This window comes from Pleurodeles waltl, chromosome 10 (assembly GCF_031143425.1).
Source record: "Pleurodeles waltl isolate 20211129_DDA chromosome 10, aPleWal1.hap1.20221129, whole genome shotgun sequence".
Taxonomy (NCBI): domain Eukaryota; kingdom Metazoa; phylum Chordata; class Amphibia; order Caudata; family Salamandridae; genus Pleurodeles; species Pleurodeles waltl.
In genome coordinates, this window is record NC_090449.1 from 640,641,374 (window position 1) to 640,713,462 (window position 72,089).

Below are 72,089 nucleotides of genomic sequence, written 5' to 3' on the forward strand. Positions count from 1 at the left end.
CAGAAGAAAAGGGTGCAAATCAGCCACCTCTCGCAGCCCAGTGCGGATAGTCTAACTTCCTGCACGATCCCGGACACTCCACCTCCTGCATGTATCTTCCTTATCAGGTCAAGGACAGACACGGCAGCCTCTCCTGCTCACCACAATAGTCCGGGAAACACTTGCTCCCAGGGTTGAGATCTCCGATCACCAATGTCGAAGGTAGGTCTGAGTCAGTCTGCCTGCATATCTTGGTGCCCCTCCATGTTTTGCAAATCTCAGTTATTCCAACCCATGTACACTATAGTACATTGTCTTAAATGTCATCAGCTGCGCATGGAGAGAGATCAGGGCCAAATATTAACGGGGATTAGGGGGGCTTGAATGACTCTGCAGCGAGCCTGAATCCGAGTTTCTGACCTCACTTCTGGCCGGTGCCTGTGCTGCCATGAACATGTTAGCCTCTCTTAAGGCTTGCGCCTGGCCCACCACCGCCTGCGACCTGGACAGTCTTGTCTTGACCCCAGTTCCTGCCCTTTTTTTCCTGCGGGGACGTGGGGAGAGCCAATCCTCCCTTCCAGTGTCTGCTTTGCTTGGATCCACCAGGCCTTTTGCATTCAGCCGCGTCCAAGCATCCTCTGGGGTTGGGAAAATGAGGGTCCTCCCCCCACCACCAATCTCAGTCGGGTTGGAAACATAAGGGAATAAGTGATATGTTTGTCACGCAGCAGTTGCTTCACTTTCGTAAACGAGGCTTGCTTACGCTGTACCTCCCCAGTATAGTCCGGGTAAGCCATGATGACAGCGTTTTCCATTCAGATAGAGTTCAAAGTTCTAAAGCACTGGAGGACCTGATTTCTGTCCTGATAATTCAGAAACCGTGCAATCAGCAGTCGTGGGGTAGACCCCAGACGCGGTGGCCCATCCGGAATCCTATGGGCTCACTCCACCACCAACATAGGGGGCACATTCTGTAACAGCACTGTGTGTTTCAGCCATCGTTCCAGGAACGCTTCAGCGTTGGGTAGCTCAATTTTCTCAGGAATGTCTGACATTGTTCCTATGTGAACGACCTTCGGCGTCCTCAGCCCTGCGTTGCAGCTGTGTTATCTCAGCCTCCATGCGTTGAATTTGTGCTTTCATGTCAGAGATGTCAGGTTGGGCTGTGTTAAGTGCTGTTTCAGTGAGGGTGACTCGGTGCACCAATTAACGATGGTCCATTCTTAGGAGTTTGACTTCTAGCACCACAGAATCAATTTTCCCCTCCAACGAGGTTTTAGTGTCCAACACAGCCTACAACAACTTGTCGAACTGGGCCGAATTAGTGTGTAACATTTCAGACATCCGTTGTAGGGTGTCAGTTTGGTCATCCGTGGCCCCCACTGGGAATAAGGCATCAGCCTCAGGGCTGAGCTGTGTCTCAGATGATTTTGGCTTGATCATGTTGATGTGCAGTGATTCCATGTGTCTCCCACGATGTCACCCTGGATAGCGGTTTCTTGGTTGGGACTGCGGCACTCTGCGCGCCGGTTAGAGATGCCAAAAACCGGTCCGACCAACCCAACCGATTGGCCGCAGAGGGCCCAAGATTCTCCGTCACTGTGGCTGCGTTGATTACCCCTGTAAGCAGACCCTTGTCCGCATTAGCGCCGGATAGGACTATAACAGCTATGCGCTAAAGTTATTTATTATCTCGACTTAAGTGATGTGTAGCACTGCACTCAGCCGGGCACTTGCGCTGCTCCGACCGTTTCTCAGCAGGTGTCCTTGATCTTCATCCGCTTTGTATTTTTTTATTGTGGTCGTAGGTCATTCGTCTCGCATTGCGAGCCCTGCCTCCAAGCAGAGACAAGAGGCAGAAGGCAGAGAGCGGGAGCCAGGTCCGCTTGCTCGGCGCAAAGTTTCACTTGGATCTCTGGAGGAGGGAGGATGTACTGCTATGAGCCACCAGGGAAGGCCACCCGACCACGATTTGCATGTGCGCTCCGGCTGCGCATTTGGGGAGCTGTCCCGCTGCATCGTTTGTTCGTTGTTGTTTCTTTTTTTTTTTTTTCAGTTTTGTCCCTATTTTTTCCTTGTATTTTTATTTTTTATTTGATTGCTTGTGCTCCGATCGGGCACCCACCTCTGTCTGATGGGCCTCCAGCAAGCCCTGCATCCGGGAGCACAGGGTCAATATCCTCCTGCCAGTGCTTTCCCAAAGGCCGGCGCCCAGAGAGCCCGCCGTACGCCCCTCCACCGAGGCGTGGCCGTTGCATGTTCTCCCGGGCCATTTAGCCCCTGGTTCAGGCACCAGTTCCTGGCCTACCACGTTGGCACGTGGAGGTCACCTCCGTATCCGCCGGGCCCCTCACGGTGCGATGAGGCTCTGTCAACCCTCTATTATCTCCAGCCCCAGTGGCCATTTTCCCTGCACGGCAGAGTCCTTCTGTTGTGTTGGGAGCCGCATGGCGAGCACGCCGATGCGCAGCTCCAATTGCGAAGAACTTCTCCTTGCAAGAGTGACAGCCTAGTTGCGGGCGTATTCTGATCCCCAACCGCTACAGGAGGGATTCGCTTTACCGTAGCGGGCGCCTGGGACCCGCAGGAACGGATAAATGCCGAGTATGTGGTGGGCTGCGAGCCGAGCTCTTTACGAAGCGTCCGCTCCGGACACCATCTTGGCCACGCCCCCTGAAAACATGTTAGACTTAGGCTATTAGAAATGGGGTCTTTGATTGGCAGTCAGGTTACCCCCTGTCCATGCAAAGACCCTCGCTTTAGTCAGGGTAAAAGAGAATCCCCCTCAGCTTACCCCCGCTCGCCCCCTTGGTAGCTTGGCACAAGCAGGCAGGCTTAACTTCAGAGGCTAGGTGTAAAGTATTTGTACCAACACACACAGTAACTTATTAAAAACACTACAAAATGACACAACACAGGTTTAGAAAAATAGAGAATATTTATCTAAACAAAACAAGACCAAAACAACAAAAATCCACCATACACGGCAAGTTATTAATTAACGCGGTTAGTGTGAAAAAGTACCTGGGTTGCGTCAAAATAACCCCCACGGGTGAGTGTGCATCAAAAAAGGTAAGCGGTGCATCAATTTCTCACCTGCAAGCGAGGTTGTGTGTCGTTTCTTTCCCCGCAGGAGAGAGATGCGTCAATCCGGACAAAGCACCTCGGGTCCGGGCAGGCTTGGGTTGTTTTTCTGCGCCCAGTGATGTTGGGTCGTTGCAGCCTCCGTCAGTGATGCCGAGCGTCATTTCTTCAGGTGCGTGCGTCAATTTCACAGCCATGCTGTAAGCGATGCATCGATTTCAGCCCAGAGTCGACAGCATGTGGTTTCTTTAGCCACTCTCGGAGGTTGCATCGGAAATTTACCCGCACGGCGATCTGTGCGTGGATTTCCAACCTTGGTCCACCAGCTTCACCTGTCAAGGCCCCATGAACTGGATAGGGCACCACCTGGCAGGGCAGGAGTCTCAGAAGAGGCTCCAGGTGCTGGCAGAGAGAAGTTTTGCTGTCCTTGAGATTTCAACACCAGGAGGCAAGCTCAGTTTCAAGCCCTTGGAGAGTTCATCACATGCAGGAAGGCACACAAAGTCTAGTCTTTGTCCTCTTGCCCAGGCAGAAGTAGCAACTGCAGGATAGCTCCATAAAGCACAGTCACAGGCAGGGCAGCTCTTCTTCCTCAGCTCTTCAGCTCTTCTCCAGGCAGAGGTTCCTCTTGGTTTCCAGAAGTGATCTAAAGTCTGTGGTTTTTGGTGCCCTTCTTATACCCATTTTGCCCTTTGAAGTAGGCTTACTTCAAAGAAATGTCTCTCTTGTTTGTGAAATTCTGCCTTCCCCAGGCCAGGCCCCAGACACACATCAGAGGGTTGGAGCCTGCATTGTGTGATGGCAGACACAGCCCTTTCAGGTGTGAGTGACCACTCCTCCCCTCCCTTCTAGCACAGATGGCTCATCTGGCTATGCAGGCCACACCCCTGCTCCCTTTATGCCACTGTCTAGAGAGAGGTGCAAACAGCACAGCTGTCAAACTGACCCAGACAGGGAATCCACAAACAGGCAGAGTCACAGAATTGTTTAAGCAAGAAAATGCCCACTTTCTAAAAGTGGCATTTTCAAACGCACAATCTTAAAATCAACTTTACTAAAAGATGTATTTTTAAATTGTGTGTTCAGAGACCCCAAACTCCACATGTCTATCAACTCCCAAAGGGAATCTACACTTAAATCACATTTAAAGGCAGCCCCCATGTTAACCTATGAGAGTGATAGGCCTTGGAACAGTGAAAAACAAATTTAGCAGTATTTCACTGTTAGGACATATACAACACATTAGTATATGTCATACCTTAAACATACTCTGCACCCTGCCCATGGGACTACCTAGGCCTATCTTAGGGGTGTCTTCCATGTAAGAAAAGCAAAGGTTTAGGCCTAGCAAGTGGGTACACTTGCCAAGTCGAATTGGCAGTTTAAAACTGCAAACACAGACAATGCAGTGTCTGAGACATGATTACAGGGCTACTAAAGTGGGGGGCACAACCAGTGCTGCAGGCCCACTAGTAGCATTTGGTTTACAGGCCCTGGGCACCTCTAGTGCACTGTACTAGGGACTTACCAGTAAATCAAATATGGCAATCGTGGATGAACCAATTATTTACACATTTGGTATAGGAGCACTTGCACTTTAGCACTGGATAGCAGTGGTAAAGTGCCCAGAGTAACAGAGTGACAGAAACAGCAAAAACAGAGTCAAGCACACATCAACAACCTGGGAAACAGAGGCAAAAAGTTAAGAGAGACCACGCCATGGATGAAAAGTCTAACATAGGCCATACAATGAAACCAAGATCTCTCTTAATCCCGGAGATGACTCTAAGGAGGGTCGAATTCTCAATTACGAAGGGAGGGAATAATCCTTCCCTCCGTGGCCTTTAATAGATTTGAAACTTTTCTTCATGAATGCTAGGACATTTTTTATTCTATGTCAGGACAGGAGGCAAGGATTATGCTTGTTCAAAGTTTGTCTCCCATCAAAGACGCCATACCCACGACTGCACCAAAGGTAAAAGCTTTTGAGGCCATTGCTCCCTTGACAGAGTAAGCACCACATTGTGGCACATCAATTCCGGCCTTCTACATGATCCAACGGACCCAATGTGCAAATGTAGGGGAAGATACTGCTTTAAGAGGTTTCTTCATAGAGATCAATAACTGCCTCTCCCCGGAGGCGAGTCATAATCGCATACACAGTCAATCAGCAAACTACACACAACTTCAGAGACCTGTCATAAGCTGGATAGGAAATCAGTCTGGGGTTTGTTTTTGTCATCTGTGAGATATGGAAGGTAGCCCCTCCAGGGTGAAGGCTCTACCTGTCAGATACAAAGCTCTGACACCAGAAACTCTGTGACAAGAAATGAGGCATTAAATGATGGCTAATTTCCCTGAAATTTGTTTAGTAGGATAGTCATTTCTGGGCCAAGACTGAAAGAGATGCAGAACTTGGTTTACATCGCATAGAGCAGAATAGCGGGGTTCCGAAGGGAGAGCCAACCGCATCTCTCTCATGAGCTTGCATACCGATGGGTGCTTGCTCACCAGATAATCCTGAATCGGCATATGGCCCGCTGAGATTGCTGACCTGAAGGTATTGACCATTCGGTAGGCTAGACCCTGAGGGACCAAAGAGGCCCTAAAATTCAAGATTGGGACAGTGTCGTACCCCAGGAGATCACAACCCCTTTGTACATACCAAAGGACCCATCTCAACCAAGCAGATCTGTAAAGTTTGGTATTACTCTCTGCCCAGGCTGCAGCCAGCATTCTTTCAGCCTCTTCTAAAAGTCCAGGTTCTCTCCAGCATTCCCTGTAATCCACCACACTATGAGGGGTAGCCAGACTTGGAGAATTGATGGGTGAGTATTTCCTGGTGGATACCGAAGCAGATCAGGTGCGTGTGGAAGTTGAATTGGAAAATCCCAAGAAAGGTTGAGAATAACTGGAAACCAAACTTGCAACCTGAAACACAGCTTTCTGACGATTATTCAAGCACTTTGGTGCCTCACTTGAGTGGACCATGGTCATCACAAATGGTGGGAAGGAATATTCCCACTCCCCTGCCCAGTTGTGTAGGAAGGCATCCCTCACCACATCAGATCCACGGAGAAGGGACCCCATTGGGTGTCGATCAGATGGAAAATCTAAGGATCCAATTGCCAGAGACTCATATCTGACCATTCTCTTGAATATCTATCTGCTACCTTATTGGAAATCCCCAGGAGATATTCTGCTGTGAGGAGATGCAGCTGGAAAGGCAAAATGTCCAAATTAGCTTAGCTAGGTCCACCAGCATTTTGGTTCTTGGGCCTTCTCAGTGGTTGATCTACTGGACCGCCGCTATAGTGTCCATCTTCAGGAGAACACAGCTCTCTCAAGTTTTTCAAAGTTCCAGCTGATAGTTTTTGTAATTGGGCTTTCAGCAAACCGTTCATTCTCTCAATCAGTCCTGCAGCTTGTGGATATACGGAATGTGATAAATCCACTCAATATTGTGTTGTAAACAATAGTCTTGTACCAATTTTCCTTTGAAATGTGACCCGTTGTTGGACTTGGAGTGGGCCTCTGTAGTATAACATTAACAAGTCCGGAGTCTTGGTAGTGTTGTACTAGAAGGCACCTTTTCAAGGGACGGCAATCAGTTAACCAGAATAAGTGTCCACTACTGTGCAAGCGTATTCACACCTGAGACTAATTGGTAGTGGCCCAATGTAATCAATTTTCCATATCTGCCCTGGCAATTTTCCTCTCCCCAGCTGACCTTTGACTGTTTGCGGGACAGATCTCTGTTGTGTATGTTGACAAATAGGACATTGCATGATCACAGTTTTTATCAAGTCTACAGGAATGTGCATACCTCTAATCTCTGCCCATCTGTAAGTGGCTTTCTCTCCCAGATGTCTACATTTTTGGTGCGTCCACTTAGCCATCCCCACCAAGTCAGAATCTGGTGTCGCCACTTCTGCCTCTGAGATTTTGGCTTTGTCTTCTGCAAGGGAATTGAACCAGCATTCTAGTGAGTCAGTGGGACAGTGGACATCTACATGATACACAGGAATTGTAATTTGCTCTACCATTCCCCAAATTTCTTGCCACAACTCTTTGCCCCCACACCTTCTTAGAATGTATTTGCCAGTTATGTGCATGCCCTGTGGGAAGCCATGTGACTAACCCATTGGCAGTAGACCAAGAATCAGTATAAATGTGACAAGTCCCAGGTAATTCTTGTTTCAGTGCCCGATACACAGCGTACAATTCTGCATATTGACTTCTCTTCCCTTCTCCTGTAGTAGAAAACAACTTCTTGGTGGCTGGGTTATATGACACTGCTTTCCAATGTCTTTTGGCCCCCACATACTTGGCTGAACCATTGGTAAAACATACATGCTTCCTATCCTCAGGGGACAAGGATTCAAATGGCTCACTGGGGACTCTTTTATCTGTGGTACCTCTACACCCTCTCATCATCCTGCACGGGGGCTTGTGACACCTGTTCATGTAGAGCGGCTATCTCTGCTGGTCCCACTCTGGCCCTACCCTGTATGTACTATTTTGACCCTATGATAATAGCTTCTTGTGCATGTGCGATGTAGTGAGTTTTAGGTGAACTCATCCCCACAGCATTATTGGAATCTTAGGTCTCAAAATCACATTATGACCCAGGGTCATTTACTCAGTATCCACTAGAGCCCAGTAACAATCAAGTAACTGTTTATTAAAGGGAGTATATTGCTCTCCAGCATTAGGTAACTATTTAGTCCAGAAACCCAGGGACACCCTTGTTCTTCCCTCTTTTTGCCACATGCTCCAATTTCCATATTGCCCCTGAACGGTTACATGCAATTCAATGTCTCCTTCCTGTACTGGCTATAAGTCTAAAGCCTATTGAATTGCGCCTGTTCACCCCATTCAAACTCATGTTTATTTTGTGTCACTTTCTACAAAGGGGCCAAAATCTGACTCAAGTGAGGGAATTGCTGTCTCCAAGAACCAAACAATCCAATGAAATGCTAAGTCTCCTGCTTAGTGCGGGGAGTGGCAAATTCTAAGATCTTTTGTATTGCCTGCGGCAACACCTCTCTATCTCCCTGATTTCCCTGAATGCCTGGAAATGCCACATTTTGAGAGGGTCCCTGGGTCTTATCTAGATTAATCATCCACCCTTTACCCTGCAAGAAATCCACAACCTGCTCCAATTGAGTCTGCACCTGGTCTTGTGTCTCTCTCTGAATAAGGACATCATCAATGTAATGGGTCAGTTGCACCCCTGGAATGACAGGTACTTCATCCAGGTGGTCTGTCACCAGCCGGTGATAGATGGTGGTGCTATACCCCATAGGCAAAGATAACATCTTAAATTGTCTGCCACAATGTGAGAAACTGAATTGCTCTTGACACTCAAGGGTCAATGGTATAGAGAAGAAAGCATTAGCAATATCCATATCAATATCAACATCAATTGTATACCAGGTCCCTTTATGTTTCTGCATTCTTTCAATCAAAGTGATGGTGTCTGGGACTGTGGCCGTCAAAGGGTGTGTATGTTTATTCAGCTCAGAGTAATCAACTGTCATTGTATAGCGCCCATCAGGTTTACGTATGGGCCACAGAGAATCATTCAATTCAGTGGTGGTTGGAGCTATGACACCAGCCTCAATCAATTCTAGTATAGTTTTACTTATTTCCTCATGCCCTCCTAGTATTGCTTTAAGCGGATTACCTTGGTTGCTAGGAGCACCTTCACTGGGGGTATCTTCAGATGGCCCACCCTCGTGGCTGCCACTGAAATGTATCTCTTTGAACCAAATTGATAACCACCATGATCCAAGTACAAAGTCATCCTCTTTAGAATGTAAATTTCCAATATAGATATTCCAGGAGGGGCACAATCAAAACAGTATATTCTCTTTTTGGTGTTCTTCCTATTTTCATTTGAACAGTAGTCTGCACTGTAGGGGTTTGTATTCCACCCAACCCTGTGATGGTGTAGTGCTGACCGGTAAACTTTTTTGGATTTCCATAAATTAAAGAGGCCTCCACTCCGGTGTCAACTAATGCCCGGACTCTTTGAACATTTTTGTGTTTCCAGTGGATTTCTAAATCAACATGGGGTCTGTCATCTTTACAAGCCCATCCCTGTACCAGAGCTTGGCCTGTTTCCTTATCCGTTTTAAACTTGTCAACGCTTGCCCAAGTGACGTCTGGATATATGATTTGATATCTGCAAGCAGATTCCTCTCTTTCATTGCTCTTTGCAGTTAACCACTCGCTCTCCAAATCTTGCTCTTCTTCCCCTTGTGAACAAACATTTTTTTCCCCTTCATTTCCATCCTCCTGAGTCTGTGGCTGGCCCTGATTCACTTGTTTATTATTTTGCTCGTTCACTTTTCTGCTGCCCTCCTTTCGGTCCAGCCTTCTCTTGTGGTACATCTCCCACAAGCTTTGAGTATCTATTCCTTCAATCTGCTCCTTGTTGACACCATCCTTCAGTAATGCCATAAACATGTCTCTCCTATATACTCTGTTATTATACGTGCGACCCTCAGATCTCGAGGCTCTCTTGGGTTTATTTCAGTATCCCAGCTCTCCGAACTCGTAAACTGCCTCCAGTACATCTTTAATTGCCTGCCTGTCTGATTAATTAAGAGAGTCATTATTACTTGCTTTTAAGCTGGAGGAGCAAGGCAAATTATTTTATTTCGCACTGATACAGAGAGTGGTCCATCTAACAGATGGTGAGCATCACTCAGGAAAATAGCAGTTTTTATTCCCTCCTCCTTAATTCTCTGCATTGCATCTCTTAAGGTATACCAAGACTTGTCATTTGGTGGCCAATGTGGTGCTGTAGGATACTTATGGTTCCCCCCAGGACTGCTAGCTGCAGTAGGGTAATCTGTTGGTTACCCTGAGAACTCCTGAACTCGTCCTGTACTATGGGGTCAGTGCTAAGAGTGCAAAACTTAGGAGCATCTCCTATATTTAACATTACTCCAGAGTCTCCTTTGTCAAATAATCGCACCATCCATGTGAGTAATGTTTCCCTAGATCTCTGCTTGAATCTGTCCATAATATCATGAACTTCTTGCTGGGTGCAATCTTCTAGTGAGTGCATCTCAATTCCTGCTGGGTTCTGTGGAGTGCCCTGTATTTTTCATCTAAATATTGGCTGTGCGTGAGCCACTTTCAGCTCATCTGGCTCAAACTGGCCCCCACCTTTTTTAACCTCTTCATCACTGGAATTTAAAAAATCGCTAGACTCTCAAAAATTCATATCCCATTTTTCGGGGTCCCAGTCTAATCCTGCTTTAGCAATTGCTAAATGAAATTTCTTTTGATTGATTTGACCACTTAGTTTCTGATACCTGTGTTGAACGTCTTTGACAGCTGCCTTTTCTGCAACTGATTGATATACGTATCGGCCCTATCTTGCAGTAGCTTATTCTGACAAGACAGCATGGTTACATTATTTTTAGCTTCAACCAGCTGCCTTTCTGGTTTCTGGTTTTCTTGTTCCGACTGCTTACATTTTTCATGCATTTTTCTATAAGCAGATAAGAGAATCCAGCCTCTTTGGCCTAAAATAGATAAATCACAACCCTGTTCGAGAGGTACTTTCTGTAAACACATTAAAACATTTTTGGTTAAGCATGGCTAAGACATCTGTCCCAGCTCTTGCATGAGCCTGTACCCGCAGACCACTTGTTCGCAAAATCATTATAAGGTTCTTTCTCCCATCCGGAAATCTCATGTGTAACCTGGGGAACTGCTTGTGAAGCTGCTTTTGACTTCTTACCAAACATTTTTTACTATTAAATCTTACACTTTTCAACCTTTGCCTCTTTGTACTGCCTGACTACGCCAGTTTGTTCTGCTTTACTTCGGACAGAGAGGGAACAAAGTGAAAGGAATGAAAAGAATGCAGCACTCTTATTTTGAGTATTAATTTATTAAGGCACTTCTCATCCCAAATTTAATAAACGAAAAGCATAATGTGAGCTTTTATTTCAAATGCAACAACATACAAGCAATTCTCAAAATAATCACAGCAACAGAATAATAATGATCAAAGAAACAAAGAAAAGGCAACACTTCAACAATTAATATAATATATATTTGGTGACTATGTATTCATGCATGCATACAGCAAAGCTAAAAATAAGAATTAAAAATGAATCACAATGGGGCTTGACTCCGACATCATCCCTTGTCTGTCAACTTCAGGTTGTGGAACACTGGACAACTGAAACAAGAGGGAGACCACCGTCAATGGGATTATTCTCTGGGCAATGCGTCCATTCCAAGATGAGTTCCTTCTTCTCCGAATTGTCAAGCTTCCCCACCTTATATACTTTAAACAAACTTAAGAGGAAAGTTCTAGAAACCCCTCTCCCATCGAGTAAGTTGTTATTAAAACGCTGGCCGTACCAGGTCAGTGTTTAAAGCACATTCTCCAGGCTGGCCAGATCCTAATGTGTACTTCCAAGACTGAGCTGTACCGTGTTCTACCATAAACATTCTCAGCCTTATACATCCTTAACTCTAATCCTCCCCCATGTTATGTTCCCGTCCTTGGTGAGACATATCAAACACATGTTAAGCTGTGAGCAGAAAAATACCTGTGCCACCAATGTGACTGCATTTGAAGCCAAGCTTAAAATGGAGTTCAACACTGCATGGTGCTATTTTTGTTTCATGTATGCACCATATATATTCACTGACAAATCGTGAACAATATCATGCCCATCCATTGACATTTTTGCTAAAAATGAGAAATAAAATGAATCACAATGGGGCTTGACTCCAACATAATCCCTTGTCTGTCAACTTCAGGCTCATCCTTACCTCTATTACTTCCCCATGCTATGTTCCAATCCTTGGTGAGACACAGCGAACACACGTTAACAAGATGTGCGCAGAAAAATACCTGCGCCACCAATGTGACAGCGTTTGAAGCTAAGCACAAAATAGAGTTCAACACTGCATGGTGCTATTTTTGTTTTATGTATGCACCATATATATTCACTGGGAAGTCGTGAACAATATCATGCCCATCCATTGACATTTTTGCATACCCTGACTAGTGCTGTACTTAAAAACAGTTGTTCATTTTTTTGTACAGTATCTACCCTATGTTTTATTAATTAAGTGCTACTTGCGAAACTCACTTGTAATAGCTGATTTCAAAACAGCTTAACTCCCTTGTGGCTATCAAATTTGGCCTTGCCTGTTTCATTTTTTGCTAACAAAATTGGCTGTGCCTGAAACCTTGGTTGTTCATCATCTAAACTTGTTTTAAGTAGGCCTGGGTGGAGTTCATGTAGCAGCACTTCACAAAACTATGCTCAGTCAAGAAAAAGCGTAATCGTGCTACATGTAGTTCCGCTATTGGGTGGAGTTTCTTGTCACGCCTGTTTGCGTGATGTTTAACGTCACTGGCAATGCGAAGTTGTACCTCACATTGGAATTCTCACGTGAACTGCACCTTGCAGTTTGCATGAGTGCGCCCATCTTGTTTTTTTTGCTTGTGGTGCTGGGGCCTACTTTCTATCCGTCTATATCGCTTCCATCCCTCTGTTTTAAAACCTATATTCCCCTAGTTTATTTTTTATTAATTACCTTTTCACTTTCTCTTTTTATATTTTAATTTTTCTCCTAATTTTATTGTGTTTTTTGTGACTTTTTAATTTTTCTTTTTTTTTACTTTCTTTTCGCTTCCTTTTTCCTAATCCTTCCTTCCTTATCTCTCCCCAGTGAGTCCACAGCACCATGGCACAGCAGGGGAGCGGCAGCGCCAGGCCCCGCTCCATATTTTCTGAGGTGTAGGTGCTGCCTTGGTGTACCATGTGCAGTACCGCCTCCCTCCACCTTGGCAACAGGCGGCAGGCCTGCGTCTGGGTACGGCCTCCAGGAGTGCCAGCAGCACTGGGAGAGGGTGTGTTGGGCAATGCGCTGCAGCTCTGGGGTCTGGCGCACCTAGCAACAGCTGACGCACCGGTGGGCCGACATTCTCGATTGGAAGACACACCTGCTCAACCTGTTAGCTGTGGAGGTTGCATGGCTCGGTGAGTAAAAATTAATGATTAGTTGTGCTCTATGCTTATAGTTTCTTCCCAAATAGGAAGCATGGTGCTCACTCGCAGGTAAGTTAACTTTATATTACAAATATAATATCATGTGGTCGTCATCCAGACAGATGCTCAGCGCTACCTATATTTACTTCTTTTTGGCGCCTGCGTGGGCTGATTAAGAAGTAATGCAGAGACTTCTCCTGTGTCCTGTCAAAGATAGTCATCGTTAATGTATTAGTATTAGTAATTTTGCATGTTCTCTCACTTTTCTGTGCCTTTATTCTTTGTAGCTTGTACAGTGCCCATTGCCAAACAATTTCCCAGTGATGTGTAGTATTTTGCATGCATCCAATCTATGCATTGATACACTGAGAATGAGATGAGAACTGTAGAAATCATTCATTGCAAGTTATTAGTAATTCCAAAATGTAGTTTAGGAAATCAGGAATATGGTTGGGAACTTTGAAATTGGATGGTCCTTGATAGTAATATTATTATTATACAGGCCCCATGAACCTCTGATGTAGAAATGTTTCTGTGTTTGGCCTTTCCTTAAAAAAATTATATTTTTGGAGAAGTATTTATGAACAGTACTACTAATCTTTTGTAAAAAAAAGTTCTTACATCATCCCGCACCTAGAGGCAGGAGAAGGGCTGTTGTTGAGGCGGGCTAGGCAGCTGAAGGTGGCCTCTCCACAAATGCCGGGGCAGATGGCTCTGCTGGCCCCAGTAAGTCCTCCTGTTGTTAATATTAATATTTATTTCCCTAACTTTTACCCCTCCACACTTTTTTTACTGTGTCTGTCTTCTAATTTTTTTCCAACTCCACTTCACTTTATCTGTTTTGTAGAATCTTCTCATCCCTGCATTATACTATTTACTTATTTTCTATACCTCAAGTTTCTTTACTTCGAACTGTCTGGCTATGATATTCTGTCTGTAGCTTCTTTTCTTCTGCTTTATCAGTGAGCTTTCCCTCTCCCCTAATGTATCTTATCTTGTGGAGTGGTGAAAAGGCTCTGAGAATACATGTACTACAGATTGCATGCACATGTAAAGTATTGTACACGTTTCGTGAGAAGCGTTTCTTTTTATTGCTCCAGCTCAATTATTAAATAAAGGGTAAAAGGGTGTTTTTGAACATGGTCATGTAATCGTTTGTACCCTCCAATGTTGTGTATGTATTATTAATATACTAGCAGTTGATGCCCGTGCACCATGGTTGGAAATATGAGGAGGGTGGCCCCATTGCACTAGCCAACCAAGACCATATGTTCTTCATTGACCAATTCTTGCACCTTTTTATTTCTCTAGAAAAACTCAGATTCATCAATAGCTAGTTCAGCCCCTCCATTAACATTTTTTTACTTGAGTACCTGGCTTTAAAAAAAATCCCAAATAACAAAATGCCCACCTGCTATTTTGATAGAAGAGAATCCATACTGGAAATATAGTGCTGTATTTTTGTTTGCTATTAGAAAAAAACCAACAGAGGGAGGCGTCTGTGAAGTCTATATATATATATATATTTTTTTTTTTCTAGCCACACTGACCAGCAGTGCCGGGGCCAGCAGTGACAGGACTAGCATCGACGCGGCTGCAGGAGTGGATGAGGGGGGGTCTCAGTGGCGAGCAGTGGTAAGTCCTATTGCTTGCTCATTGGCAATTAGTAATGTAGTCACTACAAGGTGTTACTAGTATTGTTGACTCACTCATCAACACCCTGCTGTTGCAGATGCAGTGGGAGTTAAGTAAGTGTAGGTTCTTCTATCTGCAACTCAGCAGACTAAGGTTTATAAAATGAACTTGAGCTATGATGTGTTTTGGAAAATTGAAAAAAGGATGGAAGTAAAACAGATGAGTGAAATACAATATGAGTGAAAGGATGTGTGTGTGAATGAAACAGTGCATAATAATAATCATATAGGTGGGTGATGAAGAGGATGATAGAACGCATGTGTGGGTGAAGGATGGACAAAAGGGTATATGGATGAAGGATACAAGCACATGTGGGCAAAACAATATGGGTGAAAGGATTCTATGCTTGGGTGGGTGAACGGACTCCTCTGGTGGGTTAGATTTCTTGGACGGGTGAATGTGTGAAGGGATGCATAGGCGAATATTGAGTAAATGTATGTTGGTGAAAGGTTAGTAGAGAGCCATGTTTGGAATTTGGTTGATTTTAAATGGCAAAGGGATGGATGAGAGAATGTAAAGCTTAGCTTAAATGGTGTGCATCAAAGCCAAGGGTGAAGAAGAATAAGAGTACTAGAAGAACACATTTGCCATGATGCATAGATAAATGCTTGGAATGAAGAAACAATGGAGCTCTTCTGGAAGGGGAGTTCTTCTCACCTTCTTTAATTACTTGGAATGGCTTTTATCAAAGGTTTGATGCAGAAGTTTGGATGGTATTTCAGAATATTCCCTTGACTCAGTATTTTTCAAGGCAAGTAATATGTATATCAGCATCCATTCACCATTGCCTCCGTCCCTCGCTTTGGCCTTTCCCCAGTGCCACCCATGATAACCTAACAGCTGCATGATTCAATTAAGCAGAATTGGCACTGCAATGTTGGCTGTGCAATGTGCATCTGTCAGCTTAAGTTAAGTTAATGTGTCAAACACTTTTCAATGCATGGCAATGCTAAAAAAGGTGTGCTTCCCTTTCATCACAGTGTCCACTGTGTCAGTCACTTCCTAGTACTTCACTCCTTTAATCTTTCTTAAATTCTGTCCCAGACTTCTGAAATATTGGAAAAATTAAATCTTTGGTTGCGCCACATTTTTTAAGCCAAGTGATAAATATAATTCATTATGGCTTCCATAACGGATTTACTTCTGTTCTAATTTTTCCCTTTCAACATTTGCCATCCATAGTGAATCACACTACTAGCCAAACCTTAGGCACATGATGATGAGGAATTGATTGATCTGTAAAGTGTGTACTCTACCTAACCCTGCAGTTACGTACGATAAGAAGATTATTTGCCTAACTTCAAAGCAAATGTATTTTTTTGAAAAAAGTAGGTATTACTATGGGGGATGGAGGAGGGGCATGAGGACAGTGAGTAAAGTGGTCCATAAGTAAGTGCCTTGATTTTCCTGAATGGGATAGTCTGTGACAGTGCAAATGCGCCACATACAATGTAAATCCCCTTTCTTAATTCTTTCCATGTACCTCAGTGCATCACCTCTCCCACCGCCTACTTATGGCAGACAGGATGTTTGCATGATTGATTATATTATGTGGCGTGTTTCATTCTTAGTATTCATTGGCCTTGTAGTCCAGGTACAAAGAAGAACAGGGCCATTGGAATAAAATAGTTTTCTAGTACAGGTACCCCAGCGGCACACAGTAACGAGTACGACTATGGGGCCAGCTGAGCTAGCAATGCCACTATTAATTTAGCACAACCATAGAGAGAAAAATACTTGTACTTCATAGTGCATATTATGGCTGTGATAGGTATTACCCTGAAATTGAACGTCCTGAGGTGACCACCAAATGTACTGCTACTGTGCCACTACACTACATGATTTAAACAAGTGCTTTGCTCAGAGCGCTGTTTACAATTTCTCTTTTTTCTTTCTTGGTGTAGCTATCCCTGCTGTTCCACCCTCACAGCAGGAAATAGCTGCCCAGATGTGGCGGTAGAAGCTGGAGGCCATACAGGCTGAGTAGCAGCGGCTAGTGGTCCTTGAAGAAGAGGAGAAGAAGGTGGCAGCTGATGGTTCTCAGGGCCCCAGCCAGGCCCCAATGCCTCCAGCCCAGCAACAACTACTCCGCAGCACCAGGGCAGCCACCTGCTATTGCACTAGCTCTGCTGCCCCCGCCCGAGACTGTCTTCCAACGCTGCATCCTTCGGAGACTGGTACATTAGAGGCCCATTAGGTACGTGTGGAGGGGCTCCTTTTTTAACCTTTTATTTTGGTGGATAGGATTTGCTGTGGGTGGAGAGGGTAGTAATGGGTTTTGTGAAGGACTTTCATTTTAATTTTTTCTCCTTTCGCAACATTAGACAATTGGACATTTTCTGTTTTGAACATTGTTTGGGGAAAGGGACATTTATATGGGAATAGGGGTTGGCTGGATGTGGGTGGAAGGGGTGGGTATTTATTTATTATTTTTGTTAGGGACAGGGTTAAATAAATAGTTATTTACTATTCTTTATGCCTAAAATCTTTTTTTGGGGTGTATTGTACCTAGCACTGCTGCCTTTATGCAGCATGTTTTACAAATCTGCTAAGAGTGTATAACAATTATTTATGCAGTTAAGTAACCTTGTCCCAATACTCTTCTAGTCTCTGCAGTCCATTCTGCAAAATTTGACCCATAGGAGTGGGGCGGAGTAATTTGCCATTGACAATTATATTGTCTAAACTAAATGTACAACAAAGATCCATAATTCTCTTACCTGAATGGATGAAGCGAGGCTGCATGGTTTCTCAAGGTACCATGGTGGTGTTGTAGTAGCATGCTAGGGCACTACCAGTGAAGGCATTGGAAGCAAAGTCCCACTCCACCTAGGTGAACTCAAATGAAGATCCTACAAACTGACTTGAGGTTGCTTCCACCACATCCGCCCCACCAAGTGTGAGAATAATCAATGGCATAAATTATGAAGTAACACTTCAATCATTCACACAGCACTGGGGAAGATAGTTAGGGATTTGATGAATGGATGGGTTAGAATTTTTGGGAACGGTGTGACAAAAAGACAAACACAACACAAACACAATATTCATCTGGGAAGTGATCAGCAGCCTGTTGTGGGAGGAATAGAAAAACATGAATATGTATGGCACAGATAACTTTGCATTCTGCCTGTCCCAGTGAGACCCAAGCTATATGTATCTAAAAATGTTTTGTCAGCTACGTTTGCAAAATAGCACATATAAATAATCTTGGGGTGAAGCTAACACACACAGGGCCAGATGTATCAGACATTTTTGTGATCGCAAAAATGCATTCTGGTATGTAACAAGTCCAATTTGCGATTTGGTAACTTGTTACCGAATTGCAAATTGGATTTGCGACTATATACCAATTCGGTATTAGTAAGGGGCGTGTCACGGGCATCTCTTCCTAATATCTAATTGCAGAGGTATGTATGATTGTTTTGTGACCGTGAATGCGGTTGCAAAACAATCACAGATACCACCAATTTCAAATTGGTGGTAACCCTTTTGCAAAGAGGAAGGGATCCCCTTCCCTTTTGTGAAAGCTTGCAAAAACGGACCACTGCCTACTCTTAAAAAATGAAAAGAAAAACGGGCTGCATTTAAAAAAAAAAAAGATTGCTTTATTGAAAAGCAATTACAGACATGGTGGTCTGCTGAGCCCAGCAGGCCACCATCCCTGTGATTGTAGCCATTCGCAATGGCTTGCAAATTGCGACCTACCTCATGAATATTAATGAGGTAGGTCCATTTGCGAGGCCTTGCAATTGCAGTATGAAACTCCTGGGTTTCATACATTCCAATAGCAATTACTTAATTGCGATTCTCAAAAAACGCAATTAGGCAATCGCTATTGGATAAAATGATACATCTGGCCCACAGTTCTTAAAAAAAGAATATTGAAAGAAAAGAGATACTAATCTGTATTTCCAAATTGGATGGTGCACCTGCAATCTTCTTGGATTGCCCCGTCATTCTTCTTGGTGCTTTCCTGAAGCGATTTGATAAGATAAGCATGAGTGTTATGGTGCAGGAGAATAGAAGGCCTGTGGATTGTAAAAAATAAATGATTATCATTATGATATTGTAGAATCAAGAAAGATGGAATGGAAGGTAAGTTCATGAGGGGAAGTGTACCAAGAAGACTCAGAGGTAGCAGAGGAAAAGCGAAGACCTTTGAGCTCATCCACCAACAATCACAGACAACTGTCAGCATGAATCGGGATGATCAAACTCACAACTGTCATGCTTATCATAACATTTAGCCCAGAGCACTGCATAATGTGACATTATCATCCATCACATGTCTGTCTCCTCCAGTTTCCTACAACAGGCCCCCCACCCAACCATATAGTTTCAAGTTTGAGCCAGCCAGCAGACACACACAGCAGCATTTCATTTCCCAATTCAAGTAATTGATGTACTTCTCACCACCAGTCCACAGATTGAAGTAGGCCTCTTAGGCTAATTCTCACATCATCCCTGTTGATTTCCATTAAGTTGATAACTTCCTTCTTCTGGCAGTTGTTTAAGTTGCCAAATCATACTCTGATTCTTTCCACCATACTCCAGACTCTGATTAAAGATTATTATGTCCAGCTCCTTACCAACTACTCCCGAGAGTCACAATCTCAAGACCCAATTGTGATAAAGCGACCTGTAACTGTTTAACAACAAGAGAAATATTGAGTATTTTTTTATTTTCTTGACTATAATTGTGTTTGTTAGCTAAATGAACTGGCCAGGTCTTCTTTGACAAATGTGAACCAGAAAGCAGAGCACCAGAAAACAAAGCAGTGCGAAAACGCTGACAAACAAATTTCGGTAAGTGTGAAAGGGGAAAAATTACTTTCAGGAAAAAAGTTATCACCCATTATTGTTTTTATGCCACCAACATTATAAATTGATTGCAAACAAACACAAGCCAGCGTAACATATTTAAACAAAATAAACACCCACTCTCACTATCTGCAACCAGTGAACATGATAAGTAAAAACAAACCATCTCAATTCTCAACATTGTTACATGTATCCCTCATGTCAATCGTTGAGGCATATGTAGCATTACTTACCTATTCCAATCAACCATAGTGGCACATTGTTGATCCTCTTTGATTCAGGAAACAAAATGCACATTGGTCAGTAAGTTGTGAATCAAATATCTGGGGCAGTCCTGTTAGGGGACAAAAGAAAGTATATGCACAGAATGGAGGCAGGCATTGTCTCCCAAATCTCCTTAAATGATTTTGGTGGGTTTGGGGGCTTCTTCAATGTACACTGGTCCAACTACAATTCAACCATACATGTGTCTGAAAAAGTTGCGGTTCATTAGTCGTTTAGACAGAAACAAACAATATACAATAATAAGGTTCCCACAGCTAGCTACGTTTTGTTCTCAAAGAAGTTCATAGTAGAAAGTAGAAAGCTCTATGGTGCCCCAGGTCTAGTCAGGGAAGTAGAGTTCATCCTCAAACTCAGGTGGTCCATCCAGAAGTTGGTCAGCTAGCACACTACCATGATCTGAGTCCGACCAATCATCCCCCTCATCCACCTCCTGTTGAACTTCAGGTGTGCTGTAATTTGGTAGTATAAAGTGCTGATTCATTTTGATCATGGTCAATCTTTCAAGATTTTGGGGCAAGAGACGGGTCCTTCTCACAGTCACAGCTGCACCAGCTGCATTGAACACAATGCTCAGCAGACACACTGGCTACAGGGCAAGCCAGATACTCCATTGCCGGCCTACTGAGCACTGTCCATTGGCTCCTCTTAGCATACCACTACACCAATGGGTTTTGATCCAGATAGACCTCCGTTGGGTCATCCAGGTAGGCCTGGACCATCTGCTCAATAGTCATTGGTGCTCTGCCTTGCTCAAGATCTTTTGCCTCTGCAGTGGACTTAAGCCCTGCCTCTAGAAACCAGTCAAACGCAAATTTGGGGGCTGCTGCTCCTGTTCCTGTTGTTGTTGCTAGTGTTGATTTTGGCTGCTGCAAGCCAATAGCACTGTCTGCAAGCTCTATGGAAGTTGTAGGCTGCACCCCAGATCTTCTGACAAAGAGTGGGCCTCTAATTTACAGCCGTTCTTTTTCTAGGTCTCTGGCTTGCTCAACAATCCATGTTTTGTAGGTTGAAACATTCCCATCTGAAAAATGAATGAAAGTGGCCAGTAATTGTTTGTACCGTGGGTCAAGAATTGTGGCACAGATGTAAGTTTTTAATGACACGATGTCTCTTTAAAGCCTTGTATTAACAGATAAGTGAAGGATTAAGCTCTCCACCAACTTCTGTGCATCTGTTTTTTCATCCATACCTGTGTACGTTTCAGACACCTCCTTTAGCTGTTTCTGCAGCATATGCACCAATGGAGTAGCTTGACACACGGTACAGTCCTGCTTGCTGACTTCCTGTGTAAAAATTTCAAAGGGAAGCAGCATTTCTGTCAGGCATTTGACCAGGCCCCATTGGCCCATCTCAATGATCACACCTTTCACAGTTGAATCCCCACTTTGCATGACATATTCATTGATTGGTCTGTAATGCTCAAACAGACGTTGCAGCATGTAATAAGTAGAATTCTAACGAGTTCGCACCTCCTGCATAAGGGCTTTAACTGGCATGTTATTATCATGCTGGATAATCCTCAACAGCTTGCAGGCTTTAAAAGAATGGCTAAAAGGAGTGCAGATTCTTCTATATGTGGACAGTAAGTTGACTCGAACTTCTTTTTTCAAGTACTCCTGTGCAATGATGTTTATGCAGTGCGTCAAAAACAGGACCCTGAAATAGCCACCATCTGACATTTTCCGTGGCAACAAATCCAATGTTAAGCCCTCTGGGGTGCAGCCATTTAAAGACCTTGTTGTTAAAGTCATACAAGATGTTTGCAGCTGCATGGGATTTCTCCATGGTGAACATAACTACTGTTACATGCTTCCGAGCACCATTAAAAGTTTTAGCTGTGTCAACACATGCAGATATAATTTCTCTAACCCCCACAAAAGAGATCCAGTGTGCAGTGATGCACATATAATCATTGGCTTGGCAACTGGTCCACATGTCTGTCATCAGGTGGATTGTCTGTACAGAACTCTGCTGTAAAGCTTGTCTAACCAATTCCAGCACATTGTGATGTAGCGCTGGAACAGTAACTCTGGCAAAATAGGTCAGTCTGGGAACCTTTTATTTCAGCCAAATAGCCACCACAAATTCTAGAAAACCCACTCCTTCCCAAACAGGGAGGAGGTGCCATTGGGTGGTTGCGTTCATACTGTCCCTCCTGCCTAAACATGACATTAATAGTAGCATGGATGTTTTTCTTTGTTGCTGCCACTGATGCAGGTGACTTAAAAGGTGGTTGTAGGCTCATTGTGCTTCTCAGGGAGGCAGTCACTGTATGTCCTTGCCTTGGTGTTTTGACCTGACTCAGTCTTCCCGTGCCATTGCGATGTTGCTGATGTGGGCGACAATACTACTGCACTGCTTGGGACAGGGCTGATTTGTGTAAAATAAATGCCACCCTCTTCTACACTTTTCACCACAATCGGATCCGATTCCCTGCTTTCAACACCTTCATAAACACCACTTGCAGGCTTTTCCTTTTGGCCGCTAAGGTGCTCCTCCCAGCGGATTGCGTGGTGTTTTCTCAAATGGGTTGTTTGGCCTCTGGTTCCATAGTTTGTACCAAGCTTACCCCAACTATCACTTGCTTGGCAAATGGAGCATATGGCAATGTTTGGCTCTTTTCCACTAATCGCAAAGAATTTCCATACTGGGGAGGTAAACTTTCTAACACTGGTGCTGTGGAATCTTATGTTCCTGGGACCCATTTTGGGCCTGTTGGGCCCTGTGATACCCAATGACAACTAGGCCTGTTTCTGTTGAACAACTTATAACCAACATGAACTGTGCTTACTGATATATTTTAATGTTGCTTCGAACACATTATATTGCATCCCTTGCTACTAGAATAACCACCATGAAATATCATTGCATGTTAGCTGAAGCAATCTTCTTTCTGGAAAGTACCATCCTGTGTACGTTTTGTTCTCAGTTCTGTCTCAAGATGTATTACGCAATATTAGACACGTAGGACATATTATGTAATTTCCTTGTCTGTGCTTTAATTTACTATACATGGTGCGTTATGAAGAATTAACGGTAACACCTTTAGCAGTGTTGAAAAAATTATCATACGTCAATGTCAAGGACCAATGAAATGTACAAATTTGTTTGTGGTTTGGCAGTATAAAAGATCATGTATTAATTTCTTCTTTAGACTGTTCGGGCTTGATCTCCCAGGCTGTTCAGTCTCTGTGTACACGTAATAAATTACTTTACTTTATCTAAGGATCAGGCTGGTCTTCGGTTTCAGAGCTGAAATGAGCTGAGCTGATTTCGCTTCCACATCTTGGTGAAGAATGCAGTGTTTGGACTGACGGTTTCCCCGGCCCAAAGCCCGGCTCTGTGTGGGAGGGGACTGGCACCTGTGGGTTTTCCCCGAGTGCTGGAGAGGCCCCTCCTGGACAGGGAGCTGGGGCTGTCACGAGTATCTGTTACTTCCTTGGTTGCCTCTTGTGCATTTTTCTCTTGCCACTACTGTGTGGGTTTTGGTGCCATAAATAAAAAGGGGGGTAGTGGTGGAGCACCATATGAGGATTTAATGGAGTTGGGGATTATTTTGCTATTTTCTGTTCCTCTGAGCCTGCTCTTCTCTGTTGTCATGTTCCTCCTTTGCCTTCGCTGGCATGCCGATCTTCGGTGGTTGCTCCGGACTTCCCATTGGTGGCCATTCGCCACTCGTTGAATTCTGGGATTTTGTATTAATATTATTGTTTCTGTCTCATTGCAGCATTTCTTTCCCCCTTTTCTTTTAAGTGCAAAGTTCCTTTCCTCTCCCTAATTAAGTATTTGGTATGGATGTCCTTTGTGGTTAATGCAAGCCGGTGGGGCTGTGTGTGGTAGACAGCTGGAGGAGTTGTCTAGGGTCACAGCTGGAGGACCAACGGGCTGGTGGTAAAAAAAATGGAATCACGACCATGGCGGAAACTGCGAACATAGAGAGGCACTTTAACACTCTGACCGCCACACCGGTTGAAACAAACACTGCAGTGGTCACCGCCAACAGACAGGCGGAAGACAATGTGCCGCCCACACTATTATGAGAGGCCAATCCACCACCTTTTCCAGGGCGGAACCAACGTGAACAAAAACACGGCGGAAACAGGACTTGGAAGGGAAAACACTCACCTCTAAACAGTCCACGAGGAACCAGGACGCCATGGAGCCAGAACTCCAAATACTCCCTGCGATGGTATTGCTGCTCCTCTACCAGGAGCACGAAAGATGGCGGCGACGACCACAGAGAGTACTGCACCTACAACACAGGGGAGGGCGGAGGGAAAAGAGAGTGACTCACACGCAACACCCCCACCCCCATTCTCACCCGCAACAACATACACATAAATACATGCTGCAACATTACATTTAAACCCCCCTACCCCTCCTTCAAGAACGCAAGGACAAAAGGAAATGAGTTGAAATCCATTAGTCAAAACTTGAAATACAGTATAAACAATTATGTACACCAACTACACAAGTCCGGATAGTGCACCATTCATAGTCCGTGGACCAGTGAGCCCAAAAATGGGCGAGGCCCACACTCGATACCAGACTCCAAACAGAGAGAACACTGCAGGGGCATCAGATCAAAATGAAACAGGCACCTCAGGGGGAAGGGAAGGAGGGGCACCTCAGCCGGATGAGTGCACGACGCCAGCCCCACCTGGGGAGTGCAAAGCCACAGTCTCACAAGTCTCTCAAGTGGGTGGGTTGCCCACTGCTGTATCCTGGGGAGTGCAAAGCCACAGTCTCACAAGTCTCTCAAGTGGGTGGGTTGCCCACTGCTCTAACCTGGGGAGTGCGAAGCCACAGTCTCTCAAGTGGATTACAGTCTCCACGGGTTCTGGAGGGGGCTTTGTGCCCACAGTGCTTCATCCTGCCAAGGACTGAGGTAGTGGTTGTGAATCTCCACTGGTTCTGGAGGGGCTTTGTGCCCAGGGTTCTTCATCCTGCCAAGGACAGAGGTAGTGGATGCCTTTCTCCACTGGTTCTGGAGGGGGCTTCGTGCCCAGAGTGCTTCATCCTTCCAAGGACTGAGGTAATGGATGTGAATCTCCACTGGTTCTTGAGGGGGCTTTGTGCCGAGAGTGCTTCATCCTGCCAAGGACTGAGGTAGTGGATGCCTTTCTCCACTGGTTCTGGAGGGGGCTTTGTGCCCAGAGTGCTTCATCCTGCCAAGGACTGAGGTAGTGGATGTGATACTCCACTGACGGTGGTGCAACATGTAAGCTGCACAGGCTCCTGGAACCGACCACCAGCCTCGTACGACTCACCACTGGGGATGGCAGCCATGTCTGCGGTGGTGCCACTGGCTGAGGATGTCACGGGCCGCTGGCGGCAGTGTCAGTGGCATCGGTGCTGGCGGCGGTGTCAGTGTCATCGGTGCTTGCGGTGGACTCTGTGGCATCTGTGCTGCCGGCGGGCTCTGCAGCATTGGTGCTGGTGGCGGGCTCTGTGGCATCGATGCTGGTGGTGGGCTCTGTGGCGTCGGTGCTGGTGGCAGGCTCAGTGACTGCGGTGCTGGTGGCGGGCTCAGTGACTGCAGTGCTGGTGGCGGTGCAGGAGGCAGTGCAGGTGGCAGTGCAGGTGGCAGTGCTGGTGGCAGTATTGTCCGCCGTGCAGGTTGGCATCGACGTGGACCTGCCCTTGATTTTCTGGCCCTTCCCCACCTTGGATGGTGGCGCAGCTGTCTTGTTACTATCCACTTTTGTTTTGCCTGAGCCCTTGGTGGCAGGTGTTTTCGCCTTCGCCCTCTGGGATGTGGGCACATTTTTTACTTTTGGAGGTGGCAGAATGTCCTTGCCCTCGCTCCGTGGAACACTGGCAGCCCTGATGCTTGGCGCACTCCAAAAGCCCGCAGTTGCTGGCACCAATGTGCCCGGTGATGTGGTGGCTGAGGTGCTGGGTTGGGACCTGGAAAGGCGGGCCCTAGGGGACGGACAGGGGGGAGGTGTAGGGAAGAGGTCAATATTAGACAGGAAAAGCTTTTTAGTCACACTGGGACGGGTAGATGGAGGGAGTTTGGGAGTGGAGGAGGAGGTAGTGGTTGTACGTTTGCTGACTTTGGGTGAAGGTGCATGGGCTGGAGGCTGTTGTGAGGTGGATGGCTGTTGGGTGGGTGGGTGGCTGCATTTGTGTACTTTGGGAGGAGGGCTCACAGACACATTGGTAGAGGACACAGGGGATGTGTGAATGGTAGTGGGGGTGGTGAGTGCACATGAGCGCTGTGTGGTGATGGGCGTGCTGGTGATGGAGGTAGTGGTTGAAGATCTAGTGCATGCAGGTGTGAGTGGATACGAGACAGGGAGGGAGGAGGGGGACTTGGAGGAGGGGGGCAAAGTGGCGGCAGTGGATGTTGGTATGTGTGCATGGGTATGATGCTTGTGTGAGTGCCTGTGGGATGTGTGGTGCTTATGTTTGCCAGAGCCACCCTTGTGTGTTGAGGTGTGTGCATGCCGGTCTGATGGTGTGCTTGGGATAGGCTGAGGTACAGGGGATTGGGTCTGGGTGGAGGAGGTTGGAGGGGGGAGGCTGGACACAGGGACAATGGCTGCCATCAGTGCTTAGGCCAGAGCCTGAAATGCTCTCTGTTGGGCTGCCTGGCCAGAATGAATTCTCTCCAGGTAGGCATTTGTTTGTTGCAACTGCCTCTCTACACCCTGGATGGCATTCAGAATGGTAGACTGCCCACCAGTGAGGGATCTCAGGAGGTCAATAGCCTCCTCACTGAGGGCAGCAGGGCTGACTGGGGCAGGGCCTGAGGTTCCTGGGGCGAAGGAGATGCCCATCGTCCTGGGTGAGCGGCCACGGGACACACGCTGAGGGGCTGCTGGGAGGGCAGTGCTGGTAGGGGGGGTGGCAGCTGTACCTGTTGATGCGGGGGGCACAGAGGGGCCCGCCACCGCAACGGAGCTCCCATCAGAGGAAGAGTCGCTGTCGCTGATGTCACCTCCTGTCCCCGCGGTGGAGCTCCCCTCGCCCTCTGTGCCACTGGTGGCTTCAGACTCTGTTGTCTCGCCCTCCAGGGCCATGTGAGGTGCAGCTCCATCCTGCTCAGGTGCCACTGCTCATTCGCCTGATGATGCTATTGCACACAAGAACAGGGAGACCACAAAAAGGGGGGGGGGGACATATAAAGACATGTTCAGTGCATGCAATACTACTACTGTTGGCGGACACTACAGACACAGCAGCTCTCTGCACTACGCCATGCACTTAGAGTTCCCTAATTAATCACAGGGACATGGGGTACAAGGCCTATGCCCGATTGCTACACACATGGAAGTCACAGGAGCCTAACTAGAGTGTAGTTGGCTCTTACCACTGGTGGGGTTGGGGTGCCACATAGCCTGCCTCACAAAGGGACCTTGCCTACAAAACTCGCCCTGGCCTAGGGGAACCCACAGCCCATCTCCCCACCCAGACACCTCTTAATGCGTGCAGAGTCAGATGAATGTGACTGTACTCACCCCCTGTGGCTGCTGTGATGCCCTCACGCGCCCATCCATCTCTGGATAGGCCACCACCAGGATCCGGAACATCAGGGGGGTCATGGTGCGACAGGCACCCCTCCCACGTTGGGAGGCCATCCCCAGCTGGGCCTCCGCCATCTTCTTGCTCCAGCGGCGAATGTCCTCCCATCTTTTACGGCAGTGGGTGCTCTGTCTGTAGGGGACCCCCAGGGTCCAGACGTCCTTGGCGATGGCACGCCAAATATCCTTCTTCTGGTGGGCGCTGACCTAGAGGAATAGTACAGGGGAAAAGGAAAATCTTTAACCGTCCGGACCGTCACAGTCATTGACCAACGTTCCCACCCTTGCCCTGACGCACATACACTCACCGTCCGCTCATGCAGGCCTCAGTCCCACCCCCCTTTTATCTTCCATCCACACCACTCCAAACAGGCATTGCCTATACAGCATGCTCACAGTGTACTCACCTGTTTGTCTGGAGGACCGTAGAGTAGCGTGTACTGGGGGAGGACCCCATCCACTAACTTCTCCAACTCCTCCGAAGTGACGGCAGGGGCCCTTTCCCCAGACACATGAGTCATCGTCGCTTCCAGACTGAAGTCACAGCAGCACTTGCAGTGTAGGTCCTCTCCTGTCGAAGGTCAGGTATCAAGTGAGTGAACAGACAGAAAATGGCGGTCACGTCCGCGGCGGTGTGTACCGTCACCGCCGGCGCACATCATCATTGGCTCCTGGGACCCATAAGGTCCAATGTTAACCAATGCAGGATTGCGCCGCGGTCTTCGACCGCCTACCGCAACGGTATACAACGCCAGCGCAGTTACCTCATATCCGCTTGTCCCACCTTACATGTCAGGCAGCCGCCATTTCAGGGGGCCACATGGCATTAATTTTAAATGTGTCACACCTATCTAGGCCTTGCATACACACAGTGACAGGCACATTGCGGATTGACAAATATGTGCAATAAACATTTTTTTAATACCTCAGTGTTGGCTGACTCTCTGCTCGCTGTTCTCGTCCATAGGGCAAGTCCGCTGGGGCAGGTGAGGAGATGGCGGCATCCTCCTGTGTACAGACCGCTGGTGGACCTGTAGACAATGGAAGAGAGACACGTAATAGTCACCTAAAGACTTGATCGTGCAACAATCCATGAACTGTGTGCCCAGTTGGTGCCAGACCTGATGTCAGCTAGCCACCGTCCCACAGGAATCCCCCTTCTAATGCAGGTCCTGTCAGTACTCCATTTCCTGGCAAGTGCCTCTTTTCAAACTACAGTGGCCATTGCGTCAGGGATGTCCCAGCCTATGTTGTCAAACGAGTTGTCCAGAGTGTTGTCTGCCCTGCTGAAACACATGCGCAGCTACATCATTTTCCCTCAGGTGGAGGATTTGCCAACAGTGAAAGGTGACTTCTATGCCCTGGGACATATCCCCAACATCATAGGTGCCACTGATGGGACACATGTGGCATTGGTACCCCCCGCAGGAGTGAACAGGTGTACAGAAACCGGAAGAGCTACCATTCAATGAATGTGCAGATGGTGTGTTTGGCCGACCAGTACATCTCCCATGTGAATGCCAAGTTTCCAGGCTCAGTCCATGACGCTTACATTTTGAGGAATAGCAGCATCCCTTATGTGATGGGGCAACTCCAGAGGCACCGCATGTGGCTAATAGGTGAAGACAAGGACCCCATACCCTGTGAATAGTTGTCTGGGTCTGGGGTTGTCCCTAAGGGTTAGTGTGTGTTTAACAGTTGTCCCTCGATATTTTCAGGTGACTCTGGTTACCCCAACCTGTCATGGCTACTGACCCCAGTGAGAAATCCCAGGACAAGGGCAGAGGACCGCTACAATGAGGCACATGGACGAACTAGGAGAATGATAGAAAGGACCTTCGGCCTCCTGAAGGCCAGGTTTCGGTGCCTCCATACGACAGGTGGTTCTCTCTACTACTCACCAAAGAAGGTGTGCTAGATCATCGTGGCCTGCTGTATGCTGCACAACCTGGCTTTGCAACGACAGGTGCCTTTTCTGCAGGAGGATGGTCCAGAAGGAGGTCTTGTGGCAGCTGTGGAGCCTGTTGGCAGTGAAGAAGAGGAGGCAGAAGAAGAGGATATTGACAACAGAAACAACGTTATCCAGCAATACTTCCAGTGAGACACAGGTAAGAAGATGTCACTGGCTCACACATCTCATACAATTGTTAGACCTATCATAAGTCTGTCATTTCACCCAGTGTTTGGACCCTGACTTGTCACTTTGCCTTTCCATTTCACAGATGTGGGTCCCACTGTGTGACCTCTGCTATATTACCTCATGGACTACAGCTGTGTGACATAGGTATGTTGGCAATACAATCAATATTGCTATTTTCCTTAGTTATTGCAAATACACATTTTTGAAAGCAAAGACTGACTCCAGATTGTTTTGTGATTCAAGGGTGTTTATTTCAGTGCAAATTAGTGGAGGGGGTTGTAAAATGGGCAGGGGGGATGGTGGAGGATTGTCCATGGCAGAGTCCTGTCTATTTGTTTCACAGGTGCATTGTCCAAAGGGGCATAGATAGTGGAGCTAGGGCAGTTGATGGATGGGCAGGGCGGGACAGAAGGATGACATTCAGGGTGATATACAAAAAAGCACACAAAAGGGAAGACAGTTTATAGGAATAAGCGCTCACAATAAATCACCAAGTTAAAATATATTCAATCAATCATAGGCACGGTTATCCTGGCAGGAGGATCCTCCCCACTCCTCCCATGTTTCTCCTAGGAAAACACAACATAGGCAACAAATGTCAAGGTACTCGTGAATTAAGTAAAAGGTCAGTAGTCCAAGTGTTTATGCCTTAATGTCCTTTTCCAAACCATCAAATACAAAGTGGACCGTGGAAGATTAGCATGGATCCAATTTATTCTTGAACCGAGATATTCAAATACTGGTAAAGCAAATAACAGCCAACAAGTGTTTCGTCCTGAGAGAAAATAATCTCAATGACTTCCTCAGGGCTGTAAAAGATACAATTATGACCGAAATTACACAGAAACACTCTGTGTAACATAAGGAAATACATATAGCAGAAAGGCACATCATCAGTAAATATCCAACACCAATTCCCACTTGACTTTTGTGAAGACGGCAAATGAAAATCCACCTAGGTTTTCAAATGTGATAATTCGTGAATAGTACTCAGACATGAGGCCACCTATAGAAATACTAATTAGAAATATGATACAAAATTGAGACTAAAAAACAGCATTTGTTACAGGATAGTGCATAGCATGAAAGTCATGACACCTGCATGAAAACCAAAAGGCTGGAGTAGTCATCAGAGGGCCCCGCAATCACAACCCAAGAGAAAAAAGTATATGTAACAAGAGAAAATAATATCTACTCGAAAGTCCTTCAGAAGTGAGAAGAAAAGTCCCCTAAATAGTAAAGAGATCACATCTAAAAATGGATGTTCATACCTCAAAATAATATTTACGAAAGAAAATGAGCGTTTCCATAAGTGCTAAAGTAGCTCTCCTGAGATCCCAAAATATTAATTATCTACAAATAAAAATATATGCATAGTAGCCAAATTAACCACAAATCTAAACCAATGATTGACAAGTCGAGTTTGCAAAGTTGTGCATTAACGAGACGGACACCTACCCAGTAAATAGAATGTCCTAATCAGTCCGTGTGAGCACATAACGGTGTGTGTGTAAACATCTCCTTTTCTGTAATCAGACAAACGAGGGCATTAAGGAAAAAATCTTATTGCATCTACATTACCGCGGTCACAAGGAACCGTTAACATTATAAGACAAGATCCCCTAACTTACCTTAGGGATTCGCGAGGACACGACATAACGTGTCCCGAGAGTAAAATGGCACTCCCCGGTCAGCATATCGACGTGCTGGCACTGAGAGGAGTCCCTCTTTTATTGCTGTCTAATCAGCAGTAAAAGAAAAGAAAGTGAAGACGGACTATACACCCTCCTCGCGGGTGCCATCTTGGATGTGTAAATCATTTTAACATGGAGGTGAATAACCAGGAAGGACTGAAACTGACAAAAAATCGACAATTTTCAAAGTACCATTCCAAAACTAATAATCCCGAGGACTAAGATTGGAAATCAGTGAGATGATGGAAACAAATCTAATGAAACTGAATGGTCTGCACAGAACCAGAGTGGAACAGGGGAAAAAAACGGGGATCCAAGATTTAACACTCCACAAGTCAACACCTATTAAGCCTCGACAAAAAGTAAATAATCAAGCCCAATAATTTGTATCACATACGGAGGGCCACCATGATAGAATATGAGACCCTAATACCCAATTGACTATTAGTTATAAAAATAAAAGAGAAACATTATGAGTAATGATGCTTCACGGGTGTGTCATGTCTAACAAACTCCATCATAGATCAAAATAAGTCTCCAAAATTGGAATACTTCCCACAAGCATTATAAGTGTACATTCACCATCTACTTAGAATCCACCCTAATCATATAGCTGTACCTAAATTAAGCTAAACTATATCAGCAAAATGTATAAACTAGTATTTACTTCTCTTATTACACCTTCCTTACTACTCTTCGTCCAAAATCATTGAGGCCAAAATATTAGTATACTCATTTTTTGTTTCCCCGCAGTGAACCTCAACATCAATATTGGAAACTAAATGGCATGTATGTCAAATTATTCACCCAGAAAATACTCCATTTCATAATTTGTGTTGAGGCCTTCTTCCACTACCCTTAGTTTAAGAATCCAGTAACATTCTCGTTTTCTAAGTACTAATTCCCTATTCCCTCCTCGTGGGATCTCTAAAAATGTGTTCAAAGCCAAAAAACTCAACGCTCTTGGTCTGACCCTGTTTGGGGCAGTGTCTCATGTGTGTTACTATAGGATACCGGTCATCATCTTGTCTCAGGGCCCTATAATGTTCACTTTCTCTGGTCCTTAGTGATCTGATTGTGCTACCCACATAGTATAGTCCGCATTTGCAGACAATCATGTATATAACATAATTGCTGTTACATGAAATGTTCGAAGTAATGCGGAATTGGTCACCTGTCTGACTGTTAAAGGTAGAAATACCCGATTTGGTCCATCTACACATTCTGCAGTGTCCACATTTGTAGAACCCTTTGTTGCGGCTGGTAAGCCAATCTTCATGTTGGTGTACAACAGGGTAACTGGGGCACAACATGTTCTTAAGGGTCCGACCCCTACAGTATGTTAACTCAGGGGTATCAGAGATTACTCCCTTAAGGTTTGTATCCGCTGTTAGTACATGCCAGTGTTTGATCATACATTTACGTAACAGTGCAGAGGTTTGTGTGTATTTTACTATACACCGAATGTTGGTATTTGTTGATCTGGCTTTATGTCTAAGAGTGTCTGTCCTAGCCAGGCGCATGACTCTATTGCATGCTTTCTCAAGGATAGGCGGCGGATAGCCTCGTAGTTTAAATCTGGCTTCCATTTCCTCTATGCATTGTAAGAAGTCAGTCTCCAAGATACAGTTCCTTCTTGCCCGCACCATTTCACCATATGGAATCAAATTTATCTGGTGTCTATGATGTGAACTTGTTGCATGCAATATGGAATTACAAGCTGTACTTTTTATGAATAGACGACTCTCAATCCTATTGTTATGAATGAAAAGTTCCACGTCCAAAAATGCAATATTGGTCGTACTATGTTCCCAAGTGAATCTAATATTGAAGTCATTAGAATTCAGGTAAACCATGAAGTTGTTAAGTTTCTGTATATCTCCTGTCCATATCATTATGCAGTCATCAATATATCTACCCCAGAAAAGTATATCCGTATTCCATGTGTTGCCTTCAATACTCCAAATGACCTTCTGTTCAAAATACCCCATGAAGAGGTTTGCATAAGCCAGTGAACATCTGGATCCCATGGCCACCCCCTGTTTCTGGCGGTACCATTCTTTCTTGAATAAAAAGAAATTGTTATCCAGAATCATCTCAACCATGTTAAGTAGCATTTTGGTATGTCCGTACAGACTGGCTGACCTATTGTGAAGGAAGTGGGGCAGGGCTATCATTCCCAAGCTATGATTTATACTTGTGTAGAGGGATGTTACATCAAGAGTTACTAAAGTCATCCCTGGTTCCCAATTGATATCTGCTAATATACTCAAGATATGCTTAGTGTCTTTGATAAAAGAGGGAAGATTGACCACAAATGGCTGCAAGAAAATGTCCACGTATTCTGAAAGTCTCTCCGTCGGGCCACTCATACCCGAAACAATAGGCCTACCTGGTGGAGAAATCGTGTTTTTGTGGATTTTCAGTAGAGTATATATACTGGGTATCTAGGTCTGAAGACTCGAAGGTACATGTACTTGTCCTCTTTTAGCAACTACTGGTCGAGGCACTCTTTCAAAAATCTATTAATCTTATTTGTGAGTCCAGGAATAGGATCTGACCCAATTTTCTCATAACATGTGGCATCTTCTAGCTGCCTACAAACCTCTAGTTCATAGTCCTGAGTATTCATGACCATGATATTACCACCTTCATCAGCCTCCTTTATCATAATATCTGTACATGTTTGTAAGTATCTTAAAGTCACAAGTTCCTCATGGTTCAAATTACTGTGACGAATATAATGATGGGTTCTATTTTTGGATTCCAAAATATTTAAATCCCGCCATACTAACTTAAAGAAAGTGTCTATACAGTTACCACTAATAAGGGTGGGTATCCCCCTGGACTTAGATTTTAGCCCACTATGTAATGTGTCAGATGGAATGTCAAGATCTGCTAAAATCTGTGAGATGGTAGTGGGGTCCTGCTCATAGTCTGTAATAGATAGTGTCGCTGTATCATGAATATCCTTAATAGAAAGAGGATGATAATCTCTGTTAATATCATAGAGGATATCATCATCCCCGTTGTCCGTGTGGAGGGTAAAATGCTTTTTAAGTTTCAGGTGCCTAATGTACTTAAAGAAATCAATTTTCATTTTTTGGAAATCACCAAAATCCCCTGGACAAAACCCAAGGCCCTTGCTCAGTAATGAGACACATGTGTTGTGAGTTCTATGTTGGAAAGGTTTACAATGGCAATAGAACTCCCATTCGTGTCCTCTACTTCTCCTTGTTCCATGACCTGGTGTTCATTCCCTTTCGTACTTCTGTGTGTTCCTCCTCTCTTGCCCCTCCTTGTTTTGCGGGGTCTACATTGCGTCAATTTGTTTCCCATTGTCCCTGTCTAATCCTTTGGACCTCTGCTAAAAAAGAAGGGGTGCCCTGTTGAATTGTAACATCTTGTCTTGAAGTATTGGAAATACTACTTACTTCACTATTGCTGGTCGAGACAGTGCTAAGTGACGATAAGGAACCAATATCTTGAGTTCGTATACCATCCCCCTTTTTGATCAGATGATCATATTTTTGAGAAAATGTAAAAATTCTACCATTTCTATAGTCCAATTCATCACGTTTGAGTTTGCGTGCTTTTCTTTGCGTAATTTCATTTTGGTGTTGATCAATGACCTCAGTCAAAATCGTATAGTTTTTGGCGGTTGCTTCCTCCAAATTCAAGCTCTTAATCTCAGTTTCTAAAAAGGATATTTCTGATTGTAGTTTGGTAACTTTTCTGTCTGAATTTTCTATCAGAATATTCATTAATCTTAAAGAACTCGAGATCAGTTCCTGTTCCCAGCTGTCTAACAGGACTGGATCTAAGTCATCAAAAGTAGGTAAAATATGAGATCTTAGTCCCCTAGGTATCCTATTCAATTTAACATATTGTTTCAATGTGGCTCCATCCCACCATTTTGAAACCTCCTGTTTTTTTAATTTTTCAAGCTTTATAAAATTTTCCCGCAAATCTGATGTAGCCTGTCGGGTATCAGATGAGTTGGGCTTCTGTACATTCCCTATTCATTCAAGATTACCAAATAAATCAGCTGCTACCTTATCCCGATCCATATTAGCAAATGGGAAAAAACAATTGAAAAGAAATCAAGGTGTTCGGAGCACCCCTCCCATTTAGAATAATCATATACAAAAAAGAACACAAAAGGGAAGACGGTTTATAGGAGTAAGCGCTCACAATAAATCACCAAGTTAAAATATATTCAATCAATCATAGGCACGGTGTTCCTGGCAGGAAGATCCTCCCCACTCCTCCCATGTTTCTCCAAGGAAAACACAACATAGGCAACAAATGTCAAGCAAATAACAGCCAACACGTGTTTCGTCCTGAGAGAAAATAATCTCAATGACTTCCTCAGGGCTGTAAAAGATACAATTATGACCGAAATTACACAGAAACACTCTGTGTAACATAAGGAAATACATATAGCAGAAAGGCACATCAATAGTAAATATCCAACACCAATTCCCACGTGCCTTTTGTGAAGACGGCAAACGAAAATCCACCTAGGTTTTCAAATGTGATAATTTGTGAATAGTAGTCAGACATGAAGCCACCTATAGAAATACTAGTTAGAAATATGATACAAAATTGGGACTAAAACACAGCATTTGTTACAGGATAGTGTATAGCATGAAAGTCATGACACCTGCTTGAAAACCAAAAGGCTGGAGTAGTCATCAGAGGGCCCTGCAATCACAAGCCAACAGAAAAAAGTATATGTAACAAGAGAAAATAATATCTACTCGAATGTCCTTCAGAAGTGAGAAGGAAAGCCCTCGTTTGTCTGATTACAGCTACGGAGGTGTTTACACACACACCGTTATGTGCTCACACGGACTGATTAGGACATTCTGTTTACTGGGTAGGTGTCCGTCTCGTTAATGCACAACTTTGCAAACTCAAATTGTCAATCTTTGGTTTAGCTTTGTGGTTAATTTGGCTACTATGCATATATTTTTATTTGTAGGTAATTAAAATTTTGGTATCTCAGGAGGGCTACTTTAGTACTTATGGAAACGCTCATTTTCTTTCGTAAATAATATTTTGAGGTATGAACATCCATTCTTAGATGTGATCTCTTTACTATTTAGGGGACTTTCCTTCTCACTTCTGAAGGACTTTCGAGTAGATATTATTTTCTCTTGTTACATATACTACGAAGAAAGGGATGAGGGATTTGTAAAAGACGAGACATCTGAAGAGGTGAAAACATCATCTCTTGGAATAAATGAGAAGAAAATGGCACCATGGTGCATTTGATACCACACGGGCAGTGCCCCAGTGAAAAATAAGTTGAATAGTGAATTATGCCCAGCTTTCACATACGTACATGTATTGTCTCCAACATCAGTAAAATGTACGAACACCGGTATATTTTACACTATCAACATAGATGTGGGAGTCAGTGAATGCTACATATATTCCAGCTTAGACAAAATACTGGACTGCCCCAAGGGCTTGTCAGTGGGCATTTCAGCGCCACGAGGAATATTTTTTGTGTGCTGAACGTCTGCATACTTTAAGTTGCCAGCAGGGTGGCAAGGCAGCTGCTACCCGGCGTTTGTATTGCCTCGCATTTCACATGTGATAGATTTGTCCCAAATATTAGATGAGGCCACCAGGGAATAGGCAGAAGAAGGACCCCCTCTTGGATAGATATGGAGATAGCTAGGTTAGGAGTACTAATGCCACCACTCGGGGTCATGCATTTCAAATATGAAATACACAAATTAGAGGCGTTAGTGGAAAAATTGGTGAGTTCCACAGCTGCAGCCCTGGGAAATATTACTGAGGAACTTACAGATCTAAGAGCTGTTGTGATTCAAAATAGACTGGCGTTAGACATCATTCTAGCAAAAGATGGTGGTGTCTGTCACGTGATCCATCAAGAATGCTGCGTATATATTCCGGTCAACAACGGTAATATAAGAGGGGCAATAGGAGAGATAAAGAAGGTAGCAAACGGGGCAAAAGAAGTGTCAGTTTCAACAGTGGTAGGAGGAAAACTGAGGACACTTGGAGCCTGGTTCAGTGGTTGTGGATCATGGCTGATAGAAGTGCTGGTAATAGGGATAGTGGCAGTAATAACTTTGTGTGTGCTGATAAGGGTTTGCCCCTTCTTCCTGAAAGTCCTTATAAAGAATGTCTGCAGCAAGGATACTGGGCATCACTGCCAACTAGGCAGTGAAGGCAATGCCAGGGGTGGCGACACCACAGAAACGACACCCCTCCATCATGAAGTTTAGGTTGTCCTTGAGTATCAGAGGGCGGACTGTGCAATCGCATTTTCCTGGGACCCATTTTGGGCCTGTTGGGCCCTGTGATACCCAATGACAACTAGGCCTGTTTCTGTTGAACAACTTATAACCAACATGAACTCTGCTAACTGATATATTTTAATGTTGCTTGGAACGCATTATGTTGCAACCCTTGCGAATAGAACGACCACCATTAAATATGATTGCATGCTAGCTGAAGCAATCTTTCTTCTGGAAAGTACCATCCTGTGTACGTGTTGTTCTCAGTTCAGCCTTAAGATGCATCACGCGATATTAGACATGTAGGACATATTATGTAATTTCCTTGTTTGTGCTTTATATTTACTATATATAGGGCCTGATTCTAACTTTGGAGGACGGTGTTAAACCGTCCCAAAAGTGGCGGATATACCACCTACCGTATTACGAGTCCATTATATCCTATGGAACTCGTAATACGGTAGGTGGTATATCCGGCACTTTTGGGACGGTTTAACACCGTCCTCCAAAGTTAGAATCAGGCCCATAGTGTGTTATGAAGAATTAACTGTAACACCTTTAGCAATGAAAAAATTATCATATGTCATTGACAAGAACCAATGAAATGTACACATTTGTTTGTGGTTTGATAGTACAAAAGATCATGTATTACTTCCTTCTTTAGACTGTTCGGGCTTGATCTCCCAGGCTGTTCAGTCTCCGTATACATGTAATAAATTACTTTACTTTATCTATGGATCCGGCTGGTCTTTGGTTTCTGAGGTGAACTGAGCTGAGCCAATTTTGCTTTGTCAGTGTCACTACCAATGTCTGAAGAAGTGGCGGTAGGTGGATGTTGTTTCAATGGCGTTTGCCTCTCCGCAGTGCCTTCTTCTACTGAGGTGTGTGTGGATGTAGGTAACACCTAGGGCCTTGTAAACATGGAAGCTGGTGGAGGTGGTGGTATCACTGCCACATCTCTCGGAGCAGGTTGAGAAGGTGGGGTAACGTTTGACTCCACTGGGGCTGAGCTAACATCCATGATGACTGGCTCATTGTCAGACTTGTCATCCTCCTCTTCTTCATCCATAACTCTAAGGCTTTCAGGAACCTTCTTTTTTGCCTCTGCTGCCCCTCCTGGCATGTCTCAGACTGAGGTGGCATCCAAGTGGAGTCTTGATCATCAGAAGGGGGGCTTGAGGAAGAATATGGCAGAGATCTGGAAGACAGTAGATCTTGTGAAAGGCTTAATTGGCTTCCTCTGCATCAAGCTCAACATCCTGATGTGCTCCTACTTCGGGAAGAACTGCTATTGCTGGCTGTGGCTGTTGTTGTTCAGTTGCCTGAGTTTCCGGCACCAATTGGGTACTACTTTGAGAAAGAGATAAGTCCAATTCAACGTCGCTGCTCATTGGCGTTCCTGTGATTAGAGAGGCTCCCTCTTTGCCAGACATGGGCTTGGACCTACTTTGGAATGGGGCCACTGATGCGGGAGTGGTGCTCCCAGCTTGCTCCCCAAAGGCTGGTGCAGCAGGCACACGTCTTTGCCCAAAAAATGTTTGGGGCGACATACCAGTGGTGGGAAGTTCCTTCTTATCACTGGCCCCTTTTTGGCAGCAGCTTTCTTTGGAGCCATCTTGAAGCAGTCAGTTGGCAGTAGCACTTAGCTTCAGCAGCTGACGAGATGTCTGTGTGGTTGTGAGTGTGGTTACGTGTCATCACGTCAAGCACAAGTCTTCTGTCTGGCAGTACTGTGGGTGACGTCTCTTTCTCTTTGTGCACCTAAAAGCAAACATCAAAGAAGGTTCAGTGAACGTGGCATTGTTTTTGCAATTGCATTAATAGTAGAAAGAAACAATATCATAGAATGATTACTTAAACAAACATATAAATAATTATGAAATACAGCGTATGGATTCGTAAAAACAACACTCCAACATTAAATTTCATTAACATGTACAGTCATGAAGGATAAGAAAGAGTAGCAACTACAGCATACAGAATGTAACTGTTAGCTTTATCTGACTGTCTGCATCAAGTTGACGTGTGGTACTCAGGGAGGAGCTGGCGACAAATGGAATAATAATAATCCTTGAATAATGTAATTTTAGATAATATAGTGCACCTGTATGCCTATGGCAGACATGGGGCTAATGGGAAAAATAGGCATTTATTTTTTAAATTAATTTATTTTAATAAAATTGAAAAACAAAATTAAAGTTGTGGAAAAAATTAGAAGAAAAGGATAAAAGTATTTTTAAAATAGATTGCAATTGCTGATGTACTAGTGGAAGGGTGTTAGTGTGAAAAACCACAGGGATTTTGGAGACAAGGAGTGGTGGAGGTGAATAATGCAAACAAGTATATAATAAAATATAAAAAACTGCTCATACAGTACATTTAGTAATAGGCATTGACTTACTAGGCCTTAATAAACACACAAAATGTTTGCCAACCACATGGTCAAACAACAACCAGCAAGAAGGTATGGCCACCAAAACAAAGAAGAACACATGCAGCCCAAAAGCACACTGGCTGCCTTCACAAAATGGCCATTGCAGCATGGTCAAACAACAACCAGCAAGGAGACATGGCCACCACAACAAAGAAGAACACATGCAGCCTGAAAGCACACTGACTGTCTACAGAAAATGGCCTCCAGCCACATGGTCAAACAACAACCAGCAAGGAGACATGGCCACCAGAACAAAGAAGGACTATAATTTTGACGACACAGAAAGGGCGGCTGGCCAGACAGAATGGGGAACAAAGGCAAATGGTGGCCTATGTTAAACACTCTCATGCTCTGGCCAGACAAAGAAGGCATTGGTACATGAGAACAAAACAGCTTTAAGTCAATATTAGTAATTCAACAGCTAAAATTAAAGGGATAAACATTTTTCCAACAACAACACACATCATACAAAGGCATCAAGTACTATGTAACTCCCCATCCACTTTTTGTGGAAAAAATGTAATATTTTGCTATCTTTAATCCAATGCCACCCATGGTGTTTCTGTTCCACAGACACCACAAACAGTTGATTTTCATCATGCACCCATGACTAGTACTCGGCCTACAGCTGGAAGGCCTATTACATTAAAAGGCTAAGCCACTTACCATTCAATTTAATGAACATTGTAAATTTACCAAACAATACATGGAGCAAATGTAGTGAACTCTTAAATATTTGTCCTTTGTAGAATGAAAATTACAAGTAAAAATATAACTGGGCCACAAATGCAGGCCACCCACCAACATAAATTTAAAAAGTGAATAAAAGTACAGATAAATCCTGGGGCATGCCCACTATCAATCCAGCAAGTTGTACAACACCCTTATACAAGTGTTTTTAACTTACTTGTGAAAACTCTAATTCAACACTCCTTAAATATGTCCAGGTGACAAAAAAGTAATCCTTTCAACTCGAAATCCAAGTGAAAAGTGACCAAGAGATGGACAAAGCAGTGGGCGGAGCCTGCTGGACAGGTACAGGAATTTTGAGTCTCTTGGGCACTTCCTATAGTTGGGGAAAAAAAGTACTCCTTGCAAAAAGCGACCGGTCAATTAGAGAAGATTTCACACTCAAAGTTGTAGATTTTAGCTGCTTCAGCTTTTCCAGGTTGCAGCAGCAGTCGATCGCGCTCACTCATGCTCACCTATGTCAATAAAGGCACGCTGGAAGTCGCCGGAAGTCACTGGCGTGGAGCTAACTCTTGCGAGCGGGTAAAAAATCTTGTTTATGATCGCGAGATAGTGGAAGTCTTTCATCTCACAAATTGCTTGTGCGAAATGACAGAAAGTGCACACCAACAGGGGAAAAACAGAAAAAAACTCCCCTATGTTTGCAGAGTGCGGAGTCTATCGGTAACTCTGAGTTCTCTGTGGAACGTGGAGTTGCCGAATTTCACAAACTCTACCAGCGTAGTGGAGTTTTTCGCCCAGGCCTGGTTGTAAGTTCTTGCAGATAAGGAACTGCAGCTAAAGTATGCTTTCTGTCTATATTGCAACAGCTATTTAAATGTGCCACATTCAGTCCTAAAGCATTTGCTGTTTTTGTGTAGCCATTTTAGTTAGAGCCCCATGCATGTTATTTTAACATACTAGGCCTGCTGCTGTGCACTTTAACCTAGATATATTTTATTCGGCTTCGCTTTATTATTGTTACAGTAGCCACTTTTATGGTCTTGCTTTATTTCCTTCTAACTGTTTTTCCTTAGGCTAGCACTCTATTCTCAAACAAGACATTCTTGCTCACTCTGTGCATCTTCCAAGGCTGCAGTAAGATAGGTTGCCGGTGATCGTGGTATAAAGTTTTGTCTCTGATTGTCATAGAAAACACACATCCTTACGTAGGAACATTTTCTCAGAGCATCAGCTGTTTTATTATAAAAATACTTCCCTGCCTCTTACACGTTAGAGGGAAATTCCAGCCAGAGAACCACAACTGTATGCTGATTGCTGAACGCTCCGCTACAGCTGCTTATGCAGACATCAAGCCTTTGCTCAGATATGGGGGATGATGTCTTCCAAGGGGAACCGGAGGGGCAGAATTAGAGCTTAACATACTGTGCTCTGTTATAGCCTAGGTAGGAATTAGTCCATTGACTCTAGTGACAATATGGTAGCGGTATTTCTATGCTTTTCTTTCCTTGTCACAATTTTAATCTTGTCATGCTGTATCGTCCTGGTTATTGCAGCCCATGCTTTGCTATCTCAGATGCAGTCGCTTTATTAAAACATTATTGAAACATATACTGCCTCTGTTTGTCATTGTGTATGTGAGACCAATGTAATCGAGAGAAACAGATGCGACCTGAGTGACCACGATTTCCCTGAGAAATCAAGTATGTCATGCGCTCGGCTGCCCAATCATCCCTGCCTTTGGGTAGAGATCAGGCACTGCTAGTTAGCCGGAGAAACACCCGGATTGGAGCGACAGGCATCACCTGTAGTTGGTCAGACTCAGTCTCCCACACCGCAGGCGATCCTGCAGCTCTAAATCCAGTAGTCTCGTTAGAATAATGAGAGCCTATGCAACACTTATGTTTACTAAATTGGACTATAAGACACACAGGCCACTGCTGGGCTCTACAACATATATCTCTTTGGTTGCTTGGAAATAGACCACCAGAATTTTACCTAATCATCCTACCCATATCATTGGGCACCTCTAAATTAGGAGGTTGTTAACCCTTCAACTGACACTAAAGGACGCACTCACCTCCATCCAACACTCATCTTTCACCACTTTCATTGGCCCGTTCTTTTTCACTACATTTCTTGTAGTATTCTATCACTGCCCATAATGCCAAAGAAAAACTGACCACATCACAAACACAGCCTACTCCCTCTGGAGCACACCACCACTGGCACCAACAACACAGTAAGTGCACCAAATCTACAAAAAGGCACAGTTCAGTACTCTATGCTGTGAGACTTAAAAAAATTGTAGGTATAACACTTAAGTCATAACTGATTCTTGGATTAAAGAAAGCATTGGGGCAACACTCAAAGGGACACACTTTACATATTTTCTAAGAACATGAGCACCACTTACATGAAAATACGTCAACAGAGACTATATAGCCTAAGAAAATTTTGCAACCTGTCCATGACCTGAGGGATGTTGGTGAGTACGGGCATCTTGCTGGAAGGAGTAACGTGTTTAGTAAAGAATATCACTGTTTAGATGCCTCTTACATCAGACAATTGGAAAGAGAAACACTTTGCTTCAAGGAGATCCCCAGCTATAATTGAAAGAGAAAAAATATGCCTTCATTGAAAAAATAATTACAACATAATGGAGTAACTCAATAGACCATTGTACCTGGGTATAAATTGGTACACACAACCACGTGGTGCAATTGGACATTCCAGAAAATAGTTACACAAAGGGAAACAAATTCTCAAGGACCAAATAAATTACTCCTACTTTCAATGGTGTGAAAAGAGGAGAGAAAAGAAAAGATAACACCAAATCATCAGAAAAGATAACCAGATCTCCATCCCAAATGTGGACATAAAGATACTACTCGTAAATGCCCTTTGTGAATTCCCAAAGTCGTTAACTTAGACATGTGGTCTACGTTTAGACCAGAGGTCTAAGTTTACTTTTGTGAATCGGACCGACAGTCTGTGTGTTCCCTGATATGTCAGAAAACATATAAACACAAGGATCTCTGCAACAGGTGCGTTAACCCACTCAGCTGTCTTACGTATTACACAAGCTTGTTTTATGTTCATTATTCCCTCACAATGCTCAGCAGCAGGCCCAACAATTGTCCGTGTTATTCTGTGCTGATTTTGACCTGTGACTAAAGATTACACACGTCTGTTCTTTACTAATAAAGTAACCGAAAACACCTTTGTAATCAAATTTTTCCTAACAAGATTCCTGCATGGATAGTGACAGGTTAATCAATGACCCATGTGTACCAGAAACGTCTTTACGATGTTCATTCCAAGGTGGGTTGTCTGTTTGTGTACCATGTCTGCATGAGTGGCTAGTGTGTAGCATCTGGAATTGCATGCGAGAAATTGGACCATATGTAAGATGTGCAGAACAGAACACTGTGTGTATGAACTTTACCTTCGCAGTGTAATATGATTTGATATATGTGTGCACCAGTGGTCAATGTTTGGTCCTTAGTGGGGTTCTGGGACATGCACAGGAACGTGTTGAACAGTACTTGGTGCACAAGAAGTGCTGGAGTAATATAAATATGTATGCACAATTGCATGTTTAGCTACTTCATGCAAAGAGCAAGCACTGGGTATGCATAATACACGTGCTGTCTGTTGCACATGTAGTACTGGGTACGTGTGATGCATGTCCCGCACAGAGATATGCATGAGCTTGCAGCACAAGGTCTGCATGAATGATGTACATGCACAGTTGGGGCATGATAGTACATGTGCAAAATATAGGGACATAAATGATGACCGCAGCACTGTTGCGTGTGTGATATTGATGCAGTGCCTCCTGCAGAACCACTCCCTATGTACGCATGTGCAACTCCAGGATCATTATCTGTGCAGCCTCGGGTACATGAGCTGAGCTGTATGTTTCAGTGCTGCGTGCGTATGAGTGGAGCATGTACAGCGCCGAGCGCTGAGTAGAACTTATCTAGAGTCTGGTGTCTGAGTCCAGCATGTGCAGCTCTTGTGCATTATGGTGCTTGTGGAGTTTCGGGGGTTCAAGTTGTGTGTGCAGTGCCGTGTGTGTGTGTGTGTGTGTGTGTAAACTAAACAGTATGTGAGTAGTGTCGCACAACACTGACTGTTGCGAGTGTAGTGCTTTATCGCGAGTGGTCCATATCCTGTTCTGCCCATGAGTCCTGTTTTAGCAAGTTGTGCATTTGTAGCACTGGTTACACAAGCGGTGTATTTGCTGAACCTGGGACACTTCCAGGAAGATCCAACTTGTGCTCATACAGTTTAGGGTGCTTTTCTGATGGTCGCGCAGTGGTAGTAGATTCTGTTATGCTCGTTCAGTGCCATGTGCTTCTCTTTTGCTCCTGAAGCTCTAGGTGTGCATGATCATCCAGGTGATGTCCCATGTGCATCTCTGGTAATTGTACAAGGCTAGTTTTGTTTGTGATACTCTACAACGCCTGGCATGTTTATAGTGCAGATGCAGAGCCAAATGTATCTAGTGCATGTAGTATGGCAAGTGTTCCTTTGTTGATATAAAATAGCACGGACCCTTGTATAACTGAGAATGTGTATGTTACATGCAGCTTATTGGAAGGACAGAGTGCAATAGCAAGTCGTTGTGCAGTACGTTTTCCTAGTCAGTTCTGGTACACATTATATGTTGCTGCATATCTGCTTGTTGCTTTGGTGGCACAATTGCTGCTGTTAAAATTACTGAGACACATGTGCTTTGAAGGGTTTATAATAGAAAAATGCAAATGTTTGTTTAAGGATATTGTTTTAATCAAATGGAGCTGTGTAGCCAAATCCTGTTGTGCTGGTTGAAAAGTAGGTGCATGGCCAAGAAAATCAATACGTTGCCTTTTTTCAGTTTCTTGTTTTGGAAGGTAGCTAAGGAAGCAGATATTAAAATATAATTTGCAGGGACATTCTAGCAAGCGTAGAAAATAAAAACTTGATTGTATAACAGTTTGCAGAAAGTTTGGCTGGTGCTTAATTAGCTGCAGGACATCAAAACATGGTTGCCCGTCCAAGGGAATCTCTGTTCCAGATATAACCATTGGTGTAGTTGGGCTGCTGACTTGGAAGTCTAGGAATATAGGATCCAACCCCAGCTTTGGCAGTTGACGAAACTGTGATTCTGGGCAAATTATCTAATCACTGGACCTCTTACAATTGTAAGCATGTGTAATGAAAAAGTGTGCTACATAATAATGTTCATGTACTGTCATTGCCTGTTCCCATTTATCATCAATGGCATCTACTACTGGTATATGCAACTATTCTCATCCTTTCTATCTAATGCACCACTTTGCCACTTTGTAATGGGTTTCTGCTTACATTACTGTGTGTTTAAATGTTTTTATCGTGTATTTCTCACTTTGTGTGTATGTGGTATTTCTTTAGTGCAAACCTAGCCAAAGAGCAGCGGAGGGCTGCACATGCTCAAAGTCAATGAGTGACAGAAAAGGTAGCTGGTTTGTGGGCTGTTTATTTGGTAGCAGAACATGGTAGGCCTTTTTGACCAATTCACTGTGCTTCTTGTTGATGGCTTGACATGAAGAGTAAAATGTAAGTTGTGTGCTTGTGCAGAGTAACTCTCCCTGCGACCACCTTGCTGCTCTCACGTTGCATGAACATAACTTGCAACACACTTTTGATTGTTTTTAAGTGCGCCATGAGCTCATTACGTGCTCCAGGTTTTCTCCAGTAGGTAGTTAATAATTATTAGCCCATTTCCATTTAATTATTGAAGATTTTGTGATGCATTCGATAGTCAGATAATGTGATGCATGGCTAAACATTTATAAGGTCCCAAAGGCGCGCGCTATTGGCTATGCAAATGGTTGTTTGTTGGATGCCATTGGCAATCCACCTGAGGTACATAAAAGCTCTAGTATCAATCAGCCACCAGTGATTCAGTGAGGTAACCAAAAATGACTCCAATTCTGCCGGGTAAAAGCTTGGTGTAAATTCAAAAGCTCCCATGCACAAGCCGTTGTTTCAAGAAGCCCATACCACAAATTTGTATTTGCTGCTTTAAAAGCCGTCAGTTCAGGAGCAAAGCAAAGAGGCATTTGCAAAGCAATAGGTCATACATTTCCGCGAGTTAGAGCTATTAGTGTTGTAATCTCCTAACCAGACTTTTCTTGCCACATAAACTGAAAATGAAAAGTAAAACAGTTTCACAAAAGCGAGCCGATGGTCACCATGAGTGTGAAGAAGACACACAAAAGGAAACAGAAGCTTGATCGCAGTCAGTATCGGTAAAAGTGCAATTATCCATGTAAAGGGCAAAAGTGCAATTATCCACGTAACAGGGTCGATGTCATGCAAAGCGCTTGAATACTGCCCAGCAAGATTGCGCTGAGTTGGAAATAAAAAGAAAAAGTAGTCCAGAAGCCATTCTGAAAACACAAAGCCTCATATGTTTTCAGTAGTTTACCAGTGCTCTTGAGGACGGCTAAACACCAGAAAAGGCATGACTTATGCATGCCTTTCACTAATGAAATCAAGTGAATTTTAAAAGGCAAGCCCACAAACCAACCACACTGATGGGTATGACATGGGCTTAGTTAAAAGCACACAGAGAGATTACAATAGGGACAGAGCGCTTGCATGCGTGCCCCTAGAAAGCAAGCGTGATATCTGCTCTTGTCTAGGTTCCTCACATTGCTCTGACTACCTCTTCTCCAAGTGTGGCTAAAAGGGATGAGTGTAAGATGGGCCAGATATTCATTTTAGTAGAACCACTTGAATAATGGGTGGCAGCTTTCCATTATTCCTGTAGCATATAGACTGTAAGAAGGAGGAAGCAGTGCAAGAGAAGTCGAGATGGCTTAGAGCAGAAGAACATCTCAGGGGATGAGTGCCAGTGAGGACCGTACATCGCAGTCTCCATGGCATGATCTTTATTTAGGGGTCGGCAGGGGTCACAGCTGGTATCTGGCTTGCCCCTTTCGACCCCTGGTACTGCCTTTGTGACCCCTTGCCCCAGAGATAACAAACTTAATGCCAAAAACGTAGGGGCAGCTCTGCATTTATTATTTTCGTCTCGTTTTTTATTATATTAATAAGTAATTCACTATTACTGTGATAAAAACAAGCGTTGGCATAGTCAATAGGTCTTTCCTTTTGGTCCTTATAAGTGTGTCTCTTGCTTTAGGTATCGAATGGACAACTTCTAATTTGCACTGCTAGTGACAGCGTAATGAATGTAGTTTCTCATTTGCCACAGAGTTTAATATTGATGTCAACTTTGTGCCTAATTAAGTTCTGTTACATTTTTACCAGTGGATATCTATTTTTAAAGGTTTGTCTGCTGCTAAATGACAGTACTGTCAACAACATATTTCTCTAATTAACAGGGATACAAATTGCTGAAGGGAGAATATTTTTTTTCGTTTTCATAATGGTTTTCACTTCCAAAAAAGGTACTCAATTTTTAAAAAAACATTGCAGGTTTACAAATTATAAAAGTAGATTATAGTCCTTGAAACATTAACAACAAAATACTGAACCCCAGGACACAATCTACCAATTTCAGGAGCTCCCACACACACACACACACACACACACTAACACACACACACACACACACACACACACACACACACACACACACACTGTTGCAAGTAAATAAACCAAGAGCACAAGGATCCTGCTGTGCAAGTCACAAGTGCTCAAATTAATCCACTGAAACAAAGCAGTAAAGTGACTGATGAGTGCTAATGAACACATGAGTGAGTTGAGGAATAAATAATTAGAGAAAACATGTTTTTCCTTTACCCTTATCTATCCGACCAGCTACCCCTGCTGACAACACACACCAAATGGTTCAGAGAGGTGAATCAGAAAGGGCCCTGTTCCTGTGTCAGGGAAGGAGGGCAGAGGGCAGCAGCTTTCCCAGCTCAAGGATGGGAAGTTCCTGTGCCAGGGAAGGAGGGCAGAGGGCAGCAGCTTTCCCAGCTCAAGGAGGAAAGTGTGAAGCAGCCTCTGCCATCTCTGAGGACAGGAGAGCAGGGAGCAAGGAGTGCAATAGTGAGGCAGTGATGGGAGGGCTAGAGAAGGCTATAACAAGGAGCAGGGAGAGAGTATGTGGCTGGTGGAGGGGTGGAGTGAGTGCCAGCACTGCCCCATGTGATGTGTTTCAAACTGTCAATAAAAATCACATTAGAACACCTCCAAATAGAATACTCTTCAAATGACTCCATCAAATAACACTGGCTTCCAAGCAGCCTTTACATTTGCAGATTAACCAAGTGCACACATTTACATTTCTTTCAGGCTGCAGATAGCCTGGCAAGAAATCCTGTTTTTGTTCATCTGTCTGTCCCTCCCTCATCTTCACAGCCCAGGAGACACTCTCCCCTTCCACTTCAATTGAGGCATCACAAATGTTGGAATTAACATTCCCCGTAGCCTTGCCATTTAACATAAAGTAGAGGAACTGTTGTTGTCAAATTTAAAAGTATGGGCACGTCATGCCCCTCAGATCCCACCCACTTCGACCTCTGATTGTCTGACAGAACAAGTGAATGAATGTAAGGGTGTGTGTTAGGACATGAGTGCCATAGTGCATGCCTAACTGAGTGTTCAACTGAATATGTGAGCGAGCGTACGAGGGAGCACGTGTATTTGTGAATGCTTAGGTAAGCCACATCCTGGTTGGTGATTTCAGTTTCCCAAGTTGTGAATGTCTATGATTTTCAAATGTATTACATTTTTGTTGTAAATAGAAAGGTTGAACTGGCAGCACTGACAGATTCACACTATATACCCATCAATCATCTCTGAAACTTCCAAATAGAATGCTTGCTACATAACTCTTCACTCACATTTGAGAGACTATTTAGCCAAAAGAATGTGGTTTTGTTTATCTGCTGTCTTGCAATAGACATGAAGGCTATTTCAGGAGGTAGAAGCTTAAAGAGTGTTGTGAGGCCAAATGAGGATTATGTAAACTCCAGTGTAAATCAACGATATATCACAAATCTTTATTTTTGAAATATAATATCTCAATGCAACCAATATTTTAAAATCTTTCATCTCTCACTCATCCGAAATTCGTTGCATTTGTTGTAAAGACTTTGGAACCCGAGGTAGGCCATCTGTCCAGTCTCACTGCAGCCTAACATTGAAGAACTACTTTGCAGTTGGTTGTGGCGGCCATACCTTGGGTTGAATATGCTTACAATGTCATACTATGTACTATATATTGAATACATGCACAATAAGTATTTTTTTAATTAAGTACTAACCAGTGGAAACTATAAACAGAATGTTCCTATCTTTGCCTTCCCTAAACTACCTTCTTTAGCATACGGCCAACATTTTCCATCACAGTGAAAACAGAAGCATTTTCAACAGATCATTTATAAGAAAAGAGGAGCATTTGTTTTATCATTGACTTTCTCCGTCAAAATCCGAGAATGCAATTAATTGATCATAATCAGTGCTTTAAATGGGCCGGTACTGTCCGGTACTGAGTACCAGCACTTTTTTATTTTGAGAGGGTGAGTACCGGCACATCTCAGGAAAAACGTAATACTTTTAATTGGAGAGTACCGGCACTTCTCAGAAACAAGCAGGTACTCTGGCACAGAGTACCAGCACTTTATTTTTTCCATTTCAAGCACTGATCATAATAATTATTTTGCAGAATTATATTGCGCAAACTCGACCCAGAGGTATTGCAGGACTTTCCATGAGCACCAGTTACACTACACAAGAAAACATTCATTGTTTAGGCACTGGGAGGTTGAGTGATTTGACCAGAATCACAGGATGTTGAGCCGATGCCAAAACTCAAACCTGGCTCCCAGCTCCAAAGTGGGAAGATCTGGCCCTTATGCTACATCTTCTTCCAATTACAAGACATGTGGGTTATTCAACTGGTGCGAATGTCCATTTGGATGGATGCTGATTTTACAGGATTATGGTAAGAGGACTTCACTGTGTGATCTCCAGTCTCAGGCGGAGTTGCTCATAAAAAGGTAAAATGCCATCACTAAAAGTGCAGAAAGCCAATTGGTGAGCACCGCAGTTCTAACAAGTGTTTACAGGGTCATTGCTTAGCCACCTGAAAGTGCGGTGTGATCGAAAAAAGAATATGTTTCCATGTGCATAAAAAAGATACACCTAGCTGGCTTCTTTGCATTGCTGTCAAACAGTAGCGTCACACACAAACCTTTGATATCATGTGTTTTCAGCTCCTCGCTTACCTCAGTTACTGAAAAGCTCATACACTGCTTCTCACTAGGTGTGACAGTAAGAGAGAAAACACAGCATTTAGCAATGTGCAGAAAAAAACAGGTGTCGATACTCAGCTTTAGCAAGAGCTAAGTACGATGACCAGAGTACAATGTATACTGATATGGGTACAAAGAAGGCATGCCGAAACCTCACAGACATTTACCACGCATGCCTTTACAACGCAGTCAGCACAACGCATGCCTATGCCCCTGACCTAAATTCAGGCCAGGGCCATAGGCAGTGAAAGCTGCAGTTTCAGGCTTCTTGTTAACCGGCATGCTCTGTGTGCACTCACAAAGGGCAGGCCGGTGTACAAGAGGCCTGCCAGCTTTTGCCTGGATACAGGCCAGGGCCGTAGGCAGTGAAAGAAGGCTGCAGTTTCAGACCTCTTGTGCACCAGCCTGCGTTATGTGCAGTGCACACAAACAACGATATAAGACACATAGACAAGGACTTAGCTGGGTCTTCCCAGGGGTTCTCCTCACCTCGTCGTCCAATGATGATGAGTCTTCATCGGCTTCCTCCCTCTGGCGTCTGCTCCGGTGCGCGCTGCAACTCAGTTACGGGACAGGCTGGTGCACAAGAGGCATCAAACTGCAGCTTCACTTCCTATGGCCCTCCTGAATGCACCTGATCTCGAAGGGCTAAGCAGGATCGGACCTGGCTGACCAAGCCCGGCCCTGCTTAGCGCTTCCTAGATGGGTGCTTTTAGGAGGACTCCGTGGGTCACGGAACTCCGCCTCCACGGAATTCCACAGAGCGTTTTCCCAACTCTGCAGAATTCCGCAGAGCTGGACTCCGTTTACTCCGCCCAGGCCTACCAAAAAACCGTACCCACCCTAAAACCTAAAAATTCCCTAACCATCCAAAACCCATACGCATCCTAAACCCTAAAAACCCCTTACAACCCTAAATTCCATGCCCACCCTGAAACCCTTACCACCCAAAAACGCATACTTACCCTAAAACCTAAAAATGCCCTTACCGCCTAAAAACCCATACCCACTCTAAAACCTAAAAATGCCCTTACCACCCAAAAACCCATACCCACTCTAAAACCTAAAAATGCCCTTGCCACCCAAAAATCCATAACCACCCTAAAACCTAAATACCCCTTACCACCCCAAAACCCATACCCACCCTAAAACCTAAAAATGCCCTTACCACTCAAAAACCCATATCCACCATAAACCCTAAAAATGCCCTTACCACCCCGGTGGTAGGTGATAATGTGGCTGTAGTACCGCCAACAGGCTGGCGGTACATACCGCCACATTATGACATTGGCGGGTTGGCTGAAGCCAACCCGCTAATTTACCATTCCTACCGCCATGGTGCTAGCAGGCGTGGGGCCGGAGATAACAATCTCCAGCCCGGTGGCCGCTATTGTACCGCCGACGGCATTTTGACCCTGCCTACCACCATGGTTTTCGTGGTGTTCGCAATGCCACGAGAACCATAGCCTTAGGCCCTACCAGTGACAGGTAAGGAATTCCCTGTCTCTGATAGGAGGCTCACCCACCCTCCAAACAATCCCTAGATGCCCCACACATCCCCATCCACGCTCCCCCCTTCTGATCCCCCACCCCCCCATTCACGCACACTCCCAGACTTGCACCACGTATACACACAGTCACTCACACTGGCATACACACATTTATTTATGCATACATCCATTCATTCTCGCACACATCTGTACACACATTCACACTGCCACGCAGACACGTATTCTCATTTCCATTCTTACACGCAATCTCACACATGCATACACCCACGTAACAACACTACACACAGAGTCACATTCATGAACACACTCACACATTCAGGCACACAACCCCACACACACACAGCACCCCTCCACCCTCTCCCCTGTTGGAAGCTCAACTTACTTGCAGACAGGGGTTCTTCCGGCAGGGAACGGGACGGGGCGCTGCTACCACCAGCAGCGCCCTCCAGCAGAACACCGACAGGCTGTATTACTTGTCATAATACGGCTGGTGGCGGTCTACTGGTGTGGCGCTGCTGGTGGTAGCAGCGCCACCTTAACACCATCTGCCAGTTTGGCCACAGCTGGATTTCTGCCGTTCTTGTGGCGTTAATCCAGCTGTGGTCATAATCTGGATGACGGATGTTAGCCACGGTGACGGTCTGTTGGTGGCCGTCACCGTGGCGGTAGGTGGCTTATACCACCAATGTCTTAATGAGGGCATAAGTACTTACCTGCAAAATCTTTACCACGCATACACCTTTACCATTCATGCCTTTACAAAATTAAAAAAGTAATACTTACCTTTACAACCTTTACCACGCATATGTCTTTACTATTCATGCCTTTAGAGCAAAATTTGTTTTAAAGGCATGCGTGATAAAGGTATATTCATTGTAAAGGCATATGCTTGGTGATGCCTCCATGGTAACAATCATGCATGGTAAGGACTGTGTTGTTATGGCTGTTTCCAAGTACAAATTATGTGGTTGAGGGCCAACAACATAAGTATTGCAGTTGAGTGATGGAATAAAGTGTTAGCATGAACAGTTATCACACGTGCAATACACCACAGAAATTCTCTTATTTGTACAGAATGCATCCTGCGCAAGACCGCGTCTACAGTTCAAGCACACACATGCACTTCCAGAACACTCATCTCCGTTACATCACCTAAAGTGGGCAAGCACACAGTTCCAGTACCAGACCCATATACAGTGCATTTACCTCCGTGATCATCTCCCACCTCTGCTCTTTGGTATTCATAGGTGCCACCACCAGAATGACAACAACAACAAAGCCTGTGATTGGAGAGAGGAGGTTGGGAGAATCCATTGGACTGAAGTAAGGTGGGAAAAAGGGACCTGCTCTGAGAGCCAAGAAGCTTGGAAGCTGAGGAAATTCGATTTTTAATACGATCGTATCGACCCGCCATTTTGTGGCCCGCCGCCATTTTATGTTGCCTTCACTCAGGCAGCACAGCGAACGAAGTCCATTCTGCCTTTTCTGCTTATTCTGCAACATGGTGTTCAAAACAGCCTTCTGCCTCTATCTTTACAAGGCTGGTATTAAGGTCTGACCGAGTACACTAATCCCTGTCTGGTTTTCTAATCCTTGTTTCAACTATCTGTAGGCTCACACTATTCTCCGCCGATCTTATCTTATCGTCTGGCCTTCGCTGTCCTTTGCTAGTATTCTCTCATTTCACAACTGTCCTCCAAACGCACACAAACTTATCACACCACATGCAACTTCGTTGTGGATCGGTTAATGAATTAGTTCAAGGGAGGGGTGACAAACACAGCTGGAGGGGAGGCAACCTTAAGTCACTTGATACTTTGTTTTCCAATTCCTTCTATTGGTGCTGTCTTGTTTTCCGACATTTCTATTGGCTCTGTTCTATCTTTACATTATTCTTACTGGCTCCTTTCTATGTGTTCTGGGAGTGTATGTAGTTAATAAATGTTTTTTTATACGGTATATAAGATTGTGCGCCACAAAGTAAAGTGGCAGTCTCCTGAGAACATACCTTGTGTACTTCTTGGACAACTGTACTAGCTGCAGCTAATAAAATCTGATCTTTTACGCCTGACAGAGTGTCCCGTGTCTCTGTTAGTTGAGGCAGGTGAATCCAAGGAGATTTCAGGCGTACCCTGCGCCGCCAGGCCCATAAGGTTCTGGTTCTTCAACTGGCGCCCAACGTGGGGCGGCTTCAGCGGTACCGGTTCTGCCTGAAGGTCGTGAGGAACCCCGCAAGAAAATTCTGGAGGAATCGCGAGCCACGTCAAGCGACCCCTGTATGTCGAAGTGGTCCGAAGGTCTTTTTCAGCGCGGTTACTCCTTCCTGACGGCTACTGACGACTGCTGCCCTGACTGCCGCCCTGCCTTGGCCCTTTCTTTGATGATGTATGGTAAAGCGAGACGATAGACGGGCCTCTGTTGGTGTAAGAAGACATCCTTAGTTAAGTATTTGGTGGGTCGCGCCCACAAATTTTGGTCTTTGTCTTGTCCTTAGGTCCTTAGATTTGGCCATTGCAGTGGCCAAAGCCGAGGGGTAAGTGCATTTGTGCTGTGTAAACTGAAAGTTTTACCCCCTTGATGTTTGTGAACAGCCAGTAAAAATCGTGAGATGTCTGGTCTGACTAAGTTTGGAAAACTTTGTTGCTTTGGTTGTAATAGGGACTCCCAGCTTGAGGACTCCTGTCCGATTCCTTCGGTTGGAACTCCCACATATGAGCTCTATTCTAAACATGGTGTTGGTCCTATTGCCTTTAATAAGACATGGACCCGATATACAAAGAAAGATGGTGTTTTAAAATGGCCAGAAAATGGTAGTTTCGAAACTGATGTGCTAGATAATTTAGAAGCAACGTTATTTAAAAGAAAAGCCCGGCCGGCAATGTTTGACTCTTTTCGCCTTTGGCGTAAGGAAGCCAAACAGAGAGAAATTAAACAAGCGAAACGAGATAGGAAAACACAGGGAATGACGATTATACAGGCTGCTCAGCAATTCAAAGATGATGAAATAGATAATGCAATGGAAATTTCAGACAGACAGCATCGAATGGCAATAGATAAATGCTATCCGACGTTGCCTATCTCTTCCCTTGATAAGAGAAAAGATTTTGAGGAAGATTCCTTAATGTCCCACTTATTGAAATTGCCTCCGCCCTATGTACAAGGTGCTAATGCAACCCCGATGTTACAGCCTGTTCAGCCGCCAGTTGTGCTTCCGCCTGCTCCAGCTTTTCCACATTTGCCTCCTCAAGTATTGCCTATGCCAGCTTTGCCTTTAACTCCTTTGCCTTCTGCTCCTTTGGCAATTCCTAATGCTCCTTTAGTTAATTCACCTAATACCTTGTCCCCTATCCTTATGTCAAATTCTCCATCTATGCGTAAGCGATTTGCAGATACTGTCTCTGGTCTCTTATCACCTTTCTTTGAAGCTTTAAATGTGTCTCCAGCTTTTTCTCGAAGACAGTCTCGTAGTCAATTCCCAGACTCCGAAGAGCGAGAAAAATTGGACTCACTTGCTTGTAGATGGATCAAGAAGGGTCCCCAATATAGTACGTCTGATATTATGTCCACCTTTCTGCAATGGAATGCACCTACGCAGAGATATGTTTTTAAAGTTATGTGCGATACTCTCGCTAAAGAATGGGAGGATATGAATTTGGGTTCGGTCCCACAGGATCTGTTAGATGTTCAGGCTGACTTTGACAAAGGACTTATTGTGGGTCCTAAGGTTGAAAACGCTGTCAGAACACTTATTTCTTTCAGATCCCTATTGTTCTCACAGACTTTTCCTGATTCTGATCCTTCAGTTAGGACAGCACTGAAAAACTATCCCATGAGAGAGGTTTCTCCAATATGGAAGGAAGAAGTTGCAGCAGCAGGTGCTAATCCAGCTATTCCTGCGCATTTTCAGCGCATATGGATACATGTCCCCTGGAAAAGGTCTGAAGTTTTAGCACTTAAACAGTCACTACCAGATCCACGCAAAAATCCTGCTGGTTACTATAAAGAGTTGTCGCAAACAGTTGATGCATGTACTATGAATCTAGCAGATATTGACATGTTGATGGGAAATGTAGTTCCACAGACAATATGGGCTAAAATTCGTAGAGAGGATCACGCTCAAGAATTAGGCGGCGATTGGAACGCTATTATTGCCGGAGATAGAGGTCAAGTAGGTGGTGCAAAGCCCGACGCTTTGATCTCAGAACTCCCTGGTAGGATTATTACATTAATGAAAACAATGATGCCTGCTTTGAGAGTTAATTGGGATAAGCTAGCAGCATGTAAACAAAAGAAAGATGAAAGTGTTTCCGATTTCTTTACCCGATTCGAGGAGACATTCATTGATCACAGTGGTCAAGATATGGCTACAGAAGGGGGACAGCGATTATTTGTGGATAAGTTCGTATATAACTTGCTTCCTGAACTATCACACAAGCTAAAAGACTCCGAGAGTTCATGGGCAGTTTCTTCTTCCGCCCAGATATTGGCTACTGCACAATATTATGAAAATAGAGACAAAGAACAAAGGGAAAAACAAGAGAAAAAGACGAAAGAATTAAAAACTAAAGTTCTCTTGCAACAGGCTTATCCTCCTTGTTATGTTCAGCCTCAGTTTCAACAGCCTCCGCAGTTTCAGAGGTTGTATCAAAAGCCTGAACCATTCATTCCAAGACCTTTGCTAGGTCCCAATCAATGTGCTTATTGTAGGGAGGAAGGTCATTTTAAGAACAGTTGTCCGGCATTGTTGCAGCGTAATGGAGCAACATCTGCTTCACGAGGTCGTGGTGGTCTTCAGTCAGCAAATAGAGGTAGAGGTCGAGGTGTGTTAACCCAAGAGCAGCGTTCTTTTGTTCCTCCAAATTCCGGAAATTACTTTGACCAGCAAAATGTTAGGTCTACACAGTATTACAGTGAGGATCAGTATATTGAAGGAGGGAATGAAAGTCTTCATTTTGAATAGGACAGCCATGGACAAAGTAAGGGGGTTACGTCAATTCCAGTGGATCAGAATGGACCTTATGTTAATGTCACTACAATGGGTGTTTCAGAGCCATTTCTTTTAGATACTGGTGCCATGAGAAGCTCTATCATTCATTCTAAACTCCCTGGCGCACCTTTGTCTGGCTTAACGAATGTATCTGTAGGATTTTCTGGCGCCCCTGTTCGCAATCCAGTTTCTTGCCCTTTGCCTGTTTCAATAGGCCCTTATGATTTAGAAGCTCCGCTTCTTCTGACGAATGGTTGTGGTGAAAATCTGTTGGGTTTAGATCTATTAAAAAGAATGCATGCTACGATATATTGTTCACCTTCTGGTGTATACCTCACTCTAGGACAGAAAATGACTAGTCCAATGTACTTATCAAAAGATCAATTCCCACCTGAATTGCTTTCTCTTCCCGAAACGCTTTGGGCTACGGGTCCGAATGACGTTGGTTGTCTTGAGATCCCACCTTATGTTGTTACTCTTAAACCCAATGCTGAAATGCCACGTATTCCGCAATACAGAATCTCTACTGAAGGTGAGAAAGCACTTCTGGAAATTGTCCATGATTTGATTCAGAAGGGTGTGGTTGAGGAAACGAGAGGAAATACATGTAACAGTCCTGTTCTTCCGGTTCTTAAACGCACTGATCCTTCTCAGCCTCCTGTTTATCGTTTTGTAATTGATCTTCGGGAGGTAAACAAGATTGTCGTACCGCAGTTTCCTGTAGTCCCAGATATCACTGCTCTGTTGACGATGATACCTTCTACAGCGACTTGGTTTTCAGTTATTGATCTAAAGAATGCTTTCTTTAGTATTCCCATCGCCGAAGAGAGTAGAGATATTTTTGGTTTTTCCCTCGGAGGCCGAAGCTTCCGGTTTAAACGCGCACCTCAAGGTTATTGTGAAAGTCCCTCTATTTACAGTCAAGCTCTAAAATGTCATCTTGATGCCTTTTCCTTACCGTCCGGTGCCGCTCTCATTCAGTACATGGATGACTTATTAGTTGCAGCTGATTCAGAGGAGATTTGCAAAAACGTGACCGTTGCACTGTTGCGTCATTTGTTTGATCTGAATCACAAGGTTTCTCCTTCTAAATTACAATATGTCTGTCGCGAGGTGACTTATTTGGGTCATCTCTTGTCAAAGGAGGGACGACGATTGACCCCCGAACGAATTCAGGCAAATGCACAAATGTCAGTGCCATCCACACAAAGAGAGGTACGTGCCTTTTTGGGCATTACTTCTTATTGTAGACAGTGGATTCCGAGTTTCTCTTTATTGGCTAAACCGCTGTTGGCGCTAACTTTAAAAGATACGCCTCAGCCTCTTCCGTGGACTGACGAATGTCAGAAGAGTTTTACTGATTTGCGTATTGCTTTGTGTTCTGCTCCTGTATTGGGTACTCCTGATTACAGTAAGCCCTTTACGCTCTATGTCCACGAAAGAGAGGGTTGTGCATTGTCAGTCTTAACGCAGCGTTTTGGAGATCAACAGCGACCATGCGCATATTTCTCAGCTACGTTAGATCCAGTAGCTAAAGCATTGCCTAGTTGTCTTAAGGCGACAGTGGCAGCAGCAATTTCTATTCGACAGTCTGCTGGAGTAGTGCTAGATAATACTCTCATTGTTATGGTGCCACATGCAGTGGATACTTTACTAAATAGGACAAAAACGCAGCATCTTACGAGTGCTTGGTTGTCCGGATATGAGCTGACGCTTTTGGCTAGTCACATACACATCAAACGATGTAATACCCTGAATCCAGCTACTTTGTTGCCTCTTCCAGAAGGGAGAGATGTCTCTGAACAGCATGATTGTTTTCTCCGTACTGAAGAAGAGCCTAAGGGTAGAATTTACCTAAAAGACACGCCATTAGTGAATCCAGATGGAACACTATGGGTAGATGGTTCTTGTTTCAAGCTCCCGAATGGAGATACAGTTTCAGCCTACGCTATTACTACTTTGCATACGATTGTGGAGACAGCACGCATTAGACATAATTCAGCTCAGGCAGCTGAATTGATAGCCTTAACTAGAGCGTGTGTGTTATCCAAAGGAAAAAGAGTAAACGTGTACACTGATAGCCAATACGCTTTTGGTGTAGCGTTTAACTTTGGGCGTTTATGGAAGGAAAGAGGATTCTTTACTTCCCATGGTACTAAGATACAACATGGTCAATTAGTGACTGAACTTCTTGAGTCACTTACAATGCCTATTCAGATAGCGATCGTGAAGTGTAGTGCACACAAAAAGATTGTGGACGATGTTGGTCGAGGAAATGCATTTGCAGATGAGGTAGCGAAAAAGACAGCCAGAGACAACACAAGTCGAATGTATGTTGCAGGTCCCGCAAACTGCGTAAGAGAAAAGGGAATGTGTGAAGATACAGTAGAGAGTGTGAAATCAATTCAAGGAGAGGCTACGGAGAATGAGTTGAGAAAGTGGAAGGAAAGTACAGGAATGTTAGATGAGATGGGATGTTGGGTTGAATTATCAGAACATCAACGTTGGCTGTTACCAGATGCTTATGTACTACCTGTAGTTACTATGGCACATGGTCCAGCTCACCTAAGTGCAAAAGGAATATGTAAACTTCTGGCTCCAGTGTGGCAAAATGAGGGGATCCCAAAGTGTGCAAATAATGTAGTAAAACATTGTATTGTTTGCTTGATGTACAATCCGGGAAAGGGAACCCCAACTCCAGCAGGTCATTTTGCTCCTCCAACATATCCATTTGAGGTGTTGCAGATCGATTATATTCACATGGAACGATGCAACAACCTCAAATATGTTCTGGTGGTAGTATGTGCTTTTTCTAGATGGGTAGAAGCCTACCCTCTGAAGGACAATACTGCTTTATCAACTGCCAAAATACTTTTGAAAGAATTCTTCCCCAGGTTTGGTTTGCCGCGCATTGTCTGGAGTGACAATGGGAGCGAATTTGTGGGTCAAGTCATGCAAAAAGTTTGTGCAGGTCTTGGCATAAAACAGAAGTTCCACGCGGCGAATCACCCACAGTCGGCTGGTTTAGTAGAATGCTACAATGGAACCTTGAAGCTTAAAATTGCTAAGGTGCAAGCTAGCACAGGACTTAATTGGCCTGATGCTTTACCATTGGCTCTTCTGTCCACCAGAACAGCAGTACACTCTCGTTTGGGGCTTAGCCCTTATGAAGTGATATTTGGTCGCCCAGCTAATGTATGGGGAGTTCCTCGCCCTAAGAAATACTCAGACTTGCCATACCCGATGTTGATTGACTACTTGCATGACCTTACAACTAAATTGCGTGTTCTTCATCAACAGGTTCAGAGTGCTCTACCAGAGGCTTCCACAGACCCAGGTCATTCCATCCGACCAGGTGACTGGGTCTGCACGAAAAATTTCCAACGACAGAGAAATTTGGAACCCAGATGGAGAGAGCCACGCCTGGTTCTTTTGACCACAAGAACAGCAGTTAAAGTCGAAGGAAAGAAAAACTGGGTGCATGCCGTGCACTGCAAGAAAGTGCCTTTGCCCTTGCCTTTCGATCAGTGGGTCCGTAGAGGCATCAGTGACTCTGAAAGTGAGAAAGTTCCGCAATTTGTACCATTCAGTGATGCGCATCTAATTGGAACACTTTCTGAGAAAGAGGACGACGACATCCTTCAAGAAGCAATACCATCGCATCGTCGCTTGAACACGACAAATCCAGGAACATTGTTTCAAAACCAGACTGCCTCTGGACAGGAACGCTATAATTTGAGACCAAGACCAAAGAACTTGTAAATTTCTCTCCTATGTAGTACTCTATCCCGGTTGCAGGGTCACGGTAGGAGTCTTAGTTACGACCTGAGTAAGTGGCAATAGGCCTGCAGGACCTCACAGTGTCATAGGACGGTAGATAATCGTGACTACAGTGATTGAGGAAGATTGCCGTGAGCATCCACTTAGAAAGATGGAGGCTACATTAGATAAAAGAGAAAGTAAAAATGTAAAGAATAATTGTAAAGAAATATATAGTCGTTGTAGTATTGCTCTATGCGTCATTATATTGTTGTGTATTCTTTTGGCATCTGTAAACTGGATCATTATTACTCTGCAGCAAAAAGTTGTCTCTTCTCCTACCTCTACATCTTCTTCTACTATCTCTCCGCACCTATTTCACACTCTTCCCCAGCATGAACTCATCAGAAGAACTGAATACTTTAACAATTCCTTCGTCCAGTTGTTACATCAACATCAGTTAGTGATCAATACAACTGACTGTTGGGTGTGTGGACTCATACCACATACGGTAGAAAAAGGAATGCCATATTTAGTTCTTCCATTCTCCTATGAAGGTTCCGCTTGGGCTTATTTTGTCATTTTCAATAATGCATATCAAAGTAAAATTAAACAACCTGTCAGTTCACATAGTGTTGGTTCAGATTTTAGTCATAGTTTATTGATAAAGGGAATGGTAGCTATGGCTAAAATCATGAAAAAAAGTGAAACTTCCATAGATGAAAGAAAAGCATATACCAATTGGAACATAACTAATTACATTTCCAGCCTCAATGATAAGATTGAGCAAGGAAAATCTCCTCCGATACGGGTCATACCCCAACAAGGAAATTTCTGTCTGCAAATAAATGGTAGAACTCCAAACACCGGACAAAGAGAAAGTTTATGTTCCCATACATATGTTTATTCAGCCCTGAATTCACCGCCGTTAGTACCATCTCAAGGTACATACTTCGTTTGCCACGATAGGGCTTATACATGGTTGCCAGCTGATTTCTCTGGTACTTGTTATATAGCCTTTCTTCTTCCCCCTACATACACCGCTCCTGCGAACCATCATAAAAATAGATATGGCAGAGGGATTGTGGATTCGAAAGACACAGCAGGACAAGAGGGAGGAGATTTCCTCAAAGGATTTCTTCCCTTCTGGGGTCCAATGGCCAACAGCAGAAATATAAGGCAATTGGTTCGTGTCGTAGAAACCACCATAGACACCACTGTAGGGGCTTTAAGTAACATTACAGCTGAACTACAGGCTGATCGTCTTATGACCTTGCAGAACCGTGTTGCCTTAGACTTTGTTCTTGCGGACCGTGGTGGAGTATGCAAATTGATCGGATCAAGTTGCTGTATTTTCATACCTAATGACGCTCCGACAGTATACCAAGCTATCTCTAAGTTACACATAATCTCCGAGTCGATTCATCAGGACGAAGGAGATTGGTCCTTTTCAGAGTGGTTTTGGGGATTACTGTCCAAATGGGGTTGGAAGGTATTGACATTCTTTGGAGTAATTTTAGCTTTTATATTCTCTTGTTGTCTTTGTATGCACTGCGGTCCTGCCATCTGCAACCTATGTGCTACTGCATGTATTCCCAAACCCAAGTCACAAAGAGCAGAGAATATCAAAATGATGGTACAGCAACAGCTTGATGACCTCATGGCCATAGACATCGACTCAGATTAACATGAGTTTGTGTATCTTGCCTGAGTTCTGGCAAAAGGAGGGTCTGAGGAAATTCGATTTTTAATACGATCGTATCGACCCGCCATTTTGTGGCCCGCCGCCATTTTATGTTGCCTTCACTCAGGCAGCACAGCGAACGAAGTCCATTCTGCCTTTTCTGCTTATTCTGCAACATGGTGTTCAAAACAGCCTTCTGCCTCTATCTTTACAAGGCTGGTATTAAGGTCTGACCGAGTACACTAATCCCTGTCTGGTTTTCTAATCCTTGTTTCAACTATCTGTAGGCTCACACTATTCTCCGCCGATCTTATCTTATCGTCTGGCCTTCGCTGTCCTTTGCTAGTATTCTCTCATTTCACAACTGTCCTCCAAACGCACACAAACTTATCACACCACATGCAACTTCGTTGTGGATCGGTTAATGAATTAGTTCAAGGGAGGGGTGACAAACACAGCTGGAGGGGAGGCAACCTTAAGTCACTTGATACTTTGTTTTCCAATTCCTTCTATTGGTGCTGTCTTGTTTTCCGACATTTCTATTGGCTCTGTTCTATCTTTACATTATTCTTACTGGCTCCTTTCTATGTGTTCTGGGAGTGTATGTAGTTAATAAATGTTTTTTTATACGGTATATAAGATTGTGCGCCACAAAGTAAAGTGGCAGTCTCCTGAGAACATACCTTGTGTACTTCTTGGACAACTGTACTAGCTGCAGCTAATAAAATCTGATCTTTTACGCCTGACAGAGTGTCCCGTGTCTCTGTTAGTTGAGGCAGGTGAATCCAAGGAGATTTCAGGCGTACCCTGCGCCGCCAGGCCCATAAGGTTCTGGTTCTTCAAAGCTCTAGCGGCTTTGTGATCACACTGATTAAAACACAATCCAGCGGAGTCATCTGGGAACCAACACACACTTTTGTTGTTCATTTTTGCAGACACAAAGTCCCCAAACAGGAAGCCTCAAGCTGCAAATCTGAGAAAACATGAGCATAGGTGGGAAGTAGAGAGCAAGCCGAGCTCCCGATTCTTGTGCTCATCGCACAGCTCTGCCACTCCAAGGCTTGTAAATTTAAAGTGAAAGTGCTTGCTGTCAGTGGGCAGAAGCAATTTTAGGCAGCCTGCTCTGTTTGCCCCCTGCCTGCCTGCTAGGGGTTTGGCAACAGTGGGATGAGGTGAAAGAGGCTGTGGGCACGGTGCGGAAATACAAAAAAAAGTACCCATGCTGTGTCATGAAGCGCCGAGCACCATGCTGTTGCTGCTGCTGCAAGCTGAACTGCACATGAAAAGCAATGAATAAAGGAAAAAAGAGTATGCCTCCCAAACAATAAATAAGCAGATGTGTAGCGGTACATGAAACAGGGGCAGTAGCCATGAAAGTGAAAAACACATGCAAAGGCAGGACAAACACCAGCGTTTGACCAAAGAAAGGAAAGGAATTTAGAAAGGCAACTGAAGTAACCAATAAAAAGAGATGGGTGTGATGATAGCCAATTGAGAAGATAACAGCATGTCTCAAAGAGTCAGCACATGCGCTGCTTAGGCGAGACCTAAAAGAAGCACACTTACCTGGAACATAATCATTGATGGCAGCTTCAGTGAGTAAACCCGATTTAAAATGCATGTTGTGTAGTGCTGTCAGGTGAGAGTGTGTTTAAGTGAGAGAAAATGTGTGTATGTGTGAGCAAATTTGTATGTGCAAGCATGTGTGAGTTTAAGTGAGTGAGAGTCAGTGACAGGAAGTGAGTGAGATTGTCTAAGATTGAAGCTGAGGTTTCATGTTTTACTTCTACCTTGAGGTGATATTCCTGTCAACTAGTGCTTGTAGATAGGGATTTGTGTCAAAACCCATGGGTGGTTGAATGGGAGCACCAATGCACCACCTATGGAACGCCACCATAACACAAAATAACCCAAAAGAGCTCATAGAGCAACTTTGTGTTATTTTGGGGTGGTATCCAATATGAATTCTGATTTGCATTGGGTAGTAAATCCCAGTTTAACACTTTTTGTCTGGTATGCCACTCAAAAGTCACTCACCGCAGTAGAAAGCATTAGTTAATCTGGGCATGGGTCTCAGTATGTATGGGTGAGTGAGAATGAGTGAGATTAAGATGCATGCAAGTGAGAATGTTTAGGAATGGGTGTAAGTGGATGAAAGAGAGTGTGCATGACAATGAATGAGTGAGTGTGAGTTAGAATGAGCATGAGTGAGAGAATGTGAGTGTGAGCAAGGAAGTGATGGAATGCTTGTGAATTTGTCACTGGCCTAGGCAACTTGAAGGTTATTATTCTCTTATAGAGATAATCAGGGCACAATGCTGGTGCTGACATACTTGCAGCAGTTCTTAGCATGACAGACCCCAGTGACAAAATGATGGCAATAACATGCTCGGGATACATATTGGCATAAAGGGCACCAATGGGTAAATACTGGAACTGGCATACTTAATATAATTCATGACATACAGGGCATGTAAAAATGGACATGGTGGCAACCATACTAGAAATGCTGGCTCTGACATGCTGAGGTAATTTTTGACATAAGGCTCATCTATGTTAGATGGATGCCATAAATTGCAACATTTTGGCACTGGCATATTTTATGTCAATTTTGAGATAAAGAGCACCCATGGAATATGTTGGCACCCATGACAAAATGCTGGCCATGACACAATGGGGGTAATTTTGTGAAATAAGCGGTCTCCCATACCACATTTTGATTTAAAAAAATGGGGGTAAACTCCGGGGAACATCAGGTTACATTGTCTTGGCAGATTATGAATTTTTTTTATTATTTAATGAGCACTCTTTCCATACCAATGGAATTTTAGCAAACTTACATGAAAATTGTGCTTTAAAATACATGACTTCACCACAGTTCTTTTAATATTTTTTTCCTGAGGAGAGACACCCTTAGAAGACATCTGGCTTACCTGCTTTGGTCAATCACTACATTTTGAGGCAAATATTATGCACTAGAGCTTTCAAAGTTGAAGTCAGCACCAAAATAACTGATATCTATTATAGACATTTGTCTGTGTTATTCTGTTCTACTAATCGTACAGTTATTATGAAACTTTAGCAAATTCAATTGTTGTGATGTTAGGGTTTTGTGACATGCCTTCCTTTAAAAAATCAAGATCAAGGGTCATATAATGTCACTTCATGTTTTGTTATTAGGATGAAATTGTATGTGATGTCACTTCTGCTACCTCTGGCATATTGGTGAATTAATGTCAATGCCCCAAGGATTTAAATCATTGCAGCCAGACCAAGGATACTCCTGTGAATATGTTTGAGTGGTTGGGAGAACCTTGTGAGAGAGATCAAATATAAATAATTCATAAGTGGCATAGAAGTTAGCATATGGTGACTAATTAACCTTCATTTAAAGGCGTAACAGAGAGCTTAACATGGAAATGTGAAATGTGCACAGTTGAAATATGGTGGACCATGTGGCCACCATTCGTATTTTGACATCATGTTTTAACCTGAAGATATTGTGCATTTATATTTGAGTATACTACTGACATGAAATAATGCAGAGAGTATTTTTATTAGATGAATATTAGAATTGAAATATTGTGAACATGAATTAATCATACTTATATTGATTTAAATTGATTTTATTAACATGAGTTACATGTGTGCACAAAAATAAATGCAAGTTTAAACTGTCTTAAATAATGTTTGCAATTAAATAATTTGCCTTGCTTATTTGATTTCAATTGTAAGGTGCACAATAGCATTTATAAATGTATCATTTGAATTAATGTGTATGTAGGCTTTCTTACCTTCAGTAGAACTGAAAGATTCATTTTGCAGCAGTAGAGGAAAATTACTTGCTTATTTTGTTCCCTCTAACCTGAATTATTTCTCTAGGTTGCTAACGTGATGTTGAATGTCCTTACTGTATTGAAGACAAAGAGCATGTTTCAATGATAACTATGTAACAATATTTGCTCTAGCTGTCGAACAAGACAGGAAACTTATAATTCCCATGTGAGAAATGTTTAGTCCATCCTGTGTCCCAAACCACTAGAAAATGTAATATTTTGTCAGAACTGTGTGAAGTCTTTGAAATGACAACGCACTTTCAGAATAGTTGCAAACCTAATGGTGTCACCAGCAACTCTGGGACCCTGGTCCTTGTTTGTAAGATGAGCCCACCTGAAGGACCAATCGAAAAGCCCACTGATATTTCCAATTAGTGAGGAACTTTTGAACATTAAGTTAGTATACTCATGCCTCAAGTTTACTACGTTTCTGTCAGAGTCTGCTGATATCGGGCGAAGGGTGCTATCACATTCACCTACTGTCCATCTCAAAGTCTTCTGCCATATTTAATCTTTCTATTATGAGTTTCTTCTAGTCTTAATTGCCCCATTTGTTTATGCTGTTCAGTACTAATATGCCCAACTAATTCTAAACTGTTGACTTGTCTTATGTGCAGCCCGTGTTCTGCACTGTCCTGATGCTGCTGGCTACTGATTTCAGAAGAAGGCGAATGCTCAATTCGATGAAGTATTCCTGTCTGCTGTCCCATGAGGAGAGGTATAACTAAACGTGGTTTCTTATTTTCTTTTTCAGCTTAGATAATTACATCAGTCCATTTTTTTAGTGAGTCACCCTAGTTAGATGATTTTTCCAGATTATTGTTGTCTTTTCCTTTTGCCTGCATATGTTAGCCCGTTCCCACACATGCATGTCTGAATTAGTGTTAGAAATGAGGATGGCCCAGTCCTGAAATTGATTGCTTTGAAATATGAAATTAATGTGCATATAGTGGTTTTGCTAATTTATGTTATTCTTTTGGAATGTTTAATAGTATTGATCTTTAGTAGGCTAAATCTCTTTAGACATTTTGGAAACCAATGCTTTTCATGTATGTTTATAACTTAGTTTTGCGCACCATATACGTTACATTGATTATGGGATTGTAATAAAGCTTTGAAACTTTATTCAGTTTGGAGTTTGATTTAGTGTAAAAATTGTTCATGGTGTTCAGAATTGTTTATGGTGTTATGTCATGTATTTGTGATTGAATAAATCTGACTTCTATGCTCTTCACCAAGTCCAAAGATCTAGTTAACCTCTAGTGGTGAGATTAAGGTATGTTGTCTCACCAGAGTGCTTGCTGTTTCTGAACCCAAGGCGGGGAGAAGACCTCCACTATCGCCATACCACTAGTCAGACATGATTATTTCATCTACAGTCAAGCTCAGGATGGGGCGGAGCAGGAGAAAGCACTCTCTAGGAGAAGCAAGGACTTCCAGCCGACTACATTAGGGCCTGACAAAACAACAGTACTATTAGTAGCAATTATTGACAAGCACACTAAAAGAAGCAAACAATACTTCTTTCAACACCTCTCACAATATAAGAAGAAAAGAAGACAGAAATTTAATAGTGGATGGGCTGCTACTGAAAGGCAGAAAGAGATGGTGCAGTGCTACACATCCTAATGAGAAAGCTGGATAATGTGGAGGAATGCATTTGAGTGGTAAGGCCTGCTTGCTGGTGATGAAGTAAATAGCGAAGGTGCTTTTTTTTCAGGTCTCACACAGATCAACTAGAAATGAAGCTGTGAAGCTTCTCTGAGTGCTAAAGGAAGTTGTCTGGGACTAAAATTGTGCATGACATTGAAATGGAGCAAAGGAGAATTGTTAGACCTGACATGCCTTAGGGTGGTCACCCCTAACTTTTTGCCTGCCTCCCTCCACTTTTTGGACGCTGTTTTGCTGGCTTTTAGACTCTGCACACTTTACCACTGCTAACCAGTGCTAAAGTGCATATGCTCTCTCCCTTTTTAAACATGGTAACCTTGGATCATACCTGATTGGACTATTTAATTTACTTATAAGTCCCTAGTAATGTGCACTATATGTCCCTAGGGCCTGTAGATTAAATGCTACTAGTGGGCCTGGGATGGTGGAGGGCCTGCTCTCACACAAAGGACTGCCACACCCCCTACTGGGAACCTGGCAAAGAGGATTGAACTGATAGGGGACCTGGTGCACTTCTTAGCCACTCTTTGAAGTCTCCCCCACTTCAAAGGCACATTTGGGTATAAAACAGGGCCTCTGCCATACCTCATTAGACACTTGCTGGAGAAGAAACCTGAACCAGAAACTGCATCCTGCCAAGAAGAACTGCCTGGCTGCTCAAAGGACTCACCTGACTGCTTTCTACAAAGGACTGCTGCCTTGCTGTTGGCCTGCTGCCTTGCTGAACTCTTGTCGGGCTGCAAAAGTGCTCTCCAAGGGCTTGGATAGAGCTTGCCTCCTGTTCCCTGAAGTCTCAGGACCAAAAAGACACCTCTTTTTCATTTGGACTCTTCATGCGCTGAAAATTTCGACGCACAGCTTGTTCCGCGGCGAGAAAAATGCTGCATACCGACGCTGATCGACGCGACGCCTTCGGGGTGACCGCAACTTCGACGCACGGCCTCGCAAGGACAACGCCGCCCAACTTCCAGAGGAGAAATTGATGCAACGCCTGGCGTGAGAGCGAAACTTCGACGCACAGCCCCGCGGAACGACGCGCAGCCGGAAAACAAGCAGGAGAATCCACGCACAGACCCGGGACATCTGGTAATCCCCGCGACCCATAGAAAGAGACTGTCCGCGCGCCGGAAAACGACGCACAACTTCCCCGTGTGAAAACTAACGACGCAAGTCCGTGTGTGCTGGGGAGAAATCGACGCTCACACCATTTTTCCACGTATCTCTTCTTCTGCTGCCCTTTGTGGAGATTTTCCACTCCAAACCAGGTACTTTGTGCTTGAAAGAGACTTTGTTTGCTTTTTAAAGACTTAAGACACTTTGGGGGTCATTCTGACTTTGGCGGGCGACGGACGCCGCCCGCCAAAGTAACCCTGTCGAAAGACCGCTCCGCGGTCAAAAGACAGCGGGGGTCATTTCGACTTTCCCCCTGGGCCGGCGGGCGACCGCCAAAAGGGCGCCCGCCGGCCCAGCGGGAAAGACCCTGCAACAATGAAGCCGGCTCCGAATGGAGCCGGCGGAGTTGCAGGGGTGCGACGGGTGCAGTTGCACCCGTCGCGATTCCACAACACCCGTTCCCGCAAGCAGCGCCACCATGGAGGATTCTCCGGGCCAGGGGAAATCCGTCGGAAATACCGCCGGATCCCCTTTTCTGACCGCGGCTTTACCGCTGCGGTCAGAATGGCCCTGGAAGCACCACCAGCCTGTTGGCGGTGCTTCCGTGTCCCTCCACCCTGGCGGTCCATGACCGCCAGGGTTGGAATGAGGGCCTTTATATCACTTTCCAGTGATATCTCTACAATTTCACATTGCATCTTTATTCGTTTTGACCTACAATTATCCTGATAAATATTATATATTTTTCTAAACACTGTGTGGTGTATTTTTGTGGTGCTATATTGTGGTATTGGATGATTTATTGCACAAATACTTTACACATTGCCTTCTAAGTTAAGCCTGACTGCTCGTGCCAAGCTACCAGAGGGTGGGCAAAGGCTGATGTTGGATTGTGTGTGACTTACCCTGACTAGAGTGAGGGTTCTTGCTTGGACAGAGGGTAACCTGACTGCCAACCAAAAACCCCATTTCTAACAAGAATTGTGAGCATTAGGGTTTAGGTGTTTCCTCCTTTCCTGCTGAAACGCTATTCCTGGAAACAAATCAATTCAGTTTTGTGAAACATCTGTCAGTCCCAGGGTTCACTGGATACAATTTCATGAATATGGGTACATGCTCTTAAAGGGGTCATGTGTGCCCTTCATGCAGCTGAAGATAACACAGTCATCATGGTACTATGGGACCCTAACTTCCATTACTCCATACAGAAGAAAACTGCAACACTATAGCCGGCTTTGCAGATGAACAATCTTGCACTTCACTATTGGAAATAAAATTAGGTATTGTGAGCACGTTGCCTACTCTAATTGTGAGACACACTCTTTGCTTCAAAAGATACAGTGCCATGTAAGACATGGCATAGTGCACTGGGTGACTCAAACTTGTTTTTGTTGTGAGTAAACATAACTGTCATAAGCTTTAGACACCTGTGGAAAAGGTTATGCTGAGGATGACTGATTGGGGATCATTGGCGGTTTTTGAAGTAGAGAAGTGAGGAGCTCTTCTCCTTTTTAAAGTTTTTACAAGTTGACTCCCACTCCTATTGCTTCTTCCCCTCCCATGTCCCTTTCATTTCTCTGTCTCATTTCCACTTCCTACCCCTCCTGCCTCCTATGAGATGTGTAATGTCTTTGACTTTGCAGAGAACAACAAATGTTGCCAAACTGACTGCTAATATTATCCACTGTTTGGTGGTTTTCTCAACAGTATTTGTTTTGCTGGTTTAACTATGTACTTAGAGGTTAGAGTATATGCCATTTCCATTTCTACCTGTCAGGTTCATGTTGCTGAAAATCAGATATTAAAAAGCTGTGTATTTCAAAATCTTCATCCTGATATGCCCTTTTTCCATTTGCTAGCCTCTTGTTCTCTTGAAACATGATAAGAGATCCTTCAACCAGCAATGCAAAGACTCCAACATCACTGTTCAACAGATCCTTAACTAATTGCATCTTTCATCAACCCCCAGGGTCACTTAATCACCCAGATCAGCTATTGATAAGAAAACAGATTCACAATTAACCGCACATCAAACCTAGATATTAAATAGGGTCATCTCTCAGTCACACCTACATTCACAGTATCACCGACGTTTGAATGCAGGGCTACAGGCACATCAGATGAGATAGAAAGCTCACTCAGGCTGGAACGCAGGCCCCATCTATTCTGACCTTATCACAAACTTACCAAATGAATGACTTACGACACTGCACTAATCATTACACGAAGACCCTTTCAACTGCCATGAAGCTGGGCCTGAACCTTGGAGAAATTGTATAGTTTAATTGACTGTGTAATCATTTGAATAAATAGTCAAAGATCTGATGTAGGATTCCTTCTTATAGAAAGCCAGAATCCTTGGAGAGGTTTAAACCCTGTGTCTCTAATATGCCTGAGATACATTGAATTCCAACTCTACTAGAATGTCTTAGCCATAGATATAACCATTGTCTCACATCCAAAAATGTCTTCTTTTGACTCTTGGCTTTTGACACTTGCGTAGTCTCACAAGCCTTTTCACCTCTGGACTGTAGTTTTTTGGCTTGATCACAGATCTTGAGCCTCTTTGTAAAATACTCTGATGCTAACCC